This window comes from Gastrolobium bilobum, unplaced genomic scaffold (assembly GCF_033153095.1).
Source record: "Gastrolobium bilobum isolate Gb01-03AN ecotype WA unplaced genomic scaffold, APGP_CSIRO_Gbil_v1 utg10480, whole genome shotgun sequence".
Taxonomy (NCBI): domain Eukaryota; kingdom Viridiplantae; phylum Streptophyta; class Magnoliopsida; order Fabales; family Fabaceae; genus Gastrolobium; species Gastrolobium bilobum.
The window spans coordinates 73,412-145,500 of NW_026895182.1; the positions used below are offsets into that span (position 1 = coordinate 73,412).

The 72,089-nt window shown below is 36.8% G+C and overlaps 2 protein-coding genes across 2 annotated transcripts; both read right to left on the reverse strand.

Moving 5' to 3' along the window:
- Positions 1 to 41,023: 41,023 nt before the first annotated feature.
- On the reverse strand, positions 41,024 to 45,972 carry LOC133298702 (uncharacterized). Its single transcript, XM_061498033.1, has 4 exons — positions 45,605 to 45,972; positions 43,411 to 43,513; positions 42,591 to 42,771; positions 41,024 to 41,661 (listed from the first exon to the last, which is right to left on the reverse strand). The coding sequence occupies exons 1-4, from the start codon at positions 45,719 to 45,721 to the stop codon at positions 41,613 to 41,615; spliced, it is 450 nt and encodes a 149-aa protein (XP_061354017.1). The 5' UTR covers positions 45,722 to 45,972; the 3' UTR covers positions 41,024 to 41,612.
- A 4,296-nt stretch (positions 45,973 to 50,268) lies between these two features.
- On the reverse strand, positions 50,269 to 53,834 carry LOC133298679 (eukaryotic translation initiation factor 3 subunit E). Its single transcript, XM_061498009.1, has 8 exons — positions 53,759 to 53,834; positions 53,070 to 53,482; positions 52,183 to 52,410; positions 51,964 to 52,085; positions 51,591 to 51,810; positions 51,282 to 51,424; positions 50,761 to 50,898; positions 50,269 to 50,613 (listed from the first exon to the last, which is right to left on the reverse strand). Exons 2-8 carry the CDS (start codon positions 53,430 to 53,432, stop codon positions 50,514 to 50,516), a joined length of 1,314 nt encoding a protein of 437 aa, XP_061353993.1. The 5' UTR covers positions 53,433 to 53,482; positions 53,759 to 53,834; the 3' UTR covers positions 50,269 to 50,513.
- Between the last annotated feature and the right edge of the window lie 18,255 nt (positions 53,835 to 72,089).

A 72,089-nucleotide genomic window follows, 5' to 3' on the forward strand; every position in this document is an offset into this window, starting at 1 on the left:
GGCTTGCAACTGTTTTCCCTTGCCCTTGTCATCATACCTCTTGTCCCTCCCATGATAGCAACCACTAATTCCCTTATCCTTAGATACCTTGGCCTTTTTAGCCTTGCTGACCACACACGCACATCCTCTATGTCATAGCACTGCTGAATCAATGTGCCAAAGTCTTTGGGTGTAGCTCCAGCTATCTTGTATGTTATCTCCTCATTCAGGACTTTACGGAACTTAGAAGCCAAAAACTCTGGTGTATGTCTAACAGTACGAAAATGTGCAAATTTGGCTAGCTCATTGAACTTAGCCAGATACTCGTCCACAGTCATTGAGCCCTGTACTAGGCGCTCAAACTCTCGTTCCTTGCGCTCGATGGCATCATATGGGAAATAATTCCCCAAAAATAGCTCCTCAAAGAATGGCCAAGTGATAATCTGGCCCTGCATCTCATACACCTGAGAGGTGTTCACCCATCACTCATGTGCATCTTCCTCTAGCATATAAGTAGCAAATAAATAGCTTCTGTGGGTCGATGCACTCATAACTCTGAAAATCTTGTCCAAAGACTGGAGCCATCTAGCAGCAACAATTGGATCATAGGATCCATCAAATGAAGGTGGCTTATGCTTGTGGAAAGCATTAACCTGCTGATCTATGGTCTGTTGATCCTTTACTGGCTTATAGTAAGGTTGTATCATGCCCGTAAGGTGACTCACACCCTCTATGTGGCTCAGACCGTCATCATCAGGAATGTGTGTCCCTTCTCCTCTATTCTCATCCTGGAGATGAGTTAGAGGCGGTGGCGGTGGAGGAAACTGGCTATCATTACGACCAGTCCTCATCTCCTCCAAGATGACCCTCATCATGGTCATGTTCGCCTGTCGATTTGCCTCAAGCACGTCCTCAGTGGCTTTCCTATTTGCCTCTCTCACGGCAACCATCATAGCCTGGTTGGCCACTCTAGTGGCCTCGAGATCTGCTTGTCTAGCCGCCTGCATCTCAGCTAATGCAGTCAGGATAGGATCAGACTGACCCTCGCTTGGCTCCCGAGTTCTCCTAATAGGTGCCATAACTTTACACATGTTACACAAAGGATGAGTTGATCAGGCCCACACAATGTGATCACGCATGCATTACCACAGCAAAACCTAACAGAAACTCACAAGACAATTCACACAACAAGGTTTCTTAAGTTATTCTAATATATACAGGCTTTTTTCATAGAAAGTGCTTGATACCATAAAATATAACACCTCGTGTGCACCCAGTGTATTAAACATATAAATGGTAATAAGCGCAACTCTGATAAATGCGGAAGCTAAAATTTTCAATTATGAATCTTATCATATTAACTCAGTGAATCTTTTTCAAAAATCGTCTGTTTGTAAACTGCAATAAATAACAAAATTGAATAACCTCACACCATAAATAGGGTATCAAGTCATGGAACTACAGCACATAGACCAGACAAATCTAGATACAATAATGCAACTCCAGTACGAATAAACACAAATTATTCAAATGTGGCATGGACAACCCCCATGCTCACCAAATAAAACAACATAGTCAAATCATGTCTCAAGTACAATAGGCATATATGAAAAACAGGGCAGAAAGATATCCATATATAGAAACAAAGAAACATGCATAATATCAGCTCAACTCCGGCCACCTGCCACCAGAGGTCTCAACCTCAGAAGTAACTGTACCTGAAAATGTGCCCCAGAAGGGGTGAGATCTCTAACAGAAATCTCAGTAAGACAAAGGGTCCTCAAGGACTCTTCCGCCCCAAGCTCACTTACAAGTATATAATAAGTTCAAAATACTAAATACAATGCATGTTCATGTTAAAGCAATACAATCGAGACAATATATCTAAATTCTCAGAAAATCATGTACCACAGTTTATATCTCATGTGATGTATGCAAGTTCGGTTCAACTGGCCAGAGAACAGGATAGGCATTATCCACGTCTGCAACCTACCAAAACATGAGGGTTGTTGCCTCATGCCTTACACACCAGGGTCGCTGCCTGATCGTGTAAGTACCCTACATCACATCCATACATTACATCAACAGGCATATCCACATATCTCAGGCTTGTAACAATGCATATATCATTTTCATAAAAGCATACCATGCGCATAAATCACCCTCCCATGGAGGTTGGTGGAACAATCCGAGGACCAGAACCTTATCTGTCAAGCTAAACCCTCCTTCACGACTCGGTGTCCATAGGGTCACAAGTAACAACAGTGTCCAGCAAGCTCACAAATATGTTTTCATAACATTCATACTATCAATAAACATATCATAGTTTTTTCATATTTAAAAGGAACATTATTTCTTTTACGTTTTGCTTTCTGCGGACTCTTTCCGAAGCCACAAGCACTAAACTATCTTTACCATTTTCAAGACTGAAATTTCATATCTTTACCAAATATCATAAGATTTTACTATGTTAAACTAGACACCGCAAGCTTTCCAATGACATACTTTAAGTCTCAATCGGAGTTGTATAACTCTGGTTATGTTTTTTGTAAGGTGACTGGTGCAACTGAATTTCTTGCAACCAAGTTGCGAATTCAAACTAAACCTTCCATCAATACACTTCTCCAATGGGTATGAAATTTTACAAGTTTGTAGCCCTATGTGTTAGCTTCACATAGGTCCAAATCTCACTCAATTTGGAGCTTTGTAGCTCGAGATATCGCGATTTTACCAAACTAATGTGTTATTATCACATTTGCAATATGTAATCGATTACCATACACGGGATAATCGATTACCCTTCATGGTAATAGATTACCACTTTAAGGTAATCGATTACCACCTGTGCAGAATGAGAAAATGTAGATTTTCTACATAATTCAAGCTCCAATCGCCTCCTAAGATTCCCACCTTCAATTTACCCACAAACAGAAGTTTAAACTACCGTATTACACTTAAATTAACAAACTTTTACTTGAATCATCAAAGTTTCCCTTTTCTAAAGATTCAGAACAAGCTTTGTTCATAAATTTACAAAGGAAATGGTGATAGGTTACCTTAGGGCTTGTGAAAATAGAAACATGATGGAACTTTGAGGACTTTGAAGATGTTCCAAGCCACTGTCCAAATGGTGCACGAAAATCACAAGGAAAGGTTGGTTCTTTCTCTTCAAGTTTGGTTCCTTGAAGCTCCCAATTATGGAAAATAGCTCTCAACTAAGAAGAAAGATGGTGGCTCTCTACCTAATGCCAAAACAGAAGCAGAACTCCCCCCAAGGCAGTGTTTTCTTCAACAAAACTTAAACTTCAAAGGGTTGGGGATGTTTTCATGGTGTAGGAATGGAAAAAAGATGAAAGCTTGATGAGTTTTAATGAGAAAATGGCAAGCATTAATGGAGACACCAAGGAGAGACACCCATCAGCCATGCACTGAAGGGAGGCAGCTAACATGTGTTAGAAACTCTAGGGTTTTGTGTCATTAACTATATACAGGTACACACACTTAACTAATAATATTAGTTTAATTAGTTTTGTTCTTCGTTTAACTCTAAAATTTTATATCCTTAACTTAGACTTTTTTCTAGGAATTATCATATATTTACATTAATTTTTTGAGACACTTCATTGATAGACGTTTTATACATAGCCGATATTAGTTCAGACATCTCTGCTCATTATTCTTACCCCAAACTTGATATCCTTGACTTAGATATTTTTCTAGGAATATGATAAAACTCTAGTTCATCAGGTTTTTTAGCATGAATTTGTATTACTTTGTGTGATTAATTGGATGAAAAAGAGGTTAATGTCCTGGAAATCCCTCAAGTGTAAGTTCTGAAAGCTTTGTTGAAAAAGAAGCTCAAGGAGCAGCAGAGAGAAAAAGAAGGTTCTGGAGAAAGGGAGAATGCTTAAGTGTTGAGCGCTAAAACGTCCACACAGACCGTTTTAGCGCGCTGCTACAATTTGAAGGCAAAAGTTGCTGGTGTCGAGCGCTAAAACGTCCAACACAGAACGTTTTAGCGCGCTGCTGCAAACTAAGGACAAAAGTTGCTGGTCTTTGACGCTAAAACTCCCGGACCAAACGTATTAGCGCCCTGCTGCTGCAAAAAGACTGTGGTCTCAAACGCTAAAATGTCCAAGCCAAGTGTTTTAGCGTTGGAGTTGGTTGGAAGCAGTTGAGCATTCACCAGACATGGACACTAAAACGTTCAACAACGCACGTTTTAGCGCCCAAGTTAGTTGAAAGCTGTTGGACATCCGTCAAACATGGACGCTAAAACGCCCATATAGAACGTTTTAACGCCCATGTTAGTTTTCAGTTGTAATTTGTAACACTATAAAAGGCAAGGGCCTTCACATTTCTAAAAGGGAATCCATCACATCTCTCTCTCATATATCAGATCCTCTGATCTGACTTATCTCTCTTACTTTCAAAATTCTTAGGAGTAGTGTTGTATTAGTTAGTGTTTCATATGTAATTGCACTTGAAGATTGAAGACTTACTATCATGACAATGGAGTTTGATCTTTCTTCTTCCTTTGTTTGTATTTCAATTATGTCTGAGTAGAGTCCTTTGTAGTCTGATTCAATGGAACTCAAGTTTGAATTTATGAATGGTTAATTAGATGTTTTGTTTATCTATTATGTGATTGTATGAAGTTGTCTTGATTAATTCTTCATGTTGATAAATAGTGTAGAACAGACATGTTTACATTGTTTCTCTATTTTTGACAACTTCATCATTAGTGTTATAGTAGTCAAGACATTGATGCTAGGATTCTGATGTGGTCTTAAGACTTTAGTGATTAATGCATGTATTAAGAAAGGAATCACCAAGACATTGGGGTTTCTGATTAATGTATCTATCAGGGTAGTAAGACATTACATCTTGAGATGATAAGAAAAAAGTTGATCAACATCACATAGTAGATAATTCATAATGGAAATTGGTTCATCCATAAATTCATGCTTGAGGGAAATTGACATCTGACTACTTGTTAAGTTATATTCACATCTTATTTGTTTATCAATTCTTTAATTTTATGCAATTTCAATTTTGGGTGACAAGAAATTAATGCAATTCAGAATTTTTCGGTTGATTCAACTTAGTAACATTTGGTTAGTTAGTGCTTGACACAAATCCTCGTGGGAATGATCTTTACTCATCATTTTATTACTTGTTTGACTAGTGTACTTGCTAAATCAACAACAAAATATTTGTATTTTTATTATAATTTTTTGGAATACTTCACTTGTACGCATTTTTACCGAGAAGCAGAACTGGTATCCGCACTCTTCATCATAAAAGCGATTTAAGCGTTAGTTCACCTTCTCTATAATTATTTTATTCTTTCTATATTTATCCAAAGTTAATTATGGAATTATTTCCTAAAATCATAATTAAATTATTTAAATTCCTAATTTAACGGTGCAAGTTCTTACATTAAGCGACATTATGATGAAGATTGGAGCGCTTGAGTGCAAAGAAACATAAAGTATTAAGAATTATGTACGAATTTCGTAAAATTTAAATGTCTGAGCTCTAAAACATTGGAACTAATTCAAAAACTATAAATAAGGGTTTAGGTCTAAGAAGGACATCTCAAAGAATTAGTTGTATATTTTTCTTAGGAGCTTAGGTTTAAAGGAGTCTCCAAAAAAGGTTTTGTCTCTATGGAGTTCTCCCTAGTCCCTTCGCTCTTCTTATCTGCTATGTCTTTCTAAATTCTTTTGAGTTATACATAGATGGAACCTAATCAGATTTTGTTACGATTCGATTTTATTTTTTGATTAAATAATATATATTTTTCATCTTCTGAGTGGTTTACTCTGTTACTAATTTTTCTACGATTTAGCTATCCATAGGTTAATCCCAAGAATGTATATTAAATGCCAAAAGTTGCACATACAATCTAGAAACTCGTAGGTTGACATATAGACGACTAACCACTGATAGACCAGGGTAGGGGTGTTCATCAACCGATCCAAACCAATTCAAACTGCAGTGACCGAACCAAAAAACCGAAAACCAAATAACCTAAAACCGAAAAATCAAAAATCAAAAAAAAAACCGCAAAATTTAATTGGATTGGATCGGATTTTGGATGGGTTGGTGAAAACCGATCCAATGATTCCCCAACCTTACCATCTACCTACTTGGGTCTTTCCCCAATCATAGCCCAAAAATCATGTAGCAAAATTCTAAATCCAAGACTCATTAACCCATTATGTTGGAGAAATGGGTTGTTCTTGTTCTATGTTATGCTTTTTTTTGGTAAGATACTAATATATTTTTATTATATAGATTATTGTGTACAACAACTCCTCTATAGGATGAAAATTTAGGTTACTTCGTATTTCAGGCAACCATATTATAAATTTTTATTTGGAAGTAAAAAATGATAATTTAACTTTTTCTTGTACAATGCTTCTAGATCGCACAATAATCATACAAACTTTACAAAGTCGATACATATAAAAGATATGTTATTCGCACAATAATTATCATATAAATCTTAGGCTTTTCAAAAAATTAAAAATTGATCTAATCCAAACCGAATAAAATTAGATTGGATCGGATCAGATTTGAAAAAAAATTCCAACTGAATGAATGATTACATTATTAAACCGAAGGGATTGGATCAGATGATTTTTACTTCCAAAATCGATCCAATCCATGTCGCGAACACCCCTAGACCTGGGTCACTTTATGTGCAATCTGTATGATTTTCTAATTTTAAAGCTTTTCTTGACAATAAACGATGTTGTGACACTATGGAAAATGCATTGATTGTTATAAGTAATATATATAATATTGTTCTCATAATGATTAGCCAAACTATATGTCACAATCGAAACTTTATTTGGGTGGATCACAAGAATTTCGAAAAATGACTTTTGGAATTATTTTGAATAAAGAAAATAAGAAAATAACATTAGCAAAAAAATGAGAAAAAAAAAGAGAATAAGAAGAAGCAAGACGAGATGAAATTGAGTTAGTATTACAATTTATCCCAATCTTCTATTTGTTATGAATCAAAATAGTTAAGACTTAACCTGAACACAACTGGTGTTATGTACTTTCTTGAGTGAACTGTTAAATTATCTAGGTCCAATGGAACCCATTTTAATAATGAGTTGGCAAAATGTGTTGGCTTTAATCGTTTAATGATAGCATGAGGTGATACAACTAGGCTTAAGTCTCAAATATGAATGGCTTCCCTATTGAATATATCTATATATTCCTTAATAGATTCTTTTTCTGCTTACCTCAAGTTAATCAGACCAAAGATGGTTTTCTTGCATGTCCTAGTAGAAAAGTGTGCCAAGAAACGTGTTGCTAGCTTGCTGAAGTTGTTGAGTACTGGGAAAGACCTACTGAATTTTAGCCAATTTGTTTGACAAAAAAACATGGCATTGTTAAAGATGATATGTTATTTTTAGGGTTTGTGGATTCGTAGTAGAAGTTTATAGTGATTGATAAACAAAAGTTACTTGGGAGGAAGGTAATCATTATCTCATTTGAGAAATGGTGTCTCAGGTGGCTTAGTAATAGGCTTATTGATGGTTAGTTGAGGGTCTTATATGTTGCTCTTGATGAGTAATGCTCTAATGGACTGATGGTTCTACATTATTTTTTTGGGTCTTCTATTTCACCTCATATTACCTTGTTCTAGTTAGGGGGTTATATATTTTCGTATGCAAATCTCTAATTGCAGCCTTGAGGCAATTTTGGATGGTTGTGGAAGTTAAATAAAGATGACTTCTTTATCATATAAAGCATGCTTGGCATGATGTAAAAACAAAAACTTTTCTTGTTTTTATGCAGAAGATGAAAACCTTTTACATGCATCATGCAAAGAAAAGATCTTCTAAATATTATTTTTGAGATTAGTTTATATTTTATAAAGAACATACCTTTGACACTCCAGTCTCTTATATGGTTACACTTGAAAGGGATGAATCTCTCTAAGCCAATCTAACAATAGTCCACACTATCTCTTTCAATGGTATGTGTTATGTCCTTGAAACAGAGATGTCTAGCCCAATAGGCTAGTACGTTGATATTGGATCTAGTGCCCTCTCCAAGGTATCTATGGAGGAGATACCCTTGAGTCAAGCAGATCACTGTGCACAGAATACTATAACGGTGTTAGCCAATGGGTGTGTGCGCGCACAGTGACAACATAACAGTAAGAGAGAGAGCGTAAGTACCTTTAGGGTTTACCTTTGTATTTATAGAGGTTACCTGAGGGTAGTGTGGATAGGCCTTTGGTTCCTACGGTGAGGGTACAGGCCTGATAGTTATGCTGTCGTACTAGGATTAGTATCCTTGATGGATATCTATCCTTTATTAGCATCAATCCATATCTTGGATTGCCCCGTGTTGGGCTTGCTACTTAATGGACCCATTATACGGGTCCATAACAGTTGCCTCTCAGCTCGGCTATCGGGGTGTCCGGGTAGTCGGGGTGAACTTATGTGTGCCTTCCAGGTTTGTGCCCCTGAATGGCTTTGCGTTTGTTGTAAATTTGCATGTTCTGCTTATGAGGGAATTTTTTCCTCGCAGAATGTCCCTTGCCCCCTTATGTCGACGGGTTGAGCATCAACCCGGTGAGATATTTTTGCGTACCCCACTGTTTGGGCCGAGTACAATCTCGAGATGTCGGGTTGCCTCCTAATGTCGACATACGTGTTGCTTTCGAGTTCTTGACCTTCGTTATGTACAGCGCCATTTCCCTCGTATTGCCTTGCTGGTTGCTCAACCATATTGCTACTCCGAGTTAGGAATACGCTTGAGTTATTTTAATCCCACTTGCGGGTTGCCCCCAAGCGGTATTCCTCATCTCGGACTATATCTTCATATTTATTTGGTCGACGGGTTGTGCATGATCCCGTCGGCGTTTTCACGAAGTAGTCGGGCAGAGGACTCGTTTGAAGAGTTGCGATTCGACTTCTTGAACTGCTCCCAACGTCGTCATTTTACCCGGGTTACTGGGGCATGCATGTATTCTTGTTGTTTCCTTGGACGGGTTGTTGAAGAACCCGTCTATGATTTCGTTGTGTAACCGGGTAGAAGCTGCGCTAGAATAACCGTGAGTTGACTATTACCCCAACGTCAGCTTCGAACTCAGTGAACAGCTGTATGTTCATATACACCTTGTCTCATATGCAGGTTTTTGAATTATACTCATTGCGTTATGCCACGTGTTCCAGCCCGCGTGCTTTAGCGTGCTGCAACCGTTCTTATGTCGTCGTTGCGTTCATATGTAGGGTGCGCATTTATTGCAGCATCGTTTCAGCTGTCTGATCATTGCTTTATGGAGTGAATTTGCAATTTTCCCATGTCCCTTAGCCTCCTCCGTGCTGTGGTTTTCGCGCATAATGGATGCGGTTTCCACCCACGATCTAGCAGTTATGATTTGGGGGCAAAAGGACCTAAATAGCCTTGACCTCTGTTATGCGCCACTCAGTGGTCTTGGTATGGCCTATATAAGTCCTCTTTTCCTCTTACATGGTTTCGTTTTACTCTTGAGCATTGGGCATCAGCATTATTCCATTGTTTGTGTTTGCGTGCTTTCTGATTGTTGCACATCAGCCTTTCTTCGTCTACATTTTGACACTTCAGTATCATTACTTCAAGAGGTATGTTCACATTATCTCCTTTTTATTCAAAGATTCTGCATTTTGGCATTTGTTTTTACGTATTATAACTGTGAAGTTGCATATTTTCTTCTTTGCTTTCTGGCCTTTTTTCCAGAATCTGTAGATAGCTTGCATATCTGCGAACTTCCTGTTGACACTTAGCACTTTTTTTCCAGAATTTGTTGTTCTGGTGATTAGCGCCATGTCATCTTGTTTACCTTCCCTTTGCACTATATTTAGCCTTTTTCTTGACCGAACGGGGAAAAAATTCTCTTTCTTTAGCTCTTTGTCTGATTTTTGAAAAAAATTTCCCCTGGTGTTCGTTTCTGGCTTTGGGAAATCCTTAAGACCGAAGGAGAATAGTAGGAAGCTATGCTACGAGCTTGCCGTGGTGGCAAGTCTCGGTGTGCGTCCGGGATGTCAAGTAGAGGTTCGCCGCGTTCTTCTATCCCGGGCAATGGCCCATGTTATTCCTGCATTTATTTGAGTGGCAAGCTTGCTGACCGAGGTTGTCATTCTTTAGCCGAGTCCATGTTGGCGACTTGCCAGCATGGAGATAAATCCATTCGCTCATCAGGAGGAGCAGATGATCCCATTACAATTTCTGAATTGTCATCATCATCATCATCTAGTGATTCCTCTGATAGCGTTTGTGATTTAGGTATTCTGATTCTTTCCTGATTCCTACCTTTCCTTGTTTCTAGGTATTATGGCATCTCCTCCCTCAGACGTAGTAGGAGAGTCGAGTTCTACTGAGTCGTGTTCCCCATCTCCCTCGTCTTCTTTAGTAACCCAGTTTCCCTGGGTGACACACGAGGTTTTGAGTACCGTTTTGGAGATGTCTTTGGATGACTTTGCCGCCCTTCCAGTGGGGGATTTAGTGAATTGTGATATAATCCCCCCTAGACAAGACGAACCCGTCTGCTCCAGTGGGAGGCCAGGAGAGCTGCATTTCTTTTTCTTTTTTCGAGAAGTTGTGACTCAACTCGGCGTCTGCTTCCCTTTGACGGATTTTCAAATTGATCTTTTGAACCACCTTCAAATAGCTCCCACTCAACTTCATCCTAATGGGTGGGGTTTTGCCAAAGCCTTTGAGCGTTTCTGCTCATACCTTTCTATTCCAGCTTCTGTCTGTGTATTATTCTTCTTTTTTCAAGTATTAACTCCTCGGACCGGTCGTGAACCCGCCAGCCAAAAAGGGTGGGTTACCCTTCGAGGTTTACCCCACCGTAAACTTTTTCAAGTTTATACTGAGTCCTTTAAAAATTTCAAGGACAAATTCGTTAAAGTTTCCGCCCATCCCGGCAAGAGTGTCTGGTTTGTTGACACTTCTCATGCCGAGAGTGGTGAGGGAAAATCCCCTTTGCATTGGTCTTCTGACCACTATCAGCTTCCTCCATCTAGCTACCGTTTTCAAGTTGCCAATTTGGGTTCATCTAATATCGACAGTGCCATTGCCATTGGCACGTTTCTACTGTCACATAAGCATGCTAGTGTCGCATCCCTTCTATTCAAGTCCAAAGATGAACTCGACGCTGAATTAAGTATGAACTACTTCTAGCAACCTGGCATTTGCATATTAGCTGTATTGCTTTAACACTAACTTGTTGTGTTTGTATTTCTAGTACCTCTGATGGATAACCAACAAAATGATCCTCCAAGCTGGTTGGCCGCATTAAACCAGGCCAAGGCTGGGTCTGGCAAGAATAGGAAAGCCCCTGACTCCTCTCAAGATGGTCCGGGTAAAGCCAAGGTTTCAGCTGCCCATGCTCCCACTGCAGCCACTTCAAAAGCAAAAGCCAAAAGCTCTGACATCCGAGCTTCCACTGGCCCCAGTCAAACTATGAAAGCCCTTCCCCCTCCTCCAGCGCTTGAATTGACCAAGCACATGGTATGGCAAGGCAAAATGAACAATACTCTCTGGGATGTGGTATGCGCCCCCGAAGTCTTCTACAACTCATCTCTTCTTACCCCAGCCCAAGTAAGGGAGGTGGAAGATTTGGAGTTGTGTTGTTTGAAGATGGCCGGGTTGGCCAGGCCGTTGCTTATCCTGAAGCAGAAATACCTACGGACATTGAGTGAGGCTGCCGCAACTCGGGAGGAGAAGGCCAAGACATATGAAGAGCTGCTGAAGGTGAAGGAGGACCTATCCACGCTTAAAAAGAACTATGATGACACCACGGCCAAGCTGACCAAAATCACTGCTGACCATTCAAAGTGCCTAGAAGACAAGGCTACTGAAGATGAAAAGATGCATCGCTTTTGGAGGATGTATGAAAGGTTAGAGGATAGGGTGAAGGATGCTGAGCGTACTGCTCAGTTTTTCCAAGGTGAACTAGAGAAATCAGTCACCGGGTCCTTCTATAATGCCTTGACTCAACTTCAAATACTCAATCCGAAAGTCCCCTTAAATCTGGTCGGTTTGAATGCTCGCGCTTATGTCAGCAATGGCCAAATCATTACTCCGGCTGCCGATTCTCCTTCCCATATGTCAAACACGCCAACCGAGAAGGGGTTGACAAGCCAGAGAAGGAGGTTGAGGTGGTTGATCAATCCGGCAAAGAGGCCCCAGCTTCCGAGGATCCTCCTACCATAGAGATTTTATGAAGGGCCGGAATGCCGGTTGAATTCTGTAATTGTTAGAGTCCTTTGGGCCCCTTTTTGATTCTGCTTGAATATTGCCAGTTTTACTCCGGTTTTAATTTTGCTTTACATACATTTATTTTCTCTATGAATATTCTGCTTTATAATTTGTTGTTTGCCTTCTCTAATTCTGATTTTTACCATAGATGCATTTATCTAGGTTATCGATTTGTCGAAACTCAGCATGTCGTTGCAGTATTGTTGTTGCTTTTTTGATTAGGCAACTCTTTTTTGCTTTGTCGAAGGATATGACTTAACCATTTTTGGCAGATGCATAAGCCCCTTTACGAGGTTCCTGTATTGTAGTTGCCGGGTTTCTTAACCCGGATAGCATTCCTTTTCATACCCGGATTTGCACTAAGCTTTAGGAATTCCTAAGTTGCTCAGATTCAAATTCGATTCATTTAGATATATTTCACCCTCGTACTTGATGAGTGATATACCGAGTTTTTCATTATTTTTCAATACTTATTGGGTGAAAATCTTCATCCCAATTTAATTGTATGAACCCGTGCAATATACGAGTTTTTAATTCATGACCTGGCCGAGGTCAAAGCATTAGACGGATTCCATTTTTTGTCAATTCGATGACGCATGTTTGTTTAACTTACTCATTCTGGTAAGCTTGCATATGTAATGGACCTTGTCTTTTGACTTAGCCATTTAATTGAATTTGAATTTCATAACTCAATTTATCTAAGGTAAAAACAATAATGCCATCTGCCCCTTTTTGGTATCATGACCAAAATAGGGACATTTTGACTTGATCAGAGTCATTATGACAAATTGTATTTGTACCTCGAATTTTGTATTGACGCATCACAAGTAGACAAGGATAGAACTTAGAAAAGAAAAATTCCTCATTTATTGATATCAAATTGCAAGCTACATGAATTTGCCGGTATATTCGGCTTTAATTACATCCCTAATAGAGTAAAATATAATTAAAATAGCTCTGCGAATGAATGAAGGTGGATCCCGGATTTAGCTATAGTATATCTTAAGCTTATCTGCATTCCAGGTTCTTTTTATTCCTTTGCCTTCTGTCGTTTCTAGGACGTAAGCCCCTTTGCCGAGCTTTTCTTTAACCCGATATGGGTCTTCCCAATTCGCAGCAAGCTTTCCATCTCGGGCATTCTTGTTGCCAATATCTGCTCTTCTGAGTACCAAGTCATTCTTTTCAAAATTTATTGGTCTCACTTTCTTATTATACTTTGCTGCTGCTTGCTGTTTAGTCATCATATTCCGGAAGTGAGCTGTAACCCTAGCTTCATCTACAAGGTCTAACTCTTCAGTGAGCATCCTACTGTTTTGTTGTTCACCTTGTTCGAGACTATTTAGTATTCTCCAAGAGGGTTCTCCAATCTCTACCGGAATCATGGCTTCACATCCATACGTCAACCTATAAGGGGTTTCCCCAGTTGCAGTTTGGGTGCTGGTTCTGTAACCCAACAGGACAAAGTATAGTTGTTGAACCTAGCTTTCTTCTGCATCAAACATTCGTTTTTTGAGACCTTCCACGATCACTTTGTTGGCTGCTTCGGCTTGCCCATTCGATTGTGGGTGTTCCACAGAAGCGAAACGATGTGTGACGTGTAGGTTTTTCATTAGCTGCTGAAATCGCTTATCAGCAAACTGTGTTCCATTATCAGTGATCACCTCAGCTGGTATTTCGAATCTCGAAACGATATTTCATTCAAAGAATCTATGCACTCGGGCCGAGGTGATTGTAGTGACTGGTTCTGCTTCTATCCACTTTGTGAAGTAATCCACCGCCACGATCATGAAAGTTGGAAAGTGCCTTGAAAGCCGATGCATGCTGGAGGGAAAAACAAAACTTTTTCATTGCGGAACACACATGCATTCGAGATCATGCTTTAGGAAAGCATGATGTTACCTTGTTCGTGAAAACTCGTGATAATCAAGGTAGGTCTGAAGGGTTCAGAACCTCTAACGTTGATCCACACCACCCACTGCGTCTAGGTGCAAGAACTCCTTCTTGTGAAACCGCCAAGTGATCACTACAATGAGGCTTGCTAAGCACACACTGTGTGAAGAGAAAGGCTAGGTAAAAGTGTTTGAAAGAGTGAAGCTTTCAATGCGAAATCTTCACAAAAGTGGCGCAGGAGAGGAGAAGAGAATGGCTTGGTTGGTTTTTTAAAAACCCTAGAAGGAATATATATAAAGAGGCGCACAAGAGGAGCCTATTTGTTAAAAACAAATCAGATTTTTAATCAATAAAAATCCCTTCCAAAAGGGCGCTCCATCAAAGAGAGAGAGAGAGAATAGGATTTGTTGCAAATCAAATCTCATCAAATCTTGCCAACAACATCCTATCATATCTTTATGATATATTAGGTTCAAAACCTAATCAAATATCTGATCATAAATCATCATATAATCAGTTATATGGTGCGCCCCATATAGCTTAAATAATGACCAGATACATTTGAGTAGTTACATTTAAACTTGAATCAAATCACTCAAATATTCTCCCAACAGATCGTATCTTCTGGAGCTGATTCTGATGACTAACCAACAACCAAATCAGCACCCCAAATCTTCTTAGATTATGTCCAAAAGATTTCCTCTTGATATGTTCCAACAAGATCTCATCTTTTCTTTTTGTTATGAAACAACTTTTCACACCATATGAGATATGGAATGGTAAGAGACCCAACCTGAGTTATCTCAGGGTTTGGGGATTGCCAGCTTATGTCAAGACATTGGCATCAGACAAGCTTAGTGCTAAGAGTACTAAATGTCTTTTTGTAGGGTATCCTAAAGGTACTAAAGGATACTACTTTTACTCTATGGATGAACACAAAGTTTTTGTATCCAAGAATGCTGAGTTCCTTGAGAAGGATTTGATCTCTCAAGGAGCCAGTGGGAGTAAGATTGATCTTGAAGAAGTTCAAGAACCACATGAACAGATTGAGGAACCCAAGTCTGCTCAGCAGGCGACGTTCTCCGATGGAGAAGTAAACACACAACTCCGTAGATCTACGAGGGTCATCCATCCACCTGAGAGGTATGGATTTGTGATTGAGAATCAACAAACCGTTGAGGATAATGAACTGAGTAACTACGAGGAGGCAGTCAAGGATGTTGACTCTTCCAGTTGGCTTGAAGCCATGGAATCTGAAATGGATTCGATGTATCAGAACAAGGTATGGACCTTGGTTCCTAAACCGCAAGGAATAGTTCCTATCGGTAACAAATAGGTCTTTAAAAGAAAGACTGATGCAAATGGCAACGTTCAAACCTACAAAGCTAGGTTGGTGGCGAAAGGATATCGTCAAAGACAAGGAGTTGACTATGATGAAACTTTCTCACCAGTTGCCATGATCAAATCTATAAGGATCATGCTTGCGATAGCAGCATATCACGACTATGAAATTTGGCAAATGGATGTCAAGACCGCCTTCTTGAATGGGTTCTTGAAGGAGGAAGTGTACATGACACAACCTGAAGGCTTTTAATCAAAGATCAGGAGCATATGGTATGCAAACTTCAAAGGTCGATATATGGGCTAAAGCAAGCATCAAGGAGTTGGAATATTCATTTTGATGAGGTCGTTAGGAGTAACGGTTTCATCAAGAACGAGGATGAACCTTGTGTTTATAGGAAGGTTAGTGGGAGTAATGTTGTCTTCCTAGTGCTTTATGTAGATGACATATTTCTTATAGGAAATGACATCCCCACATTACAAACAACGAAAGAATGGCTTTCAGAAAGCTTCACCATGAAGGATTTGGGAGAGGCGGCCTTTATACTTGGTATAAAGATCTATAGAGATAGATCAAACAGGTTGCTGGGTTTATCTCAATCCACATATATTGACAAGATGCTAAAAAGGTTTAGTATGGAAGGGTCGAAAAGGGGTTTTCTACCTGTCAGTCATGGGATACATCTTTCAAAGGCTATGTGTCCTAAGTCACAGCCTGAGAAGGATCGCATGAGTGGAATTCCATACGCTTCGGCTATTGGGTCCATCATGTATGCCACGATATGTGCGAGACCAGATGTCTCATATGCTTTAAGCATTACGAGTAGATACCAGTAGGACCCTGGAGAGAGTCACTGGACGGCAGTCAAGACCATCCTTAAATACTTGAGAAGAACTAAGGATGCGTTTTTGGTCTATGGTGGGGTTAATGAGCTTACAGTGAAAGGGTTCACTGATGCCAGCTTTCAGAGTGACAAAGATGACTACAAGTCACAGTCAGGGTTCGTATTCACCTTAAATGGTGGGGCAGTGTCTTGGAAGAGTTCCAAGCAGGAGACAATAGCAGATTCAACGACAGAAGCTGAATACATAGCTGCTTCAAAAGCGGCTAAGGAGGCCGTGTGGATCAAGAAGTTCATAACTGAACTAAGGGTGGTTCCAAGCGTGGATGAGCCCATACAGTTGCTATGCGACAACACTGGAGCCATTGCATAGTCAAAGGAACCTAGGTCTCATCAAAGATCTAATCACGTGCTCCGCAGATATCACCTGATTAGAGAAATCATTGATATGATGGATGTAAAGATGGATTATGTTCCCACAGATGATAACCTGGCCGATTCTCTGACAAAGGCTGTTTCTCAGAGAAAACATGATAGTCATTATGAGGCTTTAGGTATACGACTTAGGTCTGATTGGCTCTAGGCCAAGTGGGAGCTTGTTAGTATTTGGGTGTCCTAGAGACAATCTTATGATTAAATAAGGACATAGATGTAGACGTTTTTAATATTGTCGCAAATAAATAAAAGCACTCTTTATCTTGTTTCATAATTATGTCTCGATATTAATGTTAATATATTATGAATAACTTGATAAACCCCGTGGAATAAAGGTATCTCTTGAGTATCTGTGATGAGATCACAATCATGAGGATTCAAGAATACCGGATGTTTATTCCTAATTTTATGTTCTTAGTCTAGAGATATTGAGAATGGGGTCAGTAATCTCGGGTAAGACTAGCACGACTTATCTACTTGTATATGGATACAGGGTATAGACCTCATGTGCTACAGATATGGAGATGTCTTAGCTAAAGTCGTGGGTGGACCTATAAGGGTATAGCTCGCACTGAACGGACCCTCAAAGAGACTCTATGAGGAAATCTCACAGATAGTATCATTAGAGTAGTCTCTATATATTTGGGTATGTCTTTCCTTAGACCAGAAGTTATCACTTAGACTGTGTTCTAGAAGGCATGCCTTGATTTTATACCTCGTCTGCCTGAAACATGGAGACTCATAGGTATGCTTTTGGGCTTGTCCTGATAGGGCACAGGGCTAGGGTAATAAGCTGAAGGAATTCATCAAATCTCTGTGAGAGATTAGGTTATCGTTAAACCGGAGAAATCGGGATGACATTTACAGTGACTCGGGAATCTATGCATAGTAAAAGAGATCATAAGATGATCTGCCTTTAGAGTCAGTAAATTGAAGACTCCCTATTTCATAAAAAGCTAACCCTAAACCGCAAGGGATGATACGTTTCTTTACCCTAGGTTTTATAGGAAGGTAACCGAGACGAAGGGACAAACATACGGCAACCAAATATGTTTAATAGGATGATCAAATCATTAATCTAACTAGTTCTGGGGCAACAAAGCATTGCTAGTGCTCTGTGTTGTCATTAGATGGGTTGTGGGCTTATTGGGCCCAGGCTCATTTATGTCAGTGGCTATGTTGAACCTAATGGGTCACACGCAAACACCTAATTGTCTAGATGCTCTAGCATTAAAGGTATTGGGCCTAATAATAGTTATTAGCCCAAGAAGTTGTTTGGAACTCCACCTAAAGGGGTGGAGGGCGCATGGATCATTGATCTTGAAGAAGTTCAAGAACCACATGAACAGATTGAGGAACCCAAGTCTGCTCTGCAGGCGACATTCTCCAACGAGGGGCATCCATCCACCTGAGAGGTATGGGTTTGTGATTGAGAATCAGCAAACCGTCGAGGATGATGAACCAAGTAACTACGAAGAGGCAGTCAAGGATGTTGACTCTTCTAGATGGCTTGAAGCCATGGAATCTGAAATGGATTCGATGTATCAAAACAAGGTATGGACCTTGGTTCCTTAACCGCAAGGAATAGTTCCTATTGGTAACAAATGGGTCTTTAAAAGAAAGACTGATGCAGATGGCAACGTTCAGACCTACAAAGCTAGGTTGGTTGCGAAAGGGTATCGTCTGAACAGATTTAGACGGTACCCTATTTAGAAGGTATGCCGCTGTGTCTAAGGCATATCCCCAAAACGATTTTGGAAGTTGAGTCTCACTCATCATAGACCTAACCATGTCTAACAAGGTCCTGTTTCTCCTTTTGGAGACACCATTTTGGTGTGGTGTGTAAGGAGCAGTAAACTGCGAGAGAATTCCATTCTCTCTTAGATAATCCTGAAACTCATGGCTCAAATATTCACCACCACGATCTGATCGTAATGTCTTAATTATCTTGCCACGTTGTTTCTCTACTTCATTCCTAAACTCTTTGAACTTTTCAAAAGCTTCGGATTTATATCTTATCAGGTACACATACCCAAATCTTGATTTGTCATCCGTAAAGGTAATGAAATAGGAGTATCCTCCTCTAGCCTCAATAGACATTGGGCCACATACATCAGATTGAATGAGTTCTAATAACTCACTAGCCCTATGACTCTCAAGCCCTTTGGGCGTGTGACAAGTCATTTTCCCAGCTAGACAAGATTCACATTGTCCATAGGATTCCAAATCCAAGGAATCTGGGTATCCATTTGCATGCATTCTAGACAATCTTGTATCATTTATGTGCCCTAGTTTACAGTGCCAAAGATATGATTGATTATCCATCCTAGGTCGTTTCACATCTATTTTGAGCACTTCAGTTCCCATTTCCAGAACATACAATCCATTTATTAAGGTAGCAGTACCATAAACAATATCATTCATAATGGTAGAAAATGTACCATTCTTAATACTGAAAATAAATCCATCTTGTTCTAAACAAGAAATTGAAATAATGTTTCTAGAAATACTTGGAACATAAAGACATTTATTCAAATGCAGAAAAAGGCCCATAGGCAAAATGAGGTCGGCATCTCCTATAGAATGAGCAGCAACTCTTGCTCCATTACCAACACGGAGGTCCACCTCGTTCCTCTCCAATCTCCTGGGGCTCCTAAGTACCTGCAACATATTGCAGATGTGAGAACCACAACCGGTATCCAATACCCATGAAGTAGGATTAGCACATGAATAATTTATCTCAATCATGAAAATACCTGAGGTAGAAGCATCACCATGCTTCTTGTCCTTGACACTCTTCAGGTAGTCTGGACAGTTCCTCTTCCAATGGCCTTTCTTGCCACAGTGGAAGCACTCAGCTTTGCTCTTGTCATTCGAAGCCTTCTTACCCTTTCATTTGCCCTTCTTTTTCTTGGGTTTTCCTTTGGGTTTAAGGGAGTCACCTTTAGCAGGCTCCTTACCCTTTCCCTTGGCCTTGCTAGGCCCACCAATCAGAAGAGATTGTGTCTTATCCTTCTTGATAGACACTTCAGCAGTTGTTAACATACTTAACAACTCAGGCACACTCACTTGCATCCCATGCATGTGATAATTCATGATGAATTGACTAAAAGAAGGTGGAAGTGAGGTGAGGACTAAGTCATTACTTAGTTCGGCATCCATGACGAAGCCTAGATTTCCTAGCTTCTCAATCAGACCGATCATCTTAAGAACATGACTGCCAACAGACATGCTCTCAGACATCCTGCAAGAGAACAATTCTCTTTAGGCCTCACACCTCTCATGCCTGCCTTTAATGTCATACAACTCTTTTAGATGTAAGACAATAGAGGGAGCATCCATATGCTCATGCTGCTTTTGCAGTTCAGGCGAAATGAATGCCAACATGATGCAGACAGCCAACACATTGTCATCCATGTGATGTTTGTGGGCCTCGAAATCATATTTCGCGAACCCATCTTCCCCTTCCTTAGGAGCTACGGGTAATGCAGCATCTAGGACGTAAGCAATCTTTTCAGCCCTTAGAACAATTCTTAGGTTCCGATACCAGTCCATAAAATTTGGACCGGTCAGTTTGTTCGTATCAAGTATGGAGCGCAGTGACAGTGTATTAGTCATACTAATTAACTGAAAATGTAAAGATAAAAATTAATTAATATTTGAACATGTAGTAAAAACAAATTATTAAAGACTTTTATTAATTTGCCCCTCCCACTATTTTATCTAAGTCAATGACCCTTCCTTTTGACTTAGGGTTATTCTACTTTTAGAATTTACCTTAGTGGGATTAAGAATGCGATTATTTATTTTAACCCCCGTCTGAGACCGCAAGATTAATTTAAATAATGGATTGATCTTTATCAATGGTATCTCATACCCTTTCTTAACATTAGGTTGACAACTCCTTGTCACTTAGTGGTGCATCTCATGCAACCTACCTAGCACTATTACCCTAAGAACATAAGCCCGGCTGGGCCTGCAGCTTATGTCTCAGTTAAGCACTAACCAGTACCCCAAGTGTCTTACACTTCTAATACTACTCTTACTCAACGAAACAGTGGGTCCCAACTGGGTTGTAGAGCACCACTATTTAGAGGAGGTTTGAGTAATATTGGTGGTGGGAGGTAATCATGCGCTTAATAATTTTATTCCTTTTAAGGGTTCATTTTATTAAGGGTCTATTAAGTCTCATCAAACGCATTAATATATTATCATGCTAGTCGTAACCTATGTCATACATCTAATGGTTTAAACTAGTCACAATTGGACTTGCATAATAATCATACAAACGCGATTTAGTCCAACTCATGCATACTAGACGTCATAAGCCATAAAGCATACATATCGCGATACTCTATCTCATGCATACTAGTTGTATAATAACATACATGCAAAAAAAATAGTTTTATTTTGAGATAGTCATGGTGCTCGCTCTTTTGTCCATCTTGCTTCTCAAGCCTCGGCTTCTTGTCGTCTATACACCACTAGCCTAATTTCTCTAATTACAATTAAAGAAACTCCAAAACATCTTGGAGGGATAAAATTTAAATTACAAAATTTAAATTACAAAAATTTGAAATTTAAATTACATCTCTTGTAAAAGAGCCCAAAATTACAAATTAATTTAAAATTTAAAAATTTCAAATTCCAGGCACCATGACCATTCCCTTCCTCTTTTGCACCTGAAATGTTAGATAACTCACAAGTACAAAAATATTATCATATAATATATTTTTCACGTATGTCTTGATATTTAACCATTAAATATTAAAACATAATTAAAATTCTAAATTTTCCTTAATTCTTCAATTGGCCGAATTAAACAACAATTTATTTAATTCAAATTTTATTGATTCTTTCTCAAAGAACATAAAATTAAACCATGCATGTAGCCATAAATCTCAATATGGCCGAACCATATACAAGAGTATATGATTCAAATTTTCAAATCCATTCCCCATTTGAAGAAGGGCCATGGAGCCGAGATGCACCCCAACTCTTCAGGTGGTGAAAGAATTAGCCTGGCATGCTTCTTGCAACTATCGTATTTTTTGACATGTTCTTTGGAGTGTGTCCCCATTGTTGGCTAGTAATATCCTGCTCTGAGTGCCTTTCTGGCCAAGGCTTTGCCTCCCATATGGTGGCCGTTTATTCCCTCATGGATCTCGGCGAGCACATACTCCACTCCCTCCGAGTTCAAGCATTTTAGCATGGGGCTGTGCAAACCCTTTCTGAACAGCTGGTCATTCACGATTGCATATTGCGTCACATCTCGGACCAGCTTCCTAGCTTTTATCTGGTCCTCTGGCAGTATTCCTTTTTCCAGGTAATCTACCAGAGGTTTCCTCCAGTCATTTGCAAATGTTATCACCATCACACAACTCGACATCGCTATTGTGACACCCTCCCTTGTATGCATCCAAGGGAAGAGTTTGCTAAAACTGATTAGAGACGTAACGTTGACGAGTAAAATTCTTATTCAGTAAAAACAATTTTATGTTACCAATTAAAATCTTGCTAGGAAAACTGACTTCACAAAATAAAAGCAGCAAGTAAATTTTTGGAAAGGCTTTCGTTGCGCAACTCTGATTTTTCTTGAAAACAGCCTGTCTTGCAAAAATCATGTAAATTCAAAATCAACAGCTTAAAAAAATATTCTTTGATATATAGAAACTAGACATCTGGGGCTTCGCGTACATATAATTTATAAGCGAATCGGAGGTGAATAGCCCACGAAACACAACTCGCAATATACCAACTAATAATTGTCATAACAATCATTTTCCTATTTTAAATTAATTCCACTCTAAACCAAAATTTAATTCGAGTTTCAAGCATGCTTCACATTCTTAATTATAATCTATAGAAGTTCCTAATTATGCAGGATGTTACAGCTATGCTTTGCTGAACCACAGTTCTGTGGTTACCCGGATTTTTGGTACTGGCTAACTTTGACAAGATGTCAGCTCGGCTATTCTCCCCTCGCGGGATGTGAGTAACCCGCACCTCATCAAAGTCGGCCACGAGTTCTCGGACTCGGCTCAGGTATTTCATCAGCAAGGAGCCTTTAGCTTGGTACTTTCCTTCTATCTGTGAAGTCACCAGCTGCGAGTCACTGAAGACTTGCACTTTCCTAGCTCCGTGTTCTTTAGCCTGCATCAAACCGGCTATCAGAGCTTCGTATTCAGCTTGATTATTTGAGGTTGGAAATCCCAGGTTTAGAGAATGTTCAATTGTTATTCCTTCTGGGGTCTCTATTATGATTCCATCCCCACTTCCTTTATTATTGGAAGATCCATCTACGTAGACCTTCCATGCATCGCTGGCTTCCTCATGTTCCGAGTTCAATGGCGTCAATTCCATTATAAAGTCAGCTAAGGCTTGTGCTTTGATTGCTTTCCGGCTTTCATATGTTATGTCATATTCACTGAGCTCTATTGCCCAGTTAGTCATTCTTCTTGCCAGTCCGGCTTGTGCAACACCTGCCGAATAGGCTGGTTAGTCCTGACGATTATTTGATGGCCTTAGAAATACGGCCGCAACCTTCTAGCTGTGACCAGCAAAGCAAAAGCCACCTTCTCTAGCTTTTGATATCTGACCTCTGCACCTTGTAAGGCTCAACTGACAAAGTAAATTGGCTTCTGGCCTTTGTTAGTTTCCTTGATCAGTACAGTACTTATTGCTTCCTCCCCTACTGCCAAATACGGAATCAGAACATCTCCTGGGTTTGGCTTTGAGAGGATCGGTGGAGTTGATAAACATTTCTTTATCTTCTCAAACGCGGCTTCACATGCCGGGTTCCATCTGTCAGTTGCTTCTTTCTTTAAAAGTTTAAAGAATGGGAGGGCATTTTCAGCCGATTTTGGAAAAAACCGGGTTAGCGCAGCTAATCGTCCGGTCAGCTGTTGGACCTCCTTTTTGCTTTGGGATGCTTTCATGTCAAGAACTGCCTTGCATTTATCCAGGTTCGCCTCAATTCCTCTGTGGGTTAGCATGAGACCCAGAAATTTTCCAGCTGGTCCCCAAACGCACATTTTACTGGGTTGAGACGGATGCGGTACTTCCTGAGCTTCTGAAATGTCTGCTCGAGATCCTGGACATGCTTCGTCAAATCAAACGACTTTATAATCATATCGTCAATGTATACCTCTACATTCTTGCCCAGTTGATCTTCAAAGGCTTTATTCATCATCCTTTGATAGGTTGCCCCTGAATTTTTAAGACCAAATGGCATCACATTGTAGCAATAATTGGCCTTTTCAGCAATAAAGGCGGTCTTTTCTTGATCCGCCGGGTACGTTGGGATCTGGTTGTATCCCGAATAGGCATCCATGAAGGATAGCAGGCGAAACCCAGCCGCGTTATCTACCATCTGGTCTATGTTAGGCATAGGATAAGAATCCTTTGGGCAAACCTTATTTAAGTCTGTGTAATCAGTACAGATTCTCCATTTCCCATTCGGTTTTTTCACCATCACCACATTTGCAAGCCATGTCGTATACTATATCTCCCGAATGAACCCGGCATCCAAAAGCTCCTTGACGTGTTCTTGCAGAACTTGTTTCCTTTCTGGCCCCAGCTTTCTTTTCTTCTGGGAAACGGGAGTGGATCCCGGATAAACTGCCAGCTTGTGGCAGCAGAAAGCGGGGTCAATGCCTGGGATCTCAGACGAGTTCCACGCAAACACATCTGTGTTGCTTTTGAGGAAGTCAGCCAATACTTGTTTAATTTGAGGATCAATAGTCTTACCAATTCGGGTAAATTGACCAGGCTCTTTCCCCAATGTGAGATCTTCAAGCTCTCCATCAGGTTCGGGTCTCGGCATTATTTCTTCTCTCATGTCGAGTTCAACCATGTTGACTGGCTTCTTAGATTGCTGAGGAGTTACATTCCTACCGGTTTTATCCCCCGGGTGAATTCGGGGTGGGCTCGAACGTCCCCCTTCATTTTCTTTGATAGTATCAAAGTAGCAGCCCCTGGATTCCTTCTGATCTCCACAAACAGTGATTATTTCATTCTTATTGCTCACCATTTTTATCTTCTGGTGTTTTGTAGAAACCAGCATGTCCCACTGATGTATGGTCGGTCTTCCCAGGATTATATTATATTCTGAAGGGAAATCGGCCACTATGAACCTAACCCGTTCTGATCTGAACGCTTCCTTTGTTCCCAAGGTTAATCTAAGATCAATGTAGCCTTTAGGAGGTGTATGCTCTCCATTAAAGGCTACCAGCGTCGTTTTGCAAGGTTTGAAATCCTCTTCATCCAGGCTCATCTTTTTGAAAGCGTCCCAGAGTATGATGTCGGCGCAACTCCCTGCATCGACGAAAATCTTCTGAACCCGACAATTCACTAGGGTCCCAGCAATGACCAGTCCGTCAACATGACCCGGCAACACGTCGCGCATGTCCTCTTAGGTAAAGTACAAAAGAGGAGGGTCTGGCTTGGCTGGGTCTTCTTTGAACTTAGGACGATCTCAAATAGAGAGTACCTCTTTCAGGTATTTTCTTCTAGCACTTACAGTATCTCCTCCTCCCCCCAAGGCTCCACTAATTACATTACAATCAAACTCCACTTCTGGGAATTCGTCATAGTTGGGATCATTTTTCTGATTCCTATCCTGTTTGTTCTTCTTTTCAGGAACGGGACTTTTGCTCCGATTTCTGTTTCCCAACTTCCTTTTGTTGTTTCTGGAACCTTGGGTTTTTATCACGTATTGACATAGCCTTCCATCTCGAACAAACTTCTCCACCGCATCTCGAAGATCCCAGCATTGATCAGTAGTATGCCTCGGTCCGTCATGGAATGCACAGTACTTTGATTTTTCCAAACCTCCTCTGTCGAATATGGGTCGGGGTCGTTCCACCTTCTTCATCTCCGTGAGTGTCACTTCCCTCCAGATTTGCGAGCGCGACGCATTCAAAGGTGTATACTTGTCATATCTCCCAACCCGATCCCTCATGTCCGGGATTTGAGGGCGTTGATCTTTCTTCTTACTATCAACTCGTTCTTTCCCCTTTTGAGGTGGGCTCCTTCTTTATTCTCCTCCCATATAGCCCTGAAATCCTGCTGTCGTTGCAAGTTATTACGGTTCTCCATCTCCGTTATTCGTTCCATGATTGCAGCGAACGCGTTGTTGGCCAACCGAGCATCCAGATCAGCCGATTGAGCGATACGCGCAGCCAGATCTCCAGGATGCTGGGAAGGGTTGGTTCTTGTTGGAGCTACGTTCGCCCCAGCCCCCTATCTCGACGCGCTAGAGATTGGAAGCGGTATCTGAGACATCGTCTTCGACCTGGACGTGGTCGTAATCCACGTTATTTCCAATCTGGTTCGGAGGCTGGCCACCTCTTCCAGGACTAGATCCAATGGTTGATTCCGGTTCGGGGGTGGCTGTTGGCTACTGCTCCTCGTCTGAATTGTCATTCTTTCTCCGATTTGGTGGGAACCTCAAATTCAAAGGAAGAATTCCCCACAGACGGCGCCAATGTTCTGTCCTTGAAACAGAGATGTCTAGCCCAATAGGCTAGTACGTTGATATTGGATCTAGTGCCCTCTCCAAGGTATCTATGGAGGAGATACCCTTGAGTCAAGCAGATCACTATGCACATAATACTATAACGGCGTTAGCCAATGGGGTGTGTGTGCGCACAATGACAGCATAACAGTAAGAGAGAGAGAGAGAGAGAGAGAGAGAGAGAGAGCGTACGTACCTTTAGGGTTTACCTTTGAATTTATAGAGGTTACCTAAGGGTAGTGTGGATGGGCCTTTGGTTCCTACGGTGAGGGTCCAGGCCTGATAGCTATGCTTTCGTACTAGGATTAGTATCCTTGATGGATATCTATCCTTTATTAGCATAAATCCATATCTTGGATTGCCCCTTGTTGGGCTTGCTGCTTAATGGGCCCATTATACGGGTCCATAACAGTATGTGAAGAACTTCTTCTTTAAGGATCCATCTTTCCTTGAAAACATGTTAGGTCGGAACAAGGATAAAGGATTTAAGTGTTTGGATGGATGTATCTATGGTGGTTCAAGAATCAAGAGGAAGAAGAAGATGAAGAAAGAAGTAAAGGCAAAAAAGGTGCTAGGTTCTCTAAGAACATATATATTGCCCTCTTTTTTGTTCTTTGAATTATATAGATGAAACCCTTTCATCAAATTAAGACTTATCTTTTTAGATCCAATCTAAAAAGCCTAATCACCTTTATTTATAGTTTTGATTCTTACTTTGTTTTAATACTTAGGTGAGTAAATAGTGGATATTATACCAAGTCCAAACTTTTATTTTTTATGAATATTTCTATTTTAATTTTCGTATTTTATACAATGGCTTTATGAATGAAAAGATGCAATGTCATCTTAGTGCTCCTTGACTTGTGTATAGGCGATGAGCCTATTATTGATATATTGCATGGCGAGAGGTTAAAATTGTTATGATTATACTTTCAGGCGGGGAGTATGGTATTGTAATCACACTATATTTACAAGTGCGGAGTGTAATTAGACGTGGAGTTTGGCATTGATATATTGTAGTTTTGTCTAAGCATACCTACTTGAGTATGTATATTATTTTAATAAAGTATTGATTTTTTATTTGTTCACATATTCTGATGTAGAAGTTAATTTACTTCTCATCTTTAGCGTTTGATTTAATCGGGTTATTATTTTGACAATATATTAGTTGTTGTTACATATATAATTTAATTTGGTACACATTGTTATTTGGTTTAAATATATTTTTGTGTTTTCAAGTCCCATTTGTTATAGTTCTCGTTATTTTCTCACTGGTTTGCTTTGCAACTCACCCAAATCGTGGTTGTGTATTTTCAAATAAAGACAAGGTTATAGCCTAGGGGTCCATCAATCTAATTTGATCGTGCAAGTTTTGTTGCTTCTTAGCAGTGAGCCTGACACTATGTTCATGTGGGCAAAAGTTTAAATAATAAGTTATTATTATATACTTTGAACGCTTATTATGTTCCATAAGTGATCCATTATTTCTACAAGCAGGTTTTGTTATAAACTATACTATGTTCTATATATTATGACTTGAGTTATTATTATTAAATATATCATTATGCTAATTAGGCAGGCCTGCTTATTTGATGATAGTCTGTGTGTTAGTAATGCCAAAATTAGTATTAGAACATAGGTTTCGTTTAGTGAGTAACAAAGCCTTGTTTTATCCTTGTGGGTAATGGAGCAACGATCGTTTAGCATAACTATGACTGTGATCATGTACCCGAACATTCTCACATTCAGGGCTATATTAAAGACCTTTAAAGATTGTCAAATCTCTTCCTAATTCTTATTTCAAGTTGTCTTAGGTTATAAGTCACCAAATAATCCTCGATTTTAATTCTTCTCCACTTTGATTGGTTAGAATATACCACTAAGACTTCAAAGCTAACACAGATGAATATGAAATTTCAATGGTCTAAGGCTTCTGAAGAAAGTTTTTCAAAAATTTAAAACTTGTTTGACATCAGTGCTAGCCTTACCATCTAGATCTAGTGAATATGTAGTATATTGGGATGCTTCTAGAGTTGGAATATGATTTGTTTTTATGCAACACGGTCAAGTCTTAGCTTATGCATGTAGACAACTTATGAAGCATGAGCCAAAATACACTACTCATGATTTAGAGATGATTATTGTAATCATTATCTTCAAGATTTAGATACATTATTCATATGGGGAGACCTGTGAAATTTATACAAACCCAAAAGCCTTATGTATATTTTGAAGCAAAGAGATCTTACTTAACTTATGGCAATATAGGTGGATGGAGTTTTAAATGATTATCATTGTACTATTATATACCATCTAAGGAAGGTTAATGCAGTGGCAGATTCTTTGAGTAGAAAGTCTATAAGTAGTTTAGCTCATATAGATGGAATAAGGAGACTCTTACTAGAAGAGATTCATATATTAGAATGGCAATGGGTGAAATTTGACATAAAGGAGTTGAACTCATTCGTCGCTCATGTCCAACTCCAATATTCCATAATGGATATGATCAAGAGAACTAAGGGAGAAGACTTGTCTCTATACAAGATTGTCACATAAGTGAAGGATAGGGAACATAAAAACTCTCAGTTGGATCATATGTGGTTTTGATGTTTAATTTTAGGTTATGTTTGCCTATCATAAAGGAATTGCGAAGAACCCTTCATGAAGAAGCTCATCATTCTACCTACACAATTCATCATGGTGCAACTAAAATGTATCGGCACTTCAAACAATTGTACTGGTGGAATGGAATGAAAGACACATCAAAATTTATTTCTCAATGTTTAGTGTGTCAACAAGTGATGGCTAAACATCAGAGACCAACGAGATTACTTAGTAGATTGAGATTCTAGAGTGGAAGTGGGAAAGGATTACTTTGATTTCGTCACTAGACTATGTGATTCACCAAAAGGTTACGATTTCATTCGAGTGATAGTTGATAGGTTAATTAAGTTTGCATATTTTCTCTAGTTAAAACCACATTTAGAGTAGCCGATATGCCCAATCATACATAGATGAGATTATTAGTTACATGGTATTCCTATTTCCATCATTTTTAATTGTGGTCCGTATTTTACTTTACAATTATAGAGATCATTTCAAGAGGCTCTAGGACATTTCATGCACAAACGGATGGGCAATCTAAGTGAACAATTCATATACTGAAAAATATGTTGAGAGCTTTTGTGTGCTAAACTTTTGGGGTAGTTGGGGGAGAGAGTTTTTCTTGATTGAGTTTGCTAACAATTTTAATTATCAAGCAGATATTTAGATGACATCTTTTAAAGCACTTTATGGATGGCAATGCAGATCACCAATAGGCTGGTTTGAGTTTGGCGAAGCTAAGCTTTAGAGACCAATCAAATATGATTTGAGTTATTATTGTTAAATATATTGTTATGTTGGTTATGCTTCCCAAGCTATTTGATGATAGTTTGTGTGCCAGTAATGACTCGAAATTCGTGTATGACAACGAACACGACACAAATTTAAAAACAGGTCAAAACCTTTGACATAAACACAACCTGGTTATTTTGTGGGTTGACGCGACATCATACAAATAACTTGTCAACCTCAAAGTGTGTTGTTTTTTATATAGGTTAATATGACATGGTAAGACACAAATAACTTGTATATTGAATTTTGTTTTTACCAATGTCGTATTGACACGACATATCATGATACGAATAACCTATAAGAAAATTAATGTAGGTCAATTTCGTGTTTGTGGTTGACACGCAACACAATTCAAATTTTTTTTGTGCCAGCTTTTAACAACACGAACATGACACAAATTTGAAAATGGTTGACCTAAACACGAATTTTTCGTTTCATGATAGTGGGTCGTGTTCAAAATGGTCGACCTAATGGTGGCTGCTGGCGGCTGGTGGAGGTGGCTGATAGGTGGTAGCGATAGTGGTGACAATGGTGATGGTGGTGGTTGATGGGTGGCAGTGGTAGTGGTGGCTGGTGATTAGGGATGACATTCGCAGTGGTAGCAAGGGCCAATAGCAAGAACTAATTCTCTTGTTCGTGCAAAGTTCTTAAGAGAAGAAAAGAGAGTTACATTTGGGATAAAAGTGATGTGTGTTTCCTTCCTTATTCTATCCAATTATAACTCAAGATTCCCTTTAAATAACTTATCATACCATACCGTGGGTATGATAAAATAAGTCAACATAATAAATTTATCATATTCTATTGGCTTTTCAAATAATAAATAAAAAATGATAAATAATCTATTCTATCGAATTCTCTCTATCATGTCCAGCTTGGCATTTTATTGTTTCTGCATAACTTCAAAATTTATGATATGAGCTAAGCATATTTCTTCTACTTGCTCTAAGATTTTCTTCACCTCAATAGTAACATGTCAAAAAGCTGAAGGCATCATTTTGTCAAAAGTTTGCAACTTGTACGGGCACTTGCACGATCCAACCACCGGTAATACATGTATCCCAGTCATAAATTCGATCAAGTGGAGATATATTATCATGCAGCAATGGGTTGTTGTTTGTGGAAACTTTAAGATAAATATAATATGGGGTTGTTCTTCTTTTTTTTTGAGTACACACATGGGGTTGTTCTTTGTGGAAACTTTAAGCTAAATATCGTACAAGACTTTGACTAGAGAATTGATAAGTAATATCCTAGTCCACTCATGACGAACACAGCGTGACATTAACCCTTTGGTCCTATTAAAAGTCAACCACTTGCTGCCACCCATAATTGACCCACTTGTTCGGTTGCTTCGCGGTTCTGCTCGCTCTAACGTGTTGACGTCGAAACTCTTGAGTCTGGCAATTAAGGCAATTAAGTACATAACATTTAACAGCCTTATGCATTGGCCAATTGCCGACATCAACGACAATAACTAATTTTATAATAAATTTAAATTTTTTCTTGATAGAAAATAAAATTATCTCTTGCATATATAAAATATGTGAAATCTAATTTTTTTTCTTTCTCTTCTGTTCATGTGACCATATAAGAGTTCTATACAATTTTATGTCTTTAAGATATAACTTTATCTCATACCATATAAGAAATTAATTTTAAACCCCTTTATATTTTTTAGAATAGTTGATTTTTTATTTGCATAAAAAAGAAAAAAAATATCACAATTGATTAAGTTATTTATAACTATAAATATATCACTAATTTTTGTTAAGAGTAAATACCATTTTCCGTTCTCAGCAAATTTTATGATGCCCGCTTTAATTTCTAGCAAATAAAAAAACTATTCGTGGTCCTTAAGAATTTAAAATGGACTCATTTTAGTCTTTTTGAGGAAATAACGTAAGTCTTTTTTGAATTTGTGAGGGACCACAATTCCAACTAAATGGTCCATTTTAAATTTCTTATGGATCACGAATACCTTTTTATTTGCTAGGGACTAAAGCGGATATCATGAAATTTGTTAAGGATCAAAAAGGGTATTTAGTCTTTTGTTAATTAGCATGTATTCGGTTAGGGAATTTGAATGGAGATTCTAAAGGAGTAAATGCACCATATTTTTTTTTTTAGTATATGAAAGTTCTGGCAAAGGAGACACCAGTATGTAACTCACCAGGGCCGGGACAGACTTATTCAACCTCTATGAGGATTTACGCCAGGGACAGCGGAAAGAAAGTCGCTTACAATTTACCAACCAACATAAGCCTCAAAGCGGCAAGAGAGAATCGAACTCATACCCTTCTGCACCATATTTAACATATACGTGTTGTGAACCACTAGAGCTAGCCTAATGGAGTGGGTGTGTGTAATAGGGTGTGTATGAGTGTGTGTGTGTTTGTATTCGATTCCTGTAACCTCAAAAAAAAAAAAAAAAAAACATATACGTGTTGTGATAAGTCCATGTCTTATATATGCTGATGTGTTTTCTTTTTTATTTTGCTGAGCAACATTTCGTTCCAAGTTTTTGATTTGGCGCATATGAAGGGTAGTACATCCCTAAAACTGATCGAGGTTAGCAGAAAAGTATGCACTTGTAACTTGGATATCACATATTTTCTATCAACTAGCTACGAATGAATATTATATGTGACATTATTTTGCATCATTTATAATAAAAAGGTCAAAATATATTTTTGATACAAACCCTCATTTTTTATTTTGTTTATATGCAAAAAAAAAATTATTTAATCTTTGTACGTACTATAAATTTTTTTTTGGGTAAGTTACAATGATTTTAATATTGTCCTTCTGTGTGCTACTCAGAGGCGGAACTAGAGGGGGGCTAGGTGAGCCCTCGCCCCCCTAAAATTTAATAGGAAAAAGTTATATATATAAATGGTATTTTAATAATATTACAAAATGTGAGTAAGTGGGTAAATTACTGTTATGCGTGAGCGTGAAGAGGAAGCACAAAACCTCAACGGCTCAAATCAAACTTATGAAAATTGTTCAGCCTGCAATTGCAAGAGAAGATAACTAAAGAGGAAGTATAAGCATTTTCATTGAAGCGGGGCATGAGACTCAATCTTGAAACACTCTTCAAGTACCTCTTCACTCTTCAGTTTTCAGTGATAGTTAATAACCCACCTCGACCTCTCTTACCTTCTTTTGGGGTAAAATTTAAGAAAATGATTCAGCTTTTGTATTTTCATTTTTCATTCAGCTTCTCCTAATTGTACTAGTTTGAAAAGTCAAGGACGATTTTGGTTATGAAGAAGACCAAGAGAAGTTAAATATTTCTAGGATTAAAATATTAAAAAGTGGGGGGCTTGATTCGGTAGTTCATTTGCTCCGAGAATACGATGAGAATTTTTTTTTCTGGTAGTTACTAAAAAGTGTTTGGTAGACCAAATTTTTTTCGGGAATGTTGAGTTAATTTTAATGATGTTGTGTGTTAATTTTCCCACCACATAGAAAAAATAATTTCACTCATTCAATAGTAATCTTTTCCAACTATTTTACAGAGAAAAGCAAATTATGATTAAAAAAAATTTCCAGCCATATTTTTACTTCACCTCCTACCAAACATAGGCAAATAATTTTTCAACCTCATTTTTTTAGGAAATTTTTTTTTCAACTCCTACCAAGTACGTGATTATGAGATTAAAAAATTGTAGTGTGTTCTCCTAAATTATTCTTAATCTCTTTAAATTTCCAACAATTTTAGCTATAAAAAGAATGAAAGGACATATATAACTTTGTGGGTATCTAATTTATGGATAATGGATAACATGATTTATATATGGGTTCGCCTCTTATGCAGCAATAACATATGAAATTTTTTGTAGCAAACATATTTACACACGTGGATTCTGACATTTAAAAACAAAAGAAAAAAGTCAAGATCCGCATGCGTAAAATAAAATCACGAACAAGCTTCGAAATAAAATAGAAATTGATTTTGAGTTTTAACACGGATTCAATAATATATGAGTTTAACAATAAGAAAATATGTAAAATAAGAGTCAATGAAGTGATCTTAATCTTTGTAATAGATTTATTTTAATTTTTTTTGTATTAGGTCTGTATTATATTTTAAATATTCTTTTTATAATATAATATTTTTTATTTTCACCCCATCCCCCGTCATTAAAATTCCTGCATCCGCCACTAGTGCTACTATTATAATATTATGATTTGACATGCAGTTATTGTATTATAAGGACTAAATTATAACTGATTATCACGAGTAATGATAAAAAAATATAATATTTTTTATTTATTCATGAAAATTATTTGGCTATTTTACAATTTAGCACCCTAGACTTAAACCTTTGTTCCAAAAACCACCCTGTACTTTTGATTAAAACAATAAACCCACCCATACTATATGATTGTAACAATTAAACATATCCATAAAATTTCCATCCAATTCCATTGAGTTATCACGTGATGCAAGTTGGAAAGCTTCTACTAGAGTAATGAAGGTTGCTCAGTTTCGTTCTTCTCTCTCATTCCATCCTCTTCTTCTTGTGAGCTTCACCCATTTGTCTCCAGACCCCACCGTTAGACACGCTCTCATGGCTTTGCTTTATTTTCAAATTGCTCAATGAATCTCTTCCATGAAAAAAAAAAAAAACAAATTTATCTCTTCTACACGTTATGTCAACATTTTGCTCCAAACTTTGGTAATTTTCAAAGGGATTAATGAAACTTTGTTTGCTGACATGGTAGAGTCTTGTATGGTAGCCTTTACAAGGTCCTGTTGCGCTTCAGTGTTTTATGAGTGATAGGTTTTGTCATATGTCATCCATTCCAACTATGCTACTTGAGTTGAGAATACAATTAAAATGTATGAATTTAAATTGATCTACCCAATTAGATGATGAATCTGATATAACTTCTTTGTGTTCTGACATTTATTTAGCCTGACAACAATGGAAAAAATCTCCTATACTCACATGTGACTATTATATTTAGAAAATTGTTGAAGACTACTTGGAAAAGTCAGACGAGAGGATGAATCGTTGTATGCTATTGAGTGATAAATATCAGTGATTTGTCAATTATTATTACAATATTTTTTGTTAAGCTTATACTCAATCATGTAGTTGTTTAATACCTCTGTATAAATGTCAACATGCACAAACATAAAGATGAATTATGAGACAGAAAGGAGCATGGGATAATAAAGATATTATAATACATTCTTGTCTAAGTATTAGATAACTTAATAACCTTAATGTTGTATATGAACAACAATCCTAGTGCACTCTTAACAACCTGTAAATCTAGAAGAATTTGTAAAATCATATGTAACCGTCAAAACACTTCATGCAACATTTTCAAGCAATGGTCTTATAATAAGAACTAATTTTCAAAATAATATTTATCTTGAGATTCCTATAATATATATGTCAAATGCAAACACACAGACCGTTAGTCTCTAGCAAAACTTTCCTCACATTTTCCATCCTCTAAGAACCACACAAACCACTTAACAAACAAATATATGTGACAAGACTAGGCTCTACATCTTGGGTCTTCATCCTCTCCTTCAAGCTAAAAGCTTCCTCTGTTTCACCCATACTATATACAATAGCCATCAAGAAATGCATTATAATTAACCATACACCCAAAGTTATCACGCAAAAAACATTGAAGTGCAACAGGACCTTGTAAAGGCCACCATACAAAACTCCACAATGTCAACAAACAATATTCCTAAACTGTTCGGAAGTTACCGGAGCTCGTAGCAAATAATAGATAAAACGTGTAGAAAGGATATATAAAGCTTTCTCATCATGAAAGAGCGTCAATTGAGCAATTTGGAAATCGAGCATAACCATAAGAGCGTGTATGAGGAAGGGGTCTCGAAACGAAAGTGTGCACCTCCGAGGGAGAAGAAGAGGATGAGAATGGGAGAGGAACGGAATTGAGTAACCTTCGTTACTCAATTAGAAGCTTTCCAACTTGCATCACGTGATAACTTAGCAGAATTGGATGGAAATTACCCGATCGGTGCAGCTCAGTTGGTAACTTGGCGCTGAGTTAGTGGGGTTAGACATGAGTTCGATTCCTGCTGAATGCATTCTTGGGGAGGGGGCTGAACCTTTAGCCATCACTGATCCCCGCACTCCGGATTAGTCTCATAGCCGGCTCAAAGAGTCGAAGCTCGTGGGGATACCGGAGGGAGCCAACTCGCCTCAAAGAGGTAATTAGGGTTGGGTAACTCCAAAAAAAAAAGAATTGGATGGAAATTTAACAGATTTGCTTAATTGGTACGGTCTATGTAGCACCGATACTGACACGGGACACGTGACATGACACGACACGACACTCCGACACGTTAATTCTAAAAAATATTAGATTTCGACACGTTAGGACACGTTTTGATATTAAATAATATTTTTAATTTATGTAGTGTATATTATATTTAATATTCAATAATTTAACAAAAAAATGAAACTAAACTTATAATATTCATCTATGTAACACCGATATTGATACAAGACACGTGACACGACACGACACTCCAACACGTTAATTCTAAAAAATGTTAGATTTCGACACGTTAGGACACGTATTGATATTAAATAATATTTTTAATTTATGTAGTGTATATTATATTTAATATTCAATAATTTAACAAAAAAATGAAACTAAACTTATAATATTCAACAATTTTGCAAAGAAACATTAGATATCTCAAATATTTATATTAAACTCAATAAAATGATAATCGTAATCCAACAAATCTAATAGTTGGAACTAAAAACTCAACGCAATGCAACCTTTGATTTTGTTTTTGAATTTTTATAATGAGTGTTACAGTGTCGAGAAGTGTCGGACACGACACGTCAGGATTTTTGAAGTGTTGGTACTTCATAGGTTACAGTCATAGAGTGAAAGGAGGTTTATTATTTATTTATTTATTTTTATTTTTTTTGATAACAAGGTTTATTATTTTAATAAAAGTACATGGTGGTTTTTGTTTTTTTTTTTTTGTAAACACATGGTGGTTTTTTAAATAAAGGTCTAAGCATAGGGTGTTAAATTGTAATTTAACCAAATTATTTTTAAGTTGATGTCAATTATTCTAATATTATTATAATAACAACAAATAGCTACCAAATTAAAAATAATTATATGTATAGTACTGAATTAAATAAAATTTATTTTTAAAAAATAAATATTATGAAGACCATAAATATATCTTAACCTATTATTATTATATTTTGCTGGGAAAAGTGTTTGTCATTTTAAATGATATAAAGTTATGTCATTTTAAATTACATAAAGTTATGTTATTTTGGAAGTGAGATAGAATAGAATAAATTTTTTTATTTAAAATTTAAATTAAAAAAAAATTACCACCTTCTTTCTCTTATAATTTCTATTTTCTGTGTCTATCTCTCTTCTAAAATGACAAACATCAAACCATTTTGCTACAATCACCCAAAAGAATACTTCGCTATTGGATTTTTCGTCTCTTTCTCTATCTCTCTCATGTATTTCTTGTCAAAAATTTGAATTTTATATATGCCAAGCAAATAAGAGCGATACAAATTCCACGGATAACAATTCGTGGACTTGCTTTCGTTGCCCCATGCTTAATCCTCTAGATATTTATTTACTACGTTGTTCAATTCTTCTATTATCATTATCAATAATTAAATGGAGAAAATTATATGGGCTTTAAATTTCTGCAGCTGTGAGTTATGGCAGAAAAAAAAGTGTCTGCCACTAACACAAAAAGTGGGACTCACTAATATAAAAAAAAAAGCAACACACTATGTACTACCGGTAGTATATAGCGTGCTGTAGAAAAATATGTCTGCCACAACTGCAGAAATGTTTTTTTTGAAATTATGTTTACAAATATCTTGTTTACAAATTAGACTATATACTAGGGGTAGTACATTCCAGCACACTTGTATTATCCTATTACATAGTATAGTTTTTAAGAGTTTGTAAAAGAAAAGTTTGTAACCCTCCACTAATTAAATTTTACAAAACTACATAATATTGTTGTTTATCATGGTATCAAAGTTAACTGGATTATAAATATGATCCTCGTCACATTGTTAAAAAAAAGTATTTACAACAGACATGTTTTGTCGCAAATGTATTTCATCGCAAATTATTTATAGATATCTGCCGCAAATCATATATGGAGTTTACATCACAAAACCCATCACAAATTGCAACGGATACAATCTCACCGTCATCGCAAAGTTAGCTCCTCAGGTTTGCAACGGATAATGTCGTCGTAAAAAATTTTGTCGCAACGGTCAGTCACAAATATTCCATTGTTGCGATGAAAGTGTTTGCCGTCACAATTTGTGACAGTCTTCAGACAGAAATGCGATGGACTTTGTAACGGGATTTTTGCGACGGAAATTTGCACAAAAATTTGTCGCAATTGTGTGCCGGTCGTAATTTCATCATTTTCTAGTAGTGTCAACCCCCCCCCCCCCCCCCCCCCCCCCCACTTTCTAGTAAAATTAAGTTAGCACACACAAAGTAAACTTAAGTTATTGGGCCAGACTACATAAATGATTTTATAGTTTTCTAACATGTCCCCTCACACGAGAACTCATGCTACATTAATGATTTTATAGTTCTCTACATGCCTCTTCACACAAGAGTCCATTGGACTTGATGGGTGGATGGTGTATCAAACTCAGTCTTTTTTATTAATAGAATGAGGGGCGCTGAGGATCGAACTCATGACCATTTACTTACTGATGCTATGAAATCATATAAAAAACCAATTCAACACAAAAGATTAAACGGTTGAATGAGTCTACATTAATAATTGGGTTCGCTTTTTCTACAGTTACTGCAGATAAGTTATCTGCAGTGAGCCCAATACGACGTCGTTTTGAGGTGAAAATCATGGTGTTTTCGTAATTTTAATTTATTTCAGGGTTATTATAGTCTTTATAATTATAATTTTCTAATCTTTCAATCCCAAAACGACGTCGTTTTGAAAATAAATACAGATAACTTATCTGCATTAACGGCAGAAATATATTTTTGTTAATAATTTTATCTTTCTCTAAAAAAATTATTTTTGTTTTGTGGTAAAAGATTTTTACATTAACAGGCTCTTCAAGTCAGGTCTCCTTTGTAGAAATACACAAAATAATCGAAACCGCATAGGCACCTCATTAAACGAAAATTTAAGAAAATCATTAGGGAAGTTTCATGTCAATGAAGGTTCAATAATGCATGTAGTAAATACCTGCCAAGAGTTGGTACAATAATTAATGGAGTGTTATTTTCACTTTGAAGAAAGTCCACATGTGCTATGAATCTTTTGTGAATAATATTTATCCTGGTGATGTTAACAGCAAAACATTTGGAATGGGATTTCTTCCTTCTGTGTGATGTAATTATTGAAAAGGAAAGTTTGAATATGTGATTTTCCGTTCCCACTTTCCACCTTGTTTTCCGAGCAAATGACATCATATGCTAGAAAATCAGTTATATATGCTTGAGGGCCTAGGCTAATATTCAGAAATTATACTACCCCATGATGCTCCGTACAATGGAATTAATATATATTTACACATTTTTATGAAGAATTTATTCACAAACTAATATATTAAAATTAGTCAATTGTTGGGATGTTGGGCCACGCACTAGATTGATATAAAAATTGAATTGTCATTAATTTCAAATTCTAAATAAGTGATTTTGTTTTCAGTACAAAATCTTGATGAGTAATTTAATTTGGTTATATTTTGCATTACAAATCAGTCTCAAATTAGAAGATAAGAAAAATGATAATAATCTGGACAAGTTTAAGTGCTTTTGAAATTTGATATGTTGATTTTAAGGTGGTGTTTGATACCAGGTTTATTTTTAAAAATCTGGAAAAGTCAGATTGGATAAATTAGAATGCAATGTTTGGTAAGCCAAAAATAAAACTTTTCGTAAAGTTTTATGCCTGGATTTTCTCCTGATGTGTAAAAGTGACAATGTTTACTAACCAAAAAATACCACACATTAGTTAGAATTCTTCCTTTCTTGGGGAAGTAACAAATAAATCGTGAAACTCTGGACCAAAATACCTCAATGTAAAATGTCCTAGCTTTGCTTTGTGTGACTCAGAAAATCGAATAGCTCCCTAAAACTTGGCTTCGTTTTGCTCGTTGATTTCCTCACTGAGCTTAACTAGTAGATTTGCTCGTGTAGAATCAAAATCTTGTTTTGCTTTTCTGAAAATGTATTTGCTTTTACGCTGAAACTTGGCTTTCCTTTGTCGTAAGGGAACGATTAAAGACAAAAACATTGGAGACAAAAACGAGAGAGAGAGAGAGAGAGCTTATAAGAGAACGATGAAAGACAAACACGATGAAAGGCTATTTTGTAAATTCAATTCACATTTTCACTAATATTTCACAATCAATCAAAAACAAACTCAGTAAACTCAATCAAATAATCTCGAAAAAATTTGAACACACCAAACAATTTTTTAATAACATTCCCGGAAAAATTAATTTTTCGTTATATTTCTGAAAATCGTGATTCCCGAACAAAATAAAATTTCTCCCCTATCAAACCCCCCTTTAGACTCTAGCCAAGAATGCACACTCGCCTTTATAAAAAGGATGCCTTAGAAAGTTGTTTCAGCTATCATCTTACACATTCATCGGCACATGCAGGGCCTGAGAAGTAATTTCATCCTCCTTTACTTGTTTCTTCCCATTGACAGTAGCAAAATTCACAGAAGAGAAGAAGGAATAGGGTGTTTTCTTGCTTCTAGGTTCGTACAAGGAAGAAGGAGGTGTTCAGGAAATTCCTATGGCAATAGTGTGTAGTGCTGGAACACCCTAGAGGGAAAGTTGAAGGGAGTGGGTGTTGACAAAATTCTGAAATGGATGTGAGTTGGGAAAATTCAGAGGGGTTCTGAAATTTGCAGAAGCTAGTACATGCATCCCTTGATCCTCAATCAAGTGGCTGATTGCAAGGGAGTGTAGGACTATAATATGAGCACACAAACACCCAAACATATTCCTATAAAGGTTCTACAAATTTCTGATTTGCTACCCATTTACAAATAAATAAATAAATAAATAAAATTGAGGGTAACTACTCACATTTCTTGGAAATTCGAAACATGTCCTATATTCTTCAAAAATTAAATTTCTACCCCAAAGTTCTCAATTATCTCACATGTGGGTTTTACAATAAATTAGTCAAACAAAGACAGATTAATATATAATTTGAAAAGAGTAACAGATTAGTATATAATTTGAAAAGAATGGCAAAATGGTAAAAAATTTAAAACAAGGTCACAATGTTCATTCAACCTCAATCCACACATACTGCTAGAGATATATAAAACCATTAATATAATTTCATCCATAAGCTTAAACTTTTGGATTGAATTTGTTCTTTACATATTATCAGAGCCTCGGTATCTCGAGTTCGATTCTCACCAACCCCCACTTTCTCTTGTGAATTTTCTTAGCACAAGTAGGTAAGTTGACCTGTGCATTACTCACCCTTCAAGCCCAATGGACTCTCGTGTGAGGGAACGTGTTAGAAATATATATAAAGCCATTAATATAGCCTCATCCATAAGCTTAAGCTTTTGGGTTGAATTGGTTCTTTACACGTACAAAAGTCAGCTCCCACATCTCATTACCTCCAAAATTTGCATTGGCTTACGCATTTGCTACACATTTTAGCAACAATTTTCTAAATTTAACTTGCAAATTTGCTCCAGCTGTTTCTCTGCTATGCAAATAGCAAAATAAAATTGTCAAAAACCAAAAACTATAAACAACCTATACTACTGTGTATTTGCCAATGAGGAGGTCACTTAAAATCAGAGCTTCTACAGAAAATATTGAGGCCTTGTCATAAGGATAAGCTAGAAATTTCAGGTACTCCAAGATCAGCTCAACCTTTTATTCTCTGCTTCCAACTTTCTGCTTCTTTCGTTTGGAAGTTGGTGGACTGTACAAAAAAAAAAAAAAAAAAAAAAAAAATATATATATATATATATATATATATATATATATATATATATATATTAAGTTGACATGTATACATACTTTAATAAAAGCATAAGAGGCATAATGTGTGATGGTCAAATGGACAAGTTGTGTTTCCAAGCCAAGGCCAGGTTTGAACCATGTGTTGTTATAGAAACGAGAGAAAGAGAGTAGGATTATTCAGTACCACAAATTAAAGTTGTTTCTTATAGCCAGACAGACAAGAATATTCACATAATCACATTCACTGTTGTATTCATTTCCTGACAATTTTTGTCAGCAATTCAATTATTTTCACATAAACAGTACCGGTAGTTTAGAAGGAAGTAAGGAAAAGGTGGGCAGTTGGAACGGAATGAGAGAAATAGAAAGGAGGGATTAACAGGAAGAGGAAACAGAAACAGATGCATCAAGTGAAGAAGTTATAAAAAAACATAATGAAAATGTAGTAATCAAATGTCTCTTTCAACTTTCAAGAAACAATTCTAGGGCAAGACCATGTAAACAACCTAAAAGAAAGACTTAGAATTCCATTAGCTTTGTTCTCTTCCGTTTATTCAGTTATAGTGGTTGGTTAGTAAATAAATTTGCTTAGAGACACATGTCGTGCATCTTTCACAGCTGTTCAGCAGAGAGAACCGGAAATTTCACTGTATTCATTGATAATAAAGTTCAAGTGGTTGGCTAGTGTTGTACGTCTTTCACAACTGTCCAGGGAAGAGATGGTCAATATGCTCTGTATTCATTGGTAATAAAGCTCTAGCTCTTAGCATGGAAAACAACATAACATTCAATTTGATCCCCGTCTCCCTTGATAAATCACTTGATAAACAATTCACTACCATAGAGTCACTTATGTTTGGTGAATTCTCATAAACTTGGTAAACGTACCTTCTCAGAAATGTTTGTATATCAACACCAACATTTGTACTTAGCTCTTCCATAGTTGCAGCAACGTCATTATTGCATTTTAATAAGTTGCAAGCATCTAAAAAATCAGTAGATTTGACTGTATCTGGGATAAGTGATGAATCTTTTAACTGTGTTTTCAGATGTTCCATCAAAACAAGTGCTGCATAAAGACACATACGAGATTAGAGAATGCAGCTATTAAAATTGTTTAACTAACTGGTAATCACATATTATCTAGCTATTAGTGCAAGAAGTGGATTGATTTTCATGCACCTGTTAATAAGAAAGTCAATTAATTGCAGTAAATACAGCAAAATTCAATTCAATTCCAGTCTATATCTCAGACTCCCAAATAAAAGGCACAAATCAGTAAGGATTATGAATTGTGACCATAATACTCCAGCAATTCATTGATTGTATGAAACAATCAGAATATGGCAGACACAATTACAGGCCAGAGTCCAATGATTTCAAAAGAAGCAAGCAAAGAACATTCTGAAATAATTTAATTAATTCTTGTACACAGACAGAAGGTCCAACAAAGATCCTTGATAAAGGCTAAAACATTATACCTAATCAACAATACACAGGAAATGCTTTCTTTTTTTCTTTTTTAAACTGAAACCTCTTGAACCGTGCCTCGTCTTCAATATCAACATTATATACCAACGAAACACAAAAAAAAGACATGGCTAAATCAACAAGATAAAAAAGCATAAGATTTTGCATGCATAACCAAGGAACATTATGCATCTGAAATTTTGAAAAGGCATCAAATAAGTTGAAAAGAAAAGCATACCTATGGCTCGAATCATCTTAAGGTCGAATTTATTAGCCAGTTCATCACAGCCTATCATTTTTGCACGCTGAATGATCAGCAGTTTCAAGCTAATCAGCATATCCTGCCAAAATTTCAAAATTTGAATATCAAGAACTTATATGAGAAATCACTCTAATGTGAAGGGGCACACTCAAAATTCATCAAACACATATAACCAGCTATCGGTGATCGGTCAGGTCTACTTCAAAGTTTAAACTAGATTTGCGCACATAACCTCGTCAAAGCCACATTACCCAGCCATTTTTTAATGAACTGGTTATTACCCAATTAAATATGTTTTCATGGGCTTATTAGTTATTATATTAATTTTTTATAGAAAAGAAATTTTTATTATAGAGAATAGTAAAAGTACAATTTGGGGAGGATACGATATCCAACAAGAAAAACCCAAAGCGAAAAATAAGTATTCAAAAATCAGCAAGACTATCTAATCTTTCTGAATATTAGAAATGGTAAATCTGTTGAAACTTGAAACAATGAGAGCACCAAATAAACGACACAAAGGCAATCCTATCACAAACATAATGGCAAATATGTATCCTAAAAAATTGTGGGCAATCCTCTTCAATCAAATGTACCACAGGACTGTAAAAATAGCATAGTGCTGATGGGCCATTAGAGCCTTTTATGCAGAGTTATAAAAGAAGGAAGTTTAAAGCAAGCTCAGCCCAACAAGGAGATAAAGATCAAGTCAGCAAACCCCAACAAGGAGATAAAAGTCAAGTCAGCAAATTGATAGAGAATCAGAAAGTGTTGGTGGGGGTTCACAACAGCCAAGAAGATATGTTGGATCCAAGCCCAAGCAACACGAGTAGAGAAGAAGAGGTGAAGGCCCAAAGAGCTAGTAAAGGGATGAAATTAGTTATGCACAAGAGTATGGTGGACACTTGGCAGCTGCTGAATGGCCAGGAGGAAATTGGGGAGCCAAGGAACGTGACAAGAGTTGGTTATAGGAGAGTGGAAAGGAGGAAAAAGGTGTGAAGAAATTTATCAGCAACTTGGAGAGGGGGGTAGGGGTTCTTCTGCAACAGGGTTCGTTTGTAGATGCACCCGAGGGAAATTGAGTGATTTAATTATGAGATAAAGAGTTTGTAATGATTTTCTTGTAGTGCATTGTATCCATTGCAGTGCAGATTGCGTCTGAGTATTTGTTGAGTCTTATTTTCATTTGCAATGTATTTCCCTTCAATGTATGGAAGGTTGGAGTCCTGTTTCTGGTTTATACTGATGATAGTTACTTTGGGAGTTTATTTTTGAATAAAACGTGACACAGAGGTATTTCAGAAATTGTTGCTCTGATTGTGAATTGTTTTGCTGTTAAACGTTAGTAGTAGAATGCCGTTTCAATATTCATCAGCAGGTACCATCATAGTGCTGCAAAACTTTTGCCTCATTGCTAAATCCACCAATAAAATGAACAGAGAGAGACTTTTCCAAAGTGAAGGGGCACATTCAATATACATCCAACACGCAAAAAACTAATTCCAAAGGAAAGTAGCTACTGCAAAAATGTCCCTAGAATATAATATATAGAAGAAGACTTGTTACGTTGTTAACTAATACAGTTAAACCTTTAGATTACCTTCAAAACTTTTGGATTACTATTATTAATTTTGTAATCAACTCTTACGTTACGGATATCTTAGCCTCATCCGCTTTGCACATTCTTGTATCCTCTTTAACATAATTATAATCGGAAAAGTGTTTGTACTTTAATAAAAAAAAAACAACATATTGTGTCATTTCAAGTGAACCTGTAGTGTTTCTTCACTTAATATTTAAACTAAAAAAACTTCCATCAAAAACCTCTCGCTCTCTCCCATGATGATCTTCCATTGTGTGACAAATCTCTCTTACCATGAAACATACTAATTTTATTTAAAATGACACAATGTTTTATCCTTAAATATTTTTCCATTATTATTCAATAAAAAATGCTAAGAGTGTAATTTCTTCCATCATTTGTAATTTTTGAGCACGGTTTCTGACTTGAAACTTTTTACTGAACACCTAGAGATTAACCACCCTGTCACTTATTTTGAAGTGAAACACAAATACTGAAAGAAATATTATCTAATACAACCAACGTAGAGAGAAAATAATGATGCAATGTGAGCCATCAAGTTAATAAACAAAAGAGTAAGAGACTTACAATCTCGAACTCTGAAAGGGAGCAAAGCCAAGTCACATCTCCAACTCTAATCTCGCTATTTTGATCCAACTCTACCATGTTTTTCAATCTTTTCATCTTCAAGTGTCCTCCCTTCATAGGATCAAATCGAGGATTGTAAGACCTGAATTGCTGTACAAAATTATCAGCAAGAAGAAAGAGAGGAACGTAACCCAATCGTAGTAGGGACTCCAATGTTGTCAAGGAAATTCAGAACTGGATCAACAAAGATTGGGAAATTCAAGGACACTGCTGAAACGGGAACAAATGTTCACACTGGCTAGCAAATCTAGTGCTCAAGTCAGGGATGACAAAGACCAACATCGCTGCAGGGATTAGGGTTTATGAATAATTTGGGACTAAGGAGATTCGATTAGAATTTTAAAAGTTTTTTTTTAAAGAAATTTTTTTATAAAATTTAAAAGATTATTTAGAATTGGAAAAACTTTAAAAACTAATTTAAAAGACTTTTTTTGATTTCATAAGATTTGATTTTAAAGGATTTTAATATTATGTATAAAGTTTGAAACAAAAATATAGATTTATAACATTTTAAAAAATTATATAAATTTTTAACAAATATTCAAAATTACAAGAGTTAATTAAAAAAATAAAGAAATGTAATTATATTAATAAAAAAATAAAACCTAATATAATTTTTTTAATTAGTAAAAATAATAATTAAATTTCATTCAGAATTGTTAACAATTGATCTTGTAAGCCTGGGAGTTTTTGTTCTACGTGATAAGAGGTTTCTAACCATATATCATTTGCATGTTTTTATTAAGTATTTAAAAAAAATCGAATATTAATTTCTGAGTTTTATTACATGAAAGTTTAGAAAATCTCTTAAGTTAATTTCAATTCATACACTGAGACTTTAAATTGTTTTGCGGCTTTTGAAAAATAAGTTTTTAGTGATCTATTGACACAAAAATTGTTAGAAATTGCTTCCTATAACGAAGGAATTTCATTTATAAATGTAAACAGAGGGTTCATATTATGAAAGTTTTAATTTTTCTCTAAATGAATCTTGTTTCATTGATATAAAATGAAAATTGATTTGGGGGTTTTTGTTCACTGTTGTCTTCCCACTGTTTTATGTTGTTTTTAAACTTTTGTATCAAGAAAAATCGCGACCAATAGCCTGAAATATCATTTTTAAACTTTCAAAAACTCTAAAAAAATGAGAATAAATCTACTGCTTTTGAGATGGATTAGATTAAAATTTTGTTAAGTTATTATTTCTGAGTTATTTTGTGATAAAAATCGCTAAAACATCTGCTATTTTTGAGCTTTGAAGAAACTCTCATGGTGAAATTCGGGTTCGAGCTCGTTGACCCACCAAAGGAAGAAAAAGACACTGCAATAGATAAATCTCAATAAATCCTAGGGGTTAGGGTGAGATTGTGAGAAATGCATCCTGTTTATATTTCTCACTAAAAAGTTTCACGAAATCCACATCAATAGAAAATCCATCAAAATCGTCAGATTTTTGAATACCAGAAGATTGTTTTTCCTTTGTTTAAAATTCTGATTGAATACCAACGGATTTGCACAGACTCTGAAATAATCTTTTAAAATCCTAATCGAATACCACGCAATTTTTTTCAATTAAAATTCTAATTGAATACCAATAGATATTTTTGTCCAAAAATAATAAATTAAAATTCTTTGATGTCCCAATTCAATACACCCCCTAAATGAATTGTTTGTAGTAGTAGGTTAAATGAATTTAGATGAGTTTTATTTTGAAATATATTATTTTATGATGTCTTTGGTAGGAGGATTATTTTAGACTCGAGGGAAAGTGAGGGCATGTTTCCTAGAATCCCATGTTTGGTAGCACATTAAAGAAAAAATTCGGAATTCTGTTTGTGTGTATTTTCTATATCAAAATACCACCCTAAAATACCATCGAGACTTGAGAGGGTGGTATTTCAGGAATCTCAAATGATGAGAAAATATGAATAATTTTTCAAACAAAAATAACTAAACATAAGAAAAATTAACCTAACATTTCCCGGAATATTTTGGCCTACCAAATAACTTTCGGTAACATTCCTGAAAAACTCAATTTCCCATCATATTCCTGAGAATCGTGACTTTCGGATAAAAAAAAAAAAAAAAATCCTCTACCAAATGCCCCTTAATATCTTCCCCTACCATCGGATGTAATTCTACTCATTTTTTATTTTTAATGATAGTATCATAATTTTATATTTTTATTTTAATTATTTGGTTATTTTAGAGGTGTTTAATGTTAATAAATATTATAACGTTTTATTTTTATTTTTTTAAGGAGTATAGAATGCAGATTACATAGTAATAGTTATTTTTAAACTTTTTTTCTTTATTTTTTAGACATTTTTAATTTTGATTGATTTGTCATCAATGTTATTAAAATTAGAGCTGTCAGAACGGGCCAGCCCGGCCCATTTAGCCCTATCCCAAGTGGGTTAGGGCCAACAAGCCCGCATGGCCAAAAAATCCACAATGATATAGATCCACACGGGCCAAAGCCCTATGGGTTAGGGCTAGCCCGCGGGCTTTCTAAAAAAATAATATGTATTTTTAAAAAAACTATTTATAATAAAATGAAGCATAGAAATTATTAGAAAAAATAAAATTGAATAGTTTTTAGAAAAATGTCACTTTTTAAAAAAATTATTGCATAGAAATTTTTTCGTAAAAAGTTTTGACAGAAAACGTTTCTGTAAAAAAATTGACGAAAAACAAAATTCGTCAAAATTCTTTACAGAATCTAAATTCCGTAAAAGTTTTTGACGAAAAAATTGCTGTCAAAATTTATAACGAAAAAATTTTTTGTTGAAATTTTTGACGCAAAAAATTTCCGTCAAAATTTTTAACGAAAAAATTTCTGTCGAAATTTTTGACGGAAAAATTTTCGGAAAAAAAAAAATCGAAATTGTTGACGAAATAATTTCCGTCGAAATTTTTGACGAAAAAAGTTTTTGAAGAAATTTTTGACGAAAAAAATTTCCGTCAAAATTTTTGACACAAAAATTTACGTCGAAATTTTTGATGAAAAAAGTTTTTGTCGAAATTTTGGACGAAAAAAATTTCCGTCAAAATTTTTGACGAAAAATATTTTTGACAAAATTTTCGATAAAAAATATTTCTATCAAAATTTTAAACTGAACACATTTTTGTTACAAATTTTTCCACGAAAATTATTTCTGTAAAAAACTTTGACGAAAATATTTCTATAAAAAATTTCAACGAAAAAAATATTTTGTCAAAAATCTTTACGAAATCTAAATTTCGTCGAAAGTTTCACAGATACATTTCCCTCAAAAATTTTGAAAAAAATATTTCCGTTGTAATTTTCATTGGGTCACATTTTCATCGAAGATTTTGGACGGAAAATATTTCGTCAAAATTTTTGAAGGAATTCTTTTTTCTGTCAAAACTTTTGATGAAATTTTTTCGTTGTAAAATGGGTTGAATATTGTAGCCCGCGGGCCAGCCCCAACCTAACCCTATAATGAGAGGGCTTTAAAAGGATGGGCTTAAAATGGCCCAATTACATAGAGGGCTAAAATTCTATAAGGCTGGCCCTACGGCTTGAGCCATTTTTTTGACAGCTCTAATTAAAATCGGACTCAACCGGCCGGTTGAATCAAAAATGGGATCTCTAAACAATTAATTGATCGGTTACCGATACAATTCAATCAAGAATCAATGAACCAGAGATATGGAAATATTAACCACTAAATCAAGAATCGGTGATGTTGCAGACTTGCAGCTGCAATAGTTTACATTTTTGTGTTTGGTTCTGTAATTTCACTTTCTGGTTACTGTTTTGATGCTCAACCCAAAATGGGTTTGAGCTAAATTATTGCTAGGTTGGGGTGAATGTTAGCCCAATTTGCTTATTGTTTTTAAACTGATTTTAACGTCAGGTCTGTTTATTCCAGTATGCTTGATGAGTTAAAAATTGTTCTATGTTTTTCTTGCAAAGGCCAAGCATGAAAATTAGCTGAGAGGATCTTTGTCGATGAACAGAACCATTAGACTTTTGTCAAGCATATGTTCCTTGAATAAAAACTTATTCAAATAGACTCCTTACTTTAGACATGAAGAAGGAAGCACATGTGAATATTCGAATATATATATATAATGACGGATACTGGATACTCATTCAAAAACCCAATCACATTATAAAAACATAAGAAATGACGGATACTGGATACTCAACCTATTTTCTCTACCTTAAAAGATTTACTCTATCAATTACTCACTTAATCAGTTTTTTGAAATTCTGTTTTTTAACAAGTTAAATAATTTCTCTGAAAAATTTCCAAGAACCCCTTTTTAACTTTGTTTGCCTTCAACAACTTAATTCACAAGACAATCAGAAAATCCTTTCAAAAACATATTTCTAACATCAAGTTTTATTCCATTAGTTTTAGTTTTTCTATATAGCAATTGTAAAATCACTTCCACGTGACTATATGAAGAAACGATAATCAGATTTTAAACACGAGCTATATTACTTCTTGTCGTGTATACTTACATGCTACTTGCAAAATAGTTAGCAAAGCAACACATAGTTAACATTGGAATTGTATACTGATATTTGAAAGAGAGACAAAAATGAAAAGAGAAAAAATGAGATGATTTCTAAAAAGATTAAAAAGGGCAAATATTCCTGAAATTATGAAGTTTATGGAAAACATATTAAGCAAAAAGGTAATTATCAACCCTACACGTTTGGGGCAACACCTTAACATATGAGAGCTATCCAAAAAGCCATCTTCTAGAGAGCGATTACATCCCATCAAATTGACGTAATTCTAAATCCAAAAAAACAAATCAAGGTATCTGGAAAGATAAAACAAATAATCTCATCAGTCTACCTAGCCAGTTATCGGGCTGTCTGAGCTTGTGCATGTTCCAGAAGTTGACTGACCAACTTGTAAGTACGCCCGTTAAGGGCCTTGGTATGGTCCATCAGCTGCTCATACCTGGAGATGTAGCACTTCAAAGATCAAAGGTCTTAAAATGGAAGGATGACAAATATGAAGGAAAGGGGGACACCAGTCAATATGGCTGAGTCGAAAGGAAGCAATAAATGTCCTTATCTATCAAGTCTGTAATCAAAGTTAACTTACACATTTGGATGATTGGGTTCCATGATAACGGTTCCAGTTTGAGAGTCAATTTTAGCATCAAGCTTTGAGCTACGGATGAGATTTACAATCCATGTCTCAGCCTCCTCATAATTTAAATTTAACTTCTCAGCAAGAACTCTGTAAAAAATATTAGCAATTAGGCAACCCTACTTATAGAAGATTTGGTTACTAAATCCCCATAATAACATTCAGTTGTGTTGCATGAAAAAGCAGACCAAAAGAAATCATCAAGTCATCAACAATAGAAACAAATACATTGAGAAAATACAACATTATATACTAATACCACCCCCTTAAAAATGAGAAATAAAGAGAAGAGCTAGTGCCAAACCTTTGTGGCCACTAGAAAAAGCATAACTCTTATTATATGCCTTTTACTTTTACAGACTGTCTCAAAGATCAAGGGCACAGAATTTGAATTGTGTTTTTTGGTGGGTGCAAAATTGTGGATGCATAACAGAAATATCTGCAATATCTTATATGAGAAATTAGGTACATACCCCATGTCAATGCGTTGGTGTATTCTACAGTATGTCTCAAAGATAAATAGCCTAGCATTTTCAAGGAACTCATCCCTTAATGGTACAGTTGAAAAGTTGCTTTCTTCAACTCTTTTACCAAGGAAGGGATCATTGAGAATTACCTGCATTTTCACAATAGACATGCATATTATAATCAACACATTCAGGCGTAGATAGTAATTAACATGGACAAAATACTATAAGAATAAGGAAAACTGAATAAACTATTCGAGTTACATCACTTCCACAGTTTACATGAATTAACTAGCCAACATAGAGCACACTTACTTCATCACACTCCCTCATCTTCTTTTGAGCCCCATCAAAGTCATAGTTTACATAAACACAAGCCAAAAACTCAGTGATGGGGTCGTGATATGAATGCTGCTCTTGTTGAATAACTTTTATAAAATCTTTGAATTGAGGCCTCCTACGCTTGTTGACAATGAATGCTGTGGCCAAGTAACGTAGAAGGTGTGGAGCACTAGTTTGGATTGCATTTAGATACCTGGAAATTATATCACACCTTAGATAAAGAAACATTACAAATAATAAGCCTAGAAGATGCAAGAACAAAGCTACCCCAGAGATAGGAAGCAATTTACCAATTTGATGAGGATTAACAATAAAAATAAAATATAGCTAAGTCAACAAAGCATACTTGTCCTGATTAAATAGATCAATTATCAGTGTTCTTCCATTGTCATGGTTGAAAAAGATGAACAAACTCCAATGCATCAACCATATTCTGCTTTGCACCTGATTCAAGGGTGAGGAAAAATTCTGCAGCAAGGTTCACAGCTAGTTAGTCTATATTAATATAAGCATTACCAACAAGTATGTGCTGCTACACAAAAGATCAACTGATAAACCAACCAACCTTTGAGTCAATGATTTCCTTCAAACGATTGAGCTCTTCAAGAGCAATGTCCCAGTTTTGCATCAATATTTCAGCTGCCAGCTTTCCCCACAGTGCACTTAGACTCCGTTCACTGTTTGTGCATAAAGCTCTGTACTGATAAAGATAATCAGCAGCACCAGAGTAGTTTCCACACTCAAATTGAAATTTGGCATATTGGTATAATGCCTCTATTTGTGCAGGACCAATCTGTTACAACATAATCATCATTTGAGGAGTTAGAACACAAAAAGAGAGTAACCCGATGCAATATGCCCCTGCTATGCTCAAGGTCCAGGCAAGGTCTGGACCCATTGTGTGGGTCACAATGGATTTAGGTCTATTGTAGGCAGCCTTACCTTGCATTTGCAAGAGGCTGATTACACTATTAAAAACTGTAGCTTCTGGGTCTTGTTGCGACAACACTAACCGTTATGTAAATAACATCAACAAACACTAATGTAGTTAAAATGATACTAGCTAGTTAAAATTGGGATTTTATTACAAACCACTTATATAACAGTGCTTAAAGGATAGAGCACTTAAATACCCCCAGGGTCCAAATCAATAGCCTAGTTTGAGATCCTTATACTAGTTTGAGGAACCCAACATCAGAATCTAAAATTCGGTTAACAATCTTTTTTACTAGGTTCGCATTCTCGAGATTCTACTCCTAATATACCATAACCCAACAAGCAAAATTTCATCCTAATGAGCCTCTTGCAAATAATACAAATCAAGGCCACCTATTACAAACCCACATAGGAGCTTTATAGCAACAATCTTCTCCATTCCTTAAACAAAAAAGTAATTTTTTTTATCCAAATACAACACTAAGTAAGTTAATAAAAAGGAAAAGTTTGATGAACCTGGTATCTATCATTAAGCATCTGAAGATTATACTGCTTGTCAGCCCGGAGTTCCTGAACGGCAGCGGGGTTTTGAAGGAAGGAGACGAGTGGCGCGGCGGCGTCCTCAAGGGATTTGAGATTGGCGACGACTTCGGCCCTCCTTTCCATCATTTGTTGAGGAACGTCTTCGGTGTGGTAGAGGCTTTTGTGGATGTCCATAGCATAGTCCACCATGTTGGTGTTGTTGAGGAGCTCAATCTTGGCCTTCAGAATGTGGTCATCGTCGTATAGCTGTCGCTCCTGCAGAAACTCCAAAAGAGGGAACACAAGGTGCCTGTCCATGTTCGGCGCCATACGCGGTGTTAGGTCATACTCAGCCATTACTTTGATTTCGATGTTTCCGATCCGATCAAAATGAACGGTGTTGTTTCCTGAGAAGGGGGTAACCAAACCCTAATTTGTCAAAAACACTGATGGTATTTTTTTGTTCTAATATTCACAGAAACAATAAGAGTAATAAATAACTAAATAAGCTTCGATGAGTTATGAAACTGGAAAAAATTGCTAGGGACTGAAACCTTTATGCCTAGTTGATTTTTTATTTTATTTTTGAACTAAACGATTCGGAATTTGTTTGGGATGAAATTCAATTCAGTTGTGTGCGTGTGTGTGGCAGGCGATAGAGAGCGAGTGAGAATGAGAGATACCTGCGACGTCGTATGGGGTGTTCACGGTAGTGGCGGCGGCGGCAGCTCGTGCTCTTGTTATGGGCAGCGTGACAGAGAGGTGAAACTGAGATGCAGAGGACTAGAAAGATAGGGTATAAAAACTGGAATGTACAAAACGACATCGTTGTTTAGCTACTTTTTTTTTTTTGTTTAGCTGCTTTTTATATAAATAAATAAGGGTTTTAATATTTCTGATTTTCCTGCACACAAATATCTCTCTACCACTCATTTATTTTTGTGTGAATATGGTACAGAAATTTTTTATGCAACAAAATATTTTTCCATCGAACAGAAACATTAAATGACAAATTGATAAAGGAGTGGTTTTTTTTAATAATAATAGGGTTTAAAGTTCCTACCATTAATCTAGATAACTTTATCTAATATTCACCAAAATAAACAAAAGAAAGAAAGAATGGGATCCATGTGTATCCATATGAGAAGAAGAGAGGTAAAAAAAATATGAGCCTCACATACTTTTTGTGTGTATTTTGATGAATATTAAATAAAATTATCTAAAATAACTTTAAAAACTTTAAACCTATAATAATAACAATAATAATTGCTCCAAATTCGATTGATTATTTTTTTCTAAACAAAATTAGATTGATTTCGAATCAAATTTTTTTTATACACCACATCTACCTTTCATAGGAGGCATATCTATTCGAGACAGGTCTAGGATTAAGATTTTAAACCCTTCCCAAAGATGATACTGAGAAGGATCGCACACATGCTCTTATCCTATGTACCAACTTGAGCTACCATCATTTGGATCAAACTAAATTTTTTTTTTAAGATATTTCAATTGATTCATCTCTTTGCGACTAATCTGATTCGATTTAATTTTAATAATATCAATCCAAAGTCCAAACCATATGCATCTGTAAAAACAAATTAAATTAAATGTTTAAGTCATTTATGTTAAAAACTAAATCTTTTTAGGATACCAAAAAAAAAAAAAAACTAAATCTTTTTAACATAAATTTTTTAACATAAATGACTTGAACATTTAATATATTTTTTTTATAGATGCATCTTGTTTGGACTTTCTACTGATATTATTAAAATTAAACCAAATCGTTGAATTAGAAAATCGGATCACCAATCGGTTTAATTGAGTTATTTGATAACTCGTGTTATTAAATCAGTGAGCCATTCTTGGACAAGATTCGATTGGTGTTAAATTTATACTGTTGTCTTTTAGTTGATACGGTTTACGAAAATTGTTGTAAAATATTCGGTGACAAATTCTATACTTAAGGTTTAAACCTGCGACTTGGGGAATAACATTTCCCATTATACCATATCATCATGTTTGATTAAATGTCATTATTATTATATAAACTCAGTTCAAGCCATTGAAACAATAATTCAATGGGTAAGCCAATGACTCAAAGATTGAAGTAATGATCCATTGATTTGTACCGAGTGGATCACCAATATCTTTAATGACATTGGTTTGAATGTGAATGATTCAACATAAAGAATAGAGTAAAAAAAAAATGTTGGTCCCTAAAAAAAATTACGATCTTCACTTTCGTTCCAAAATAAAGATTGGTTTGGATCTTACTACCAAAATAAAGAAGTGTTTGACAAAAGAGTTGGAGTGTATATATAGTTGAATTTTCATGAGGAACTAAAACTTTTTCGCTTAAATGCTTTTCCACATGACCATCAAATGATGAAATATAAACAATTATCAAAGTGTAGTAGATTATTTTAAGGGAAAAATGTTTGTCATTTTTTTTTTTTTTGATAACATAATGTTTGTCATTTTAAATGACACAACTTGTGTCATTTCACTAGAGCTGTCAAAACGGGCCATCCCGAGCCCATTTAGCCGTAGCCCAAGTGGGTTAGGGCCAAAAAGCCTGCAGGGCCAAAAAGCCTACAATGATATAGATCTACACGGGCCAAAGCTCTATGGGTTAGGACCAGCCCGCGGGCCTTCTAAAAAAATAATATGTATTTTTTGATAAAAAAAATTTATAATAAAATGGTGCATAGAAATTATTAGATAAAATAAAAATAAATAATTTTTAGAAAATTGTCACTTTTTAAAAAAATTATTGCATAGAAATTTTTCGTAAAAAGTTTTGACAGAAAACGTTTTTGTAAAAAAATTGACGAAAAAAAATTCGTCAAAATTCTTTACAAAATCTAAATTCCGTAAAAGTTTTTCACGAAAAAATGTCCGTTGAAATTTTTGAAGAAAAAATTTTCGTCGAAATTTTTGACGAAAAAATTTCCGTCGAAATTCTTGACAAAAAAAGTTCCGTCAAAATTTTTGACGAAAAAAAAGTTCCGTCAAAATTTTTGACGAAAAAAAAAATTTGTTAAAATTCTTTACAGAATCTAAATTCCGTAAAAGTTTTTGACGAAAAAATGTCCGTTGAAATTTTTGAAGAAAAAATTTTCATCGAAATTTTTGACGAAAAAATTTCCGTCGAAATTCTTGACGAAAAAAGTTTTTTTAGAAATTTTTGACGAAAAAATTTTCGTCGAAATTTTTGCCGAAAAAAGTTTTTGTTGAAATTTTTGACAAAAAAAATTTCCGTCGAAATTTTTTACGAAAAAATTTCCGTCAAATTTTTTGACACAAATTTACTTTTCAAATTTTTGATGAAAAAAGTTTTTGTCGAAATTTTGGACGAAAAAAATTTTCGTCAAAATTTTTGACGAAACACATTTCTTTCTAAAATTTTTGACGAAAAATATTTTTGACAAAATTTTCGATAAAAAATATTTCTATCAAAATTTTAAATGAAACACATTTATGTTAAAAATTTTCCACGAAAATTATTTCTGTAAAAAACTTTGACGAAAATATTTCTGTAAAAAATTTCAACGAAAAAAATATTTTGTAAAAAATCTTTACGAAATCTAAATTCCGTCGAAAGTTTCACAGATACATTTCCCTCAAAAATTTTGAAAAAAATATTTCCGTTGTAATTTTAATTGGGTCACATCTTCCTCGAAGATTTTGGACGGAAAATATTCCGTCAAAATTTTTGAAGGAATTCTTTTTTCCGTCAAAACTTTTGATGAAATTTTTTCGTTGTAAATTGGGTTAAATATTGTAGCCCGCGGGCCAGCCCCAACCTAACCCATAATGAGAGGGTTTTAAAAGGATAGGCTTAAAATGGCCCCATTACATAGAGGACTAAAATTTTATAGGGCTGGCCCTAGGGCTTGAGCCCTTCTTGACAGCTCTGAAAGTTCGAATTGGCCTTGAAGGCCGATGTATGCAAGAGGGAAAAACAAAATTTTTCTTTGCGGAATATACATGCACATTAAGATCATGCTTTAGGAAAGCATGTTACCTTGTTCGTGAAAGCACCAGATGATCAAGGCTGGTCTGAAGGGTTCAGACCCTCTAACGTTGATCCACACCACCCACTCGTCTAGGTGCAAGAACTCCTTCTTGTGAAGCCACTGTATGATCACCACAAAGAGGCTTGCTAGGCGCTCTATGTGTGAAGATGGAGACTAGGTGAAAGTGTTTGAAAAAGTGAAGCTCTCGATGTGAAAGCTTCACAAGTAGCGCAGAAGAGAGGAAAGAATAGGCTAGGTTTTCAGAAAAACCCTTGGAGGAACAACTGAACACTTAGGCACATAAGAGGAGAGTATTTAAAATAAAATACCAATCAGATTTTTCTCCTAAAAATCTGATCATTAGGCGCCAGATAGGAGAGAGAGAAGTGGAGCTGTTTTATTTCAAAAATTGCTAACAATCTCCTAGAATATTCTCTTGAGAATTGGTTCAAAACCTATTCAAAATTCTGATCAGAAATCTTCATAAGATCAGCTATATGGTGCGCCCCATATAGCCCAAAAAGGTGACCAGATACATCTGAGTAGTTGCATTCAAATTTGAATCAACTCACTCAGATTTTCTCCCAACTGACTGAATCTTCTTGAGCTGATTTTGATGAGCAAATCTTGCTCACCAACAACCCAAATCAGCGCCATATATGGCCTTGGATCTTGTCCAAAAGATTCTCCCATGATACTAGTGATTTGTTCCAACAAGATCTCCTCTTATCCTTTTGTTATGAAACAACCTTTCATAGGCAATTCAAATTCAAATTCAAATATTTGAATTCAAACATTCAAATATTCAAATTCAAATGTTCAAAATTCAAATTTTCAAATTTCAAAATTCAAATTTCAAAATTCGAATTTCAAAATTCGAATTCAAAATCCAAATTTCAAAATTCAAAATTCAAATTTCAAATTCAAAATTCGAAATTCAAATTCAAATTCAAAATTCAAAATTTCAAAATTCAAATTTCAAATTCCAAAATTCAAAATTTAAATGTTTGATAATTAATTTAACTAATTAAATTAATTAGTAATGTCTTGGACTATCCAAGCCCATTACAATGAACCATGCGCCCTCCACCCCTTTAGGTGGAGTTCCAAACAACTTCTTGGGCTAATAACTATTATTAGGCCCAATACCTTTAATGCTAGAGCATCTAGACAATTAGGTGTTTGTGTGTGACCCATTAGGTCCAACTTAGCCACTGACATAAATGGGCTTGGGCCCAACAAGCCCACAACCCATCTAATGACAGCACAGAGCACTAGCAATGCTTTGTTGCCCCAGAACTAGTTAGATTAATGATTTGATCATCCTATTAAACATATTTGGTTGTCGTATATATTTCCTTTCGTCTCGGTTACCTTCCCATAAAACCTAGGGTAAGGAAGCGTATCAACCCCTGCGGTTTAGGGTAAGCTTTATTCGAAATTAGGGAATCTTCAATTTACAGACTCTAAAGGCAGATCATCTCATGATCTCTTTTACTATGCATAGATTCCCGAGTCCCTGTAAATGTCATCCCGATTTCTCCGGTTTACAGATAACCTAATCTCTCACAGAGATTTGACGAATTCCTTCAGCTTATCACCCTAGCCTTGTGTTCTTTCAGGACAAGCCCAACAATATACCTATGAGTCTCCATGTTTCACGCAGACGAGGTGCACAATCAAAGCATGCCTTCTAGAACACAGTCTAGGTAATAACTTCTCGTCTTAGGAAAAACATACCCAAATATAAAGAGACTACTCTAATGATACTCTCTGTGAGAGTTCCTCATAGAGTCTCTTTGTGGGTCCGTTCAGTGCGAGCTATACCCTTATAGGTCCACCCACGACTTTAGCTAAGACATCTCCATATCTGTAGCACAGGAGGTCTATACCTTGTATCCATATACAAATAGATAAGTCGTGCTAGTCTTACCCGAGATTACTGACCCCATTCTCAGTATCTCTAGACTAGGAACATAAAATTAGGAATGAACATCCGGTATTCTTGAATCCTCATGATTGTGATCTCATCACAGATACTCAAAAGATACCTATTTTATTCCACGAGGTTTATCAAGTTATTCATAATATATTAATATTAATATCGAGACATAATTATGAAACAAGATAAAGAGTGCTTTTATTTATTTGCGACAATATTAAAAAGGTCTACATCTCTGTCCTTATTTAATCATAAGATTGTCTCTAGGACACCCAAATACTAACAAGCTCCCACTTGGCCTAGAGCCAATCAGACCTAAGTCGTATACCCAAAGCCTCATAATGACTATCATGTTTACTCTGAGAAACAGCCTTTGTCAGAGAATCGGCCAGGTTATCATCTGTGGGAACATAATCCATCTTTACATCCATTCTATCAATGATTTCTCTAATCAGGTGATATATGCGGAGCACGTGCTTAGATATTTGATGAGACCTAGGTTCCTTTGACTGCGCAATGGCTCCAGTGTTGTCGCACAGCAACTGTATAGGCTCATCCACGCTTGGAACCACCCTAAGTTCAGATATGAACTTCTTGATCCACACGGCCTCCTTAGCCGCTTCTGAAGCAGCTATGTATTCAGCTTCTGTCGTTGAATCTGCTGTTGTCTCCTGCTTGGAACTCTTCCAAGATACTGCCCCACCATTTAAGGTGAATACAAACCCTGACTGTGACTTGCAGTCATCTTTGTCACTCTGAAAGCTGGCATCAGTGAACCCTTTCATTGTAAGCTCATTAACCCCACCATAGACCAGAAACGCATCCTTAGTTCTTCTCAAGTATTTAAGGATGGTCTTGACTGCCGTCCAGTGACCCTCTCCAGGGTCAGACTGGTATTTGCTCGTAATGCTTAAAGCATATGAGACATCTGGTCTCGTACATATCATGGCATACATGATGGACCCAATAGCCGAAGCGTATGGAATTCCACTCATGCGATCCTTCTCAGGCTGTGACTTAGGACACATAGCCTTTGAAAGATGTATCCCATGACTGACAGGTAGAAAACCCCTTTTCGACCCTTCCATGCTAAACCTCTTTAGCATCTTGTCAATGTACGTGGATTGAGATAAACCCAGCAGCCTGTTTGGTCTATCTCTATAGATCTTTATACCAAGTATAAAGGCCGCCTCTCACAAATCCTTTATGGTGAAGCTTTCTGAAAGCCACTCTTTCATTTTTTGTAATGTGGGGATGTCATTTCCTATAAGCAATATGTCATCTACATAAAGTACTAGGAAGACAACATTACTCCCACTAACCTTCCTGTAAACACAAGGTTCATCCTCGTTCTTGATGAAACCGTTACTCCTAACGACCTCATCAAAACGAATATTCCAACTCCTTGATGCTTGTTTTAGCCCATATATCGACCTTTGAAGTTTGCATACCATATGCTCCTGATCTTTGATTACAAAGCCTTCAGGTTGTGTCATGTACACTTCCTCCTTCAAGAACCCATTCAAGAAGGCAGTCTTGACATCCATTTGCCAAATTTCATAGTCGTGATATGCTGTTATTGCAAGCATGATCCTTATAGATTTGATCATGGCAACTGGTGAGAAAGTTTTATCATAGTCAACTCCTTGTCTTTGACGATACCTTTTCGCCACCAACCTAGATTTGTAGGTCTGAACGTTGCCATCTGCATCAGTCTTTCTTTTAAAGACCCATTTATTACCGATAGGAACTATTCCTTGTGGTTTAGGAACCAAGGTCCATACCTTGTTCTGATACATCGAATCTATTTCAGATTCCATGGCTTCAAGCCATCTAGAAGAGTCAACATCCTTGACTGCCTCTTCGTAGTTACTTGGTTCATCATCCTCGACGGTTTGCTGATTCTCAATCACAAACCCATACCTCTCAGGTGGATGGATGTCCCTCGTAGACCTACGGAGTTGTGTGTTTACTTCTCCATCGGAGAACGTCGCCTGCTGAGCAGACTTGGGTTCCTCAATCTGTTCATGTGGTTCTTGAACTTCTTCAAGATCAATCTTACTCCCACTGGCTCCTTGAGAGATCAAATCCTTCTCAAGGAACTCAGCATTCTTGGATACAAACACTTTGTGTTCATCCATAAAGTAAAAGTAGTATCCTTTAGGATACCTCACAAAAAGACATTTAGTACTCTTAGCACTAAGCTTGTCTGATGCCAATGTCTTGACACAAGCTGGCGATCCCCAAACCCTGAGATAACTCAGGTTGGGTCTCTTACCATTCCATATCTCATATGGTGTGGTCTGAACAGATTTAGACGGTACCCTATTTAGAAGGTATACCGCTGTGTCTAAGGCATATCCCCAAAACGATTTTGGAAGTTGAGTCTCACTCATCATATACCTAACCATGTCTAACAAGGTCCTGTTTCTCCTTTTGGAGACACCATTTTGGTGTGGTGTGTAAGGAGCAGTAAACTGCGAGAGAATTCCATTCTCTCTTAGATAATCCTGAAACTCATGGCTCAAATATTCACCACCACGATCTGATCGTAATGTCTTAATTATCTTGCCACGTTGTTTCTCTACTTCATTCCTAAACTCTTTGAACTTTTCAAAAGCTTCGGATTTATATCTCATCAGGAACACATACCCAAATCTTGATTTATCATCCGTAAAGGTAATGAAATAGGAGTATCCTCCTCTAGCCTCAATAGACATTGGGCCACATACATCAGAGTGAATGAGTTCTAATAACTCACTAGCCCTATGACTCTCAAGCCCTTTGGGCGTGTGATGAGTCATTTTCCCAGCTAGACAAGATTCACATTGTCCATAGGATTCCAAATCCAAGGAATCTAGGTATCCATTTGCATGCATCCTAGACAATCTTGTTTCATTTATGTGCCCTAGTCTACAGTGCCAAAGATATGATTGATTATCCATCCTAGGTCGTTTCACATCTATTTTGAGCACTTCAGTTCCCATTTCTAGAACATACAATCCATTTATTAAGGTAGCAGTACCATAAACAATATCATTCATAATGATAGAAAATGGACCATTCTTAATACTGAAAATAAATCCATCTTGTTCTAAACAAGAAATTGAAATAATGTTTCTAGAAATACTTGGAACATAAAGACATTTATTCAAATGCAGAAAAAGGCCCGTAGGCAAAATGAGGTCGGCTTCTCCAATAGAATGAGCAGCAACTCTTGCTCCATTACCAATGCGGAGGTCCGCCTCGTTCCTCTCCAATCTCCTGGGGCTCCTAAGTACCTGCAACATATTGCAGATGTGAGAACCACAACCGGTATCCAATACCCATGAAGTAGGATTAACACATGAATAATTTATCTCAATCATGAAAATACCTGAGGTAGAAGCATCACCATGCTTCTTGTCCTTCACACTCTTCAGGTAGTCTGGACAGTTCCTCTTCCAATGGCCTTTCTTGCCACAATGGAAGCACTCAACATCGCCTTTGTCCTTGGATGCTTTCTTACCCTTCTTGTTGCCCTTCTTCTTCTTGGATTTTCCTTTGGGCTTAAGGGAGTCACCTTTAGCAGGCCCCTTACCCTTACCCTTGGCCTTGCTAGGCCCACCAATCAGAAGAGCTTGTGTCTTATCCTTCTTGATAGACACTTCAGCAGTTGTTAACATACTTAACAACTCAGGCAAGCTCACTTGCATCCCATGCATGTGGTAATTCATGATGAATTGACTAAAGGAAGGTGGAAGTGAGGTGAGCACTAAGTCATTACTTAGTTCGGAATCCATGATAAAGCCTAGATTTCCTAGCTTCTCAATCAGACCGATCATCTTAAGAACATGACTGCCAACAGACATGCTCTCAAGCATCCTGCAAGAGAACAATTCTCTTGAGGCCTCATACCTCTCATGCCTGCCTTTAATGTCATACAACTCCTTGAGATGTAAGACAATAGAGGGAGCATCCATATGCTCATGCTGCTTTTGCAGTTCAGGCGACATGGATGCCAACATGATGCAGACAGCCAACACATTGTCATCCATGTGCTGTTTGTGGGCCTCGAAATCAAATTCCGCGAACCCATCTTCCCCTTCCCTAAGAGCTACGGGTAATTCAGCATCTAGGACGTAAGCAATCTTTTCGGCCCTTAGAACAATTCTTAGGTTCCGATACCAGACCATAAAATTTGGACCGGTTAGCTTGTTCGTATCAAGTATGGAGCGCAATGACAGTGTATTAGTCATACTAATTAACTGAAAAATGTAAAGATAAAAATTAATTAATATTTGGACATGTAGTAAAAACAAATTATTAAAGACTTTTATTTATTTGCCCCTCCCACTATTTTATCTAAGTCAATGACCCTTCCTTTTGACTTAGGGTTATTCTACTTTTAGAATTTACCTTAGTGGGATTAAGAATGCGATTATTTATTTTAACCCTCGTCTGAGACCGCAAGATTAATTTAAATAATGGATTGATCTTTATCAATGGTATCTCATACCCTTTCTTAACATTAGGTTGACAACTCCTTGTCACTTAGTGGTGCATCTCATACAACCAACCTAGCACTATTACCCTAAGCACATAAGTCCGGCTGGGCCTGCAGCTTATGTCTCAGTTAAGCACTAACCAGCACCCCAAGTGTCTTACACTTCTAATACTACTCTTACTCAACGAAACAGTGGGTCCCAACTGGGTTGTAGAGCACCACTATTTAGAGGAGGTTTGAGTAATATTGGTGGTGGGAGGTAATCATGCGCTTAATAATTTTATTCCTTTTAAGGGTTCATTTTATTAAGGGTTTATTAAGTCTCATCAAACGCATTAATATATTATCATGCTAGTCGTAACCTATGTCATACATCTAACGGTTTAAACTAGTCGCAATTGGACTTGCATAATAATCATACAAACGCGATTTAGTCCAACTCATGCATACTAGACGTCATAAGCCATAAAGCATACATATCGCGGTACTCTATCTCATGCATACTAGTCGTATAATAACATACATGCAAATTAAAACAGTTTTATTTTGAGATAGTCATGGTGCTCGCTCTTTTGTCCATCTTGCTTCTCAAGCCTCGGCTTCTTGTCGTCTATACACCACTAGCCTAATTTCTCTAATTACAATTAAAGAAACTCCAAAACATCTTGGAGGGACAAAATTTAAAATACAAAATTTGAAATTCAAATTACATCTCTTTTAAAAGAGCCCAAAATTACACATTAATTTAAATTTGAAATTTCAAATTCCGGGCACCATGACCATCCCCTTCCTCTTTTGCACCTAAAATGTTAGACAACTCACAAGTACAAAATATTATCACATAATATATATTTTTCTTTTTTTTTTTGTAATAAAGAGGGGCAAAAGCCCCAAACAAAACAAAAATTACACGACGCGAGAACTTAAAAGATCTACAGAAGCATCCTGAAGAAGGAGCTCTAACAAAGGAGAAGGAGGAGAATGATAAACAATAAGATTATTATCATCCTCAAAATGCTTAGAAGCAAACCAGTGAGCACATCTGTTATTTTCTCGAAAAGTGTGGACCCAACGAACATCCCAATCTTCAGCAAGCCATTTGTGAATACGGGAAACAACCTGAGAGTTTCTGTGATTATTGCTCCCTTCTTGGATAGTGCTAAGAGCAATTTCTGAGTCACATTCCAACTCCACTCTCCTAGCACCAGTACCCCAGGCCAGCTCTAAGCCTTTGAGGATACCCCAGAGTTCTGCATCAAGAGGATTACAGAAACCTAATCTGAAAGAGAAACCACCCAGAAAAGCACCATTGTGATCTCTAGCAAGGCCTCCACAGCTAGCATGCTGCCTAGATAAGGAAGAAGCACCATCTGTGTTAATCTTCAACCGACCAGGTTCAAGACGACACCATTTAGTAGGCTGATGGGCATTAGGGAAGCTGCCAAGAATGCTTCTATTCTTACCTCTAGCTTCAATTAAATGCGCAATAAAATCAGAAATGACACGCTTATCATTGCTTGGCCTTCGGAAACTATCATCATGAATATGATGATTACGCCAATTCCAAAGATTCCAGCAAGTAGTATAGAAAACATCTCTCCAATCAACATGAATTTGATAATTCCAACCCTTACTCACATTTTTTATGAGCCAAGGCTGTAAGTCTAATGTGAAGAAATCGTTGGGGACCCTTCTACCAAACCAATCTATCCACAATCTTTTTCACGTATGTCTTGATATTTAACAATTAATTATCAAAACATATTTAAAATTTAAAACTTTTCTTAATTTTTCAATTGGCCGAATTATATAACAATTAATATAATTCTAATTTTGTTGACTCTTTCTCAAAGAACACAAAATTAAATCATGCATATAGCCATCAACACTTAATGGCTGAACCATATACTCATGTATATGAGATTAATTTTCGAAAAATTTAACTGCATGCTCATGAAACAATTCATGGAGAAAAAATAAGAAAACAATCAAGGTGTTCAAAACACCTTTCATGGTCGAACTCCACCCTTCAAAAAGGTGCTTCCTTTTAAAACTCTTATAAAAAAAAGACAACCATGAATATGAATGGATGCACGAACATGGCATTCGAAATAACATGTTCATAAAAACGAAAACTTTAACCGTTTAAAGTATTGTAGATTAGAATCCATTCATAAAAAATTGAATCTTTAACCTTTAAAGAGATTTTAACCGTGAGAAATATGATCACAAACAAGGTACCATCACCCGTCGATGGTAAAACAACCGGGCTCTGATACCACTTGAAAGTTCGAATTGGCCTTGAAAGCCGATGCATGCAAGAGGGAAAAACAAAATTTTTCTTTGCGGAATATACATGCACATCAAGATCATGCTTTAGGAAAGCATGATGTTACCTTGTTCGGGAAATCACCAGATGATCAAGGCCGGTCTGAAGGGTTCAGACCCTCTAACGTTGATCCACACCACCCACTCGTCTAGGTGCAAGAACTCCTTCTTGTGAAGCCACCGTATGATCACCACAAAGAGGCTTGCTAGGCGCTCTATGTGTGAAGATGGAGGCTAGGTGAGAGTGTTTGAAAAAGTGAAGCTCTCAATGTGAAAGCTTCACAAGTGGCGCAGGAGAGAAGAAAGAATAGGCTAGGTTTTCAGAAAAACCCTTGGAGGAACAACTGAACACTTAGGCACATAAGAGGAGAGTATTTAAAATAAAATACCGATCAGATTTTTCTAGGCGCCAGATAGGAGAGAGAGAAGTGGAGCTGTTTTATTTCAAAAATTGCTAACAGTCTCCTAGAATATTCTCTTGAGAATTGGTTCAAAACCTATTCAAAATTCTGATCAGAAATCTTCATAAGATCAGCTATATGGTGCGCCCCATATAGCCCAAAAAGGTGACCAGATACATCTGAGTAGTTGCATTCAAATTTGAATCAACTCACTCAGATTTTCTCCCAACTGACTGAATCTTCTGGAGCTGATTTTGATGAGCAAATCTTGCTCACCAATAACGCAAATCAGCGCCATATATGGCCTTGGATCTTGTCCAAAAGATTCTCTCATGATACTAGTTATTTGTTTCAACAAGATCTCATCTTATCCTTTTGTTATGAAACAACCTTTCATAGGCAATTCAAATTCAAATTCAAATATTTGAATTCAAACATTCAAATATTCAAATTCAAATGTTCAAACATTCAAATTCAAATTTTAAAATTCAAATTTCAAATTTCAAATTTCAAATTACAAGTACAAAATTCAAAATTCAAATTCAAATTCAAAATTCAAAATTTCAAAATTCAAATTTCGAATTCCAAAATTCAAAATTTAAATGTTTGATAATTAATTTAACTAATTAAATTAATTAGTAATGTCTTGGACTATCCAAGCCCATTACAATGAACCATGCGCCCTCCACCCCTTTAGGTGGAGTTCCAAACAACTTCTTGGGCTAATAACTATTATTAGGCCCAATACCTTTAATGCTAGAGCATCTAGACAATTAGGTGTTTGTGTGTGACCCATTAGGTCCAACTTAGCCACTGACATAAATGGGCTTGGGCCCAATAAGCCCAAAACCCATCTAATGACAACACAGAGCACTAGCAATGCTTTGTTGCCCCAGAACTAGTTAGATTAATGATTTGATCATCCTATTAAACATATTTGGTTGCCGTATATATTTTCTTTCGTCTCGGTTACCTTCCCATAAAACCTAGGGTAAGGAAGCGTATCAACCCCTGCGGTTTAGGGTAAGCTTTATTCGAAATAGGGAATCTTCAATTTACAGACTCTAAAGGTAGATCATCTCATGATCTCTTTTACTATGCATAGATTCCCGAGTCCCTGTAAATGTCATCCTGATTTCTCCGGTTTACAGATAACCTAATCTCTCACAGAGATTTGACGAATTCCTTCAGCTTATCACCCTAGCCCTGTGTTCTTTCTGGACAAGCCCAACAGTATACCTATGAGTCTCCATGTTTCAGGCAGACGAGGTGCACAATCAAAGCATGCCTTCTAGAAGACAGTCTAGGTAATAACTTCTGGTCTTAGGAAAGACATACCCAAATATAAAGAGACTACTCTAATGATACTCTCTGTGAGAGTTCCTCATACAGTCTCTTTGTGAGTCCGTTCAGTGCGAGCTATACCCTTATAGGTCCACCCACGACTTTAGCTAAGACATCTCCATATCTGTAGCACATGAGGTCTATACCTTGTATCCATATACAAATAGATAAGTCGTGCTAGTCTTACCCGAGATTACTGACCCCATTCTCAGTATCTCTAGACTAGGAACATAAAATTAGGAATAAAAATCCGGTATTCTTGAATCCTCGTGATTGTGATCTCATCACAGATACTCAAGAGATACCTATTTTATTCCACGGGGTTTATCAAGTTATTCATAATATATTAATATTAATATCGAGACATAATTATGAAACAAGATAAAGAGTGCTTTTATTTATTTGCGACAATATTAAAAAAAGGTCTACATCTCTGTCCTTATTTAATCATAAGATTGTCTCTAGGACATCCAAATACTAACATATACAACATGTCTAAATATATTAATTAAATCATCTTTACATCTTTTTCAGTTTTTAGTATGACTAATCCACTGTCACTGCGCTCAATACTCGATACGAACAAACTGACCGGTTCAAACTTTATGGACTGGTATTGGAACTTAAGAATTGTTCTTAGGGCCGAAAAAATAGCTTATGTCCTGGATGCTGCATTACCCGTAGCTCCTAGGGAAGGGGAATATGGGTTCGCGAAATTTGATTTCGAGGCCCACAAACAGCACATGGATGACAATGTGTTGACTGTCTGCATCATGTTGGCATCCATGTCGCCTGAACTGCAAAAGCAGCATGAGCATATGGATGCTCCCTCTATTGTCTTACATCTCAAGGAGTTGTATGACATTAAAGGCAGGCATGAGAGGTATGAGGCCTCTAGAGAATTGTTCTCATGCATGATGTCTGAGAACATGTCTGTGAGCAGTCATGTTCTTAAGATGATCGGGCTCATTGTGAAGCTAGGAAATCTAGGCCTTCGTGATAGATGCCGAGCTAAGTAATGACTTAGTCCTGACCTCGCTTCCACCTTCCTTCAGTCAATTCATTATGAATAACAACATGCATGGGATGCTTGTGAGCTTGCCTGAATTGTTAAGCATGTTAACAACTGCTGAAGTGTCTATCAAGAAGGATAGGACAAATGCTCTTCTGATTGGTGGGCCTAGCAAGGCAAATGGTAAGGTCAAGGAGCCTGCGAAAGGAGACTCCCTTAAACCCAAAGGAAAACCTAAGAAGAAGAAAGGCAAAAAGAAGGGTAAGAGTGCATCCAAGGACAAAAGCGATGCTGAGTGCTTCCATTGTGGCAAGAAAGGCCATTGGAAGAGGAATTGTCCAGACTACCTGAAGAGTGTGAAGGACAAGAAGCATGGTGATGCTTCTACCTCAGGTACTTTCATGATTGAGATAAATTATTCTTGTGCTAATCCTACCTCATGGGTATTGGATACCGGTTATGGTTCTCATATCTGCAAAATATGTTGCAGATGCTTAGGAGCTCAAGGAGATTGGAGAGAAACGAGGTGGACCTCCGCGTTGGCAATGGAGCAAGGGTTGCTGCTCATTCTGTTGGAGATGCCGACCTTATTTTGCCTACGGGCCTTTTATTGCATTTGAATAATTGTCTTTATGTTCCAAACATTTATAGAAACATTGTTTCTATTTCTTGTTTAGAACAAGATGGTTTTACTTTTAGTATTAAGAATGGTACATTTTCTATCATTTCGAATGATATTGTTTATGGTACTGCTTCTTTAATAAATGGATTGTATGTTCTGGAAATGGGAACTGAAGTGCTCAATATAGCCGTGAAACGACCTAGGATAGATAATCAATCTTATCTTTGCCATTGTAGACTAGGGCACATAAACGAAACAAGATTGTCTAGGATGCATGCAAATGGATACCTAGATTCCATGGATTTGGAATCCTATGGACAATGTGAATCTTGTCTAGCTGGGAAAATGACTTGTCACAAGCCCAAAGGGCTTGAGAGTCATAGGGCTAGTGAGTTATTAGAACTCATTCACACTATGTTTGTGGGCCAATGTCTATAGAGGCTAGAGGAGGATACTCCTACTTCATCACCTTTACTGATGACAAATCAAGATTTGGGTACGTGTACCTAATGAGATATAAATCCAAAGCCTTTGGAAAGTTCAAGGAGTTTAGGAATGAAGTAGAGAAACAACGTGGCAAGATGATTAAGACATTACGATCAGATCGTGGTGGTGAATATATGAGCCATGAGTTTCAGGATTATCTGAGAGAAAATGGAATTCTCTCGCAGTTTACTGCACCTTACACACCACACCAAAATGGTGTCTCCGAAAGGAGAAACAGGACCTTGTTAGACATGGTCAGGTCTATGATGAGTGAGACTCAACTTCCAAAATAGTTTTGGGGATATGCCTTAGACACAGCGGCATACCTTCTAAATAGGGTACCGTCTAAATCTATTCAGACCACACCATATGAGATATGGAATGATAAGAGACCCAACCTGAGTTACCTCAGGGTATGGGGATCGCCAGCTTATGTCAAAGCGTTGGCATCAGACAAGCTTAGTGCTAAGAGTACTAAATGTCTATTTGTGGGGTATCCCAAAGGTACTAAGGGATACTACTTTTACTCCATGGATGAACACAAGGTGTTTGTGTCAAAGAATGCTGAGTTCCTTGAGAAGGATTTGATCTCTCAAGGAGCCAGTGGGAGTAAGATTGATCTTGAAGAAGTTCAAGAACCACATGAACAGATTGAGGAACCTGAGTCTGCTCCGCAGGCGACGTTCTCCAATGGAGAAGTAAACACACAACTCCGTAGGTCAACGAGGGTCATCTATCCACCTGAGAGGTATGAGTTTGTGATTGAGAATCAACAAACCGTCGAGGATGATGAACCAAGTAACTATGAAGAGGCAGTCAAGGATGTTGACTCTTCTAGATGGCTTGAAGCAATGGAATCTGAAATGGATTCGATGTATCAAAACAAGGTATGGACCTTGGTACCTAAACCGCAAGGAATAGTTCCTATCGGTAACAAATGGGTCTTTAAAAGAAAGACTGATGCAGATGGCAACGTTCAGACCTACAAAGCTAGGTTGGTTGCGAAAGGGTATCGTCAAAGACAAGGAGTTGACTATGATGAGACTTTCTCGCCTGTTGCCATGGTCAAATCTATTAGGATCATGTTTGCAATAGCGGCATATCACGACTATGAAATTTGGCAAATGGATGTCAATATCGCCTTCTTGAATGGCTTCTTGAAGGAGGAAGTGTACATTACACAACCTGAGGGCTTTGAAATCAAAGATCAGGAGCATATGGTATGCAAACATCAAAGATCGATATATGGGCTAAAGCAAGCATCAAAGAGTTGGAATATTCGTTTTGATGAAGTCGTTAAGAGTATCGGTTTTATCAAGAACGATGATGAACCTTGTGTTTACAAGAAGGTTAGTGGGAGTAATGTCGTCTTCCTGGTACTTTATGTAGATGACATATTGTTAATAGGAAATGACATCCCCACATTACAAATAACGAAAGAGTGGCTTTCAAAAAGCTTCACCATAAAGGATTTGGGAGAAGCGGTCTTTATACTTGGTATAAATATCTATAGAGATAGATCCAAGAAGCTGCTGGGTTTATCTTAATCCACGTATGTTGACAAGATGCTAAAGAGGTTTAGATTGGAAGGGTCGAAAAGGGGTTTTCTTCCCGTCAGTCATAGGGTACATCTTTCAAAGGCTATGTGTCCTAAGTCACAGCCTAAGAAGGATCGCATGAGTGGAATTCCATACGCTTCGACTATTGGATCCATCATGTATGCCATGATATGTACGAGACCAGATGTCTCATATGCTTTGAGCATTACGAGCAGATACCAGTCGGACCCTGGAGAGGGTCACTGGACAGCAGTCAAGACCATCCTTAAATACTTAAGAAGAACTAAGGATGTGTTTCTGGTCTATGGTGGGGTTGATGAGCTAACAGTGAAAGGGTTCACTGATGCCAGCTTTTAGAGTGACAAAGATGACTGCAAGTCACAGTCAGGGTTCGTATTCACTTTAAATTGTGGGGCAGTAACTTGGAAGAGTTCCAAGCAGGAGACAACAGCAGATTCAACGACAGAAGCTGAATATATAGCTGCTTCAGAAGCAGCTAAGGAGGCCGTGTGGATTAAGAAGTTCATATCTAAACTTAGGGTGGTTCCAAGCGTGGATGAGCCCATACAGTTGCTTTGCGACAACACTGGAGCCATTGCGCAGTCAAAGGAACCTAGGTCTCATCAAAGATCGAAGCACGTGCTCCGCAGATATCACCTGATAGGATGGATGTAAAAATGGATTATATTCCCACAGATGATAACCTAGCCGATTCTCTGACAAAGGCTATTTCTCAGAGAAAACATGATAGTCATTATGAGGCTTTGGGTATACGACTTAGGTCTGATTGGCTCTAGGCCAAGTGGGAGCTT

Coding starts and splice junctions, on each gene's coding strand:
- LOC133298702 (XM_061498033.1), bottom strand. CDS start 45,721: ATGAAGGGAGGACACTTGAAGATGAAAAGATTGAAAAACATGGTAGAG. Junction 42,772..43,410: donor TAAGATGATTCGAGCCATAG/GTATGCTTTTCT, acceptor GTCTTTATGCAG/CACTTGTTTTGATGGAACAT. Junction 41,662..42,590: donor ATACAAACATTTCTGAGAAG/GTACGTTTACCA, acceptor TTTTTTGTACAG/TCCACCAACTTCCAAACGAA.
- LOC133298679 (XM_061498009.1), bottom strand. CDS start 53,432: ATGGCTGAGTATGACCTAACACCGCGTATGGCGCCGAACATGGACAGG. Junction 50,899..51,281: donor CACCAACGCATTGACATGGG/GTATGTACCTAA, acceptor TATTTTTTACAG/AGTTCTTGCTGAGAAGTTAA. Junction 50,614..50,760: donor GAACCCAATCATCCAAATGT/GTAAGTTAACTT, acceptor CTACATCTCCAG/GTATGAGCAGCTGATGGACC.